Source organism: Quercus lobata, chromosome 3 (assembly GCF_001633185.2).
Source record: "Quercus lobata isolate SW786 chromosome 3, ValleyOak3.0 Primary Assembly, whole genome shotgun sequence".
Lineage (NCBI taxonomy): Eukaryota > Viridiplantae > Streptophyta > Magnoliopsida > Fagales > Fagaceae > Quercus > Quercus lobata.
This window is the reverse complement of record NC_044906.1, coordinates 1,163,430-1,235,518: the sequence shown is the minus strand read 5'-3', so window position 1 is coordinate 1,235,518 and position 72,089 is coordinate 1,163,430. Positions and strand designations below refer to the sequence as shown.

The window sequence follows — 72,089 nt, the reverse complement described above, 5'->3', positions numbered from 1 at the left end:
CAGTTTCTGTTCAACAATTCAATATGATAGGATGTTAATTTCCACTAAGTTTGCGATCCGTGGACCTGGCATAACTCAGTTTCTGTTCAACAATTCAGTATGATATGACAAGATGCGAAATTTATAGAATGCATATTCGACGTAAATCTAAAAAAGATATCTGAATTGAAACTGCTTTATTAGTAATAATACCTTCTGAGATTATTTACATTCCAAGGATGGAGTACAAGTTTTTCATCTAGGTCTTCCAGATAGTAAGCCCCTATTCCTGCTACAGAAGTAATCCGGTATGGTCCCTCCCAGTTGGGTCCCAGTTTTCCCCAATTTGGATTCTTAGTGGCCCCCAGGACTTTTCTCAGCACTAGATCTCCTATGGCTAACGGCCTCATCCTTACATTGCTATCGTAGCTCCGCTTGAGTTTGTGCTGGTAGTAAGCTAGCCGAACCATTGCGCTCTCCCTTCGTTCTTCAATCAGATCTAGATTGTGTCCCAACATTGTATCATTATTGCTAGAAGAAAATGCATTGGTCTTCAACGTTGGGAATCCTGTTTCTAGGGGAATAACGGCCTCGGCCCCATAGGTCATAGAGAAAGGAGTTTCTCCCGTCGAACGTCGGGGTGTTGTCCGATACGTCCAAAGCACATGCGGTAGCTCTTCCACCCACTTTCCTTTCGCATCGTCTAGTCTCTTCTTGAGCCCATTGACAATGACCTTGTTAACAGCTTCAGCCTGCCCATTGCCTTGCGGATAAGCTGGAGTGGAATACCTGTTTTTTATTCCTAGCTCTGAACAGTATTTCCTGAAGGCATTGCTATCGAACTGAAGCCCATTGTCCGAAACAAGAGCTCGTGGAATACCAAATCGCGTAACAATATTCTTCCAGACAAACTTCTTCACATCCACGTCCCGGATGTTCGCCAAGGGTTCAGCTTCAACCCATTTAGTGAAGTAGTCTGTGCCGACGAGCAAGTACCTCTTGTTTCCTATAGCTTTTGGAAAAGGGCCGACAATGTCCAGTCCCCATTGCGCAAAAGGCCAAGGGCTTGAGAGAGGGTTAAGAACTCCTCCTGGCTGGTGAATATTCGGGGCATATCTTTGACACTGGTCACATTTCTTAACATACTCCTGCGCTTCTCTATGCATATTTGGCCACCAATAACCCTGCGTTAGTGCTCGGTATGATAGAGACCTCCCTCCGGTATGGCTCCCACAAATGCCCTCATGTAACTCTTCCAGGATTGATTCCGCTGTCTCAGGAGGCACACAGAGCAAGTATGGTCCAGGAGAAAGACCGTCTGTACAGCTTCTTATCCTCGGATAACCAGTACCGAGGTGCTCTTCTTCGTATTTTCTCGGCTTCCACCTTATCCTCGGGCAATGTGTCATTTTCGAGAAATTTTAATATAGGGTCCATCCAGTTTGGCGATGGACCAACTTGACGGATTTGGCGAACCTCCTTTTCTGGTGAGGTGGGAGTACACAAGTCTTCGACGACAATTACCCGAGGGAGATTTTGTACTGAGGAAGTGGCGAGGGTCGCCAAAGAATCAGCGTGGGTATTCTCCCCTCGTGGAATATGTAGTACGTCAAAAGATTCAAACTCAGCTCGCATTCGCCTTACTCGGTCCAGGTATCCTTGCATCCTTGGGTCTCTGGCCTCCAACTCTCCGGTTACTTGGCCGACAACCAGCCTTGAGTCCGAGAGCATCTTCACCGCCTTTCCACCCATTTTACGGACCATGCTCATTCCGATTATCAAAGCTTCGTACTCTGATTCATTGTTAGTAGCTGAGAACCCTAGCCTTAATGATTTCTCTATGATGACCTCTTCGGGGGATATCAAAACCAATCCCAGTCCAGCTCCCCGTTGGTTGGCAGCCCCATCCACGTATACCTTCCACACCGGCCATCCTGACGCGGATATTGTGCCAACCGCTTTCTCATCCATGTGATCTCGATTCCTACTAATCTCCTCAGGGCACTCAGCGAATTCAGCTACCAGGTCGGCGAGAACTTGACCCTTCACAGAGGTGCGAGGCATGTATTTGATGTCAAAAGCACCCAGAATCGTTCCCCACTTGGCTATTCTGCCGGTATAATCAGCACTTCTAAGTATGGATTTGAGGGGCAATTGGGTCAAGACAACTACAGTGTGAGCTTGAAAATAATGCGGAAGTTTACGTGTTGCATGGACGACTGCCAGTATGGCCTTCTCTAACGACAGATATCTCACCTCGGCTTCATGGAGGGATTTACTCACATAATAAACAGGCCTCTGAACGCCCTTGTCTTCTCGCATCAAGACAAAACTGACGGCGTGAGGAGCTACCGCCAGATAGGCATACAACACCTCATCCACTTCAGGGCTAGACATGATAGGTGGTTTAGCTAAATAGTCCTTCAACCGCTGGAACGCCTCGGCGCACTCCTCGGTCCATTCGAATCCCTTCCATTTATGTAACAGACGGAAAAAAGGACGACACCTCTCAGCCGACCTGGAGATAAACCGGTTCAAAGCGGCAGTCATCCCCGTCAACCTCTGCACCTCCTTTGGATTTCGAGGCGCTTGCAAATCGTTAATGGCCCTAATCTGATCTGGGTTCACCTCAATTCCCCTATGGGTCACCATGTACCCCAAGAATTTCCCGGAGCCTACACCAAAGGAACACTTCGAGGCGTTTAGGCGCAACCTATGCTCTCTCAATATCCCGAAGATGTTAGTGAGGTCCTTCACATGTTCAGTCACTACCTTGCTTTTCACCACCATGTCGTCAATGTAAACTTCAATGCTTCTGCCCAGCTGTGGCTCAAACATTTTAGTCATCATGCGTTGATAGGTTGACCCAGCATTCTTGAGACCGAAGGGCATCACCTTGTAATGGTAGTTCCCAACCGGGGTCACGAAAGCGGTCTTTTCTTGATCATCGGTGGCTAACGGAATCTGATGATACCCCTGAAAGGCATCCAAGAAACTCATCCTAGGGTGGCCCACAGTTGCATCCACCAGCTGGTCAATCTTCGGCATAGGAAATGGGTCCTTGGGGCATGCCTTATTAAGATCCGTGAAATCCACGCACACTCGCCATTTCCCCGTCTTCTTCTTCACCACCACCGTATTGGCCAACCATTGGGGGTAAAAGACTTCCTTGATAGCCCCAGCCTGTTTCAGCTTAATGACTTCACTTCTGACCGCTTCGGCATGCTCCTTCGACGGTCGCCGAGGGATTTGTCTCCTAGGGGGAATGGCAGGGTTCACATTGAGCCGGTGACAAATGAAACTTGGGTCTACTCCTGGGGCTTCATACGGGTCCCATGCAAAAACGTCCACATTGGCTCGGAGGAACTCCAGCAAACTCGCCTTCTCTTGTAGAGGTAGCTTAGCCCCAACCCGGAAGAATTTTTCCGGATCATCGGCGACAATCACCTTTTCCAGATCTTCACATTCCACCCCATTAGTTAGTATGTCTAGACCTGACGCTGGGGGCTTTAATTGCTATGAATCATTGTCGGCTGTAGCCGAGGTTTCGGCCTCTGGCCGATGTTGAGTGGCCGCTACTTGGCATTGCCGAGTAGCCGCTTGGTTCCCCACTATCTCCAGTACTTGGTCTCCGGATGGGTACTTCACCTTCTGATGTAGGGTGGATGAAACCGCTTTAAGTGTGTGAAGCCAAGGTCTGCCTAGGATGGCCGTATATGGGGAATAAACATCTACGACAATAAAATCCACCTCTACCACCTTCGTGCCTGACTGTACGGGCAACCTGATTAGCCCCATAGGAGTGACCAACCTTCCTTCAAAACTGACTAGAGGGGAAGTATAAGTTGTCAAATCCTCCTGTTTCAAACCTAGCCCCTTGTATAAATCCGGATACATCACATCCGCTGCGCTCCCCTGATCAACCATCACTCTTCGGATATCGTACCCACTAATCCTCAACGTGACCACCAAGGCATCCTCATGGGGTTGTATAGTTCCAATCAAATCTTCATCTGAAAAACCCAAAATCAAAGGGACTCGCCTCTTGGCCCTCTTCGATGCTTGAGAGCGATCCTCAGCGGGGAATCGGGACACCGACAACACTCTAGTGGGGCAAGAACCAGTTCTTCCCGGGGCCGCAAAGATGACATTGATCGTTCCTCGGGGGAGCCTTGACGAGGCATCCCCCCGCACCTCAGAACCTGCCTGGCTCCCCCTTCCGCTGGAGTGGTGCAAGAGTTGCTTTAATTTCCCTTCTCGGACCAATTGCTCCAGGTGGTCCCATAAATTCCTACAGTTGTCTGTCGTGTGCCCATGGTCTTGATGGTAATGGCAATACAAACTCGGGTTACGTTTCGTAGGCTCTCCCGCCATCCTGTTTGGCCATTTGAAGAATGGCTCATCCTTTATCTTTTCCAACACCTGCTGGACAGGCTCCCAAAACACTGCATTAACAACCTGGGCGTCCGCCGAGGTCGGCTGCACAGCGAAATCCCTCCTTGGTCGGCTATTATTATAACGATCCGACCTGAAATCCCTTCTCTCCTGAGGTATCGCTTTGGCCTTTCCCTTCCCCTGAAGTTGATCCTCCTCTATTCTTTTGTACTTCTCTATTCTATCCATCAACTGGCGCACACTGGTGACAGGTTTGCCCGTCAAGGATTTCCTCAAGTCGTGGTCAGCTGGGAGACCTGCCTTGAAGGTGGTTATAGCCACAGCGTCATTCTTCCCCCCTATCTCATTAAACATTTCCCAGTACCTATCCGAATAGCCCTTGAGAGTTTCGCCCTCTCGCATGGACAAGGTCAACAAAGAGCCCAGAGGCAAGGGAGTTCTGCTGCACGTAATAAAGCGAGCGCCAAAAGCTTGGGTTAGTGCTTTGAAGGATCCAATAGAATTGGCCCTTAAACCATTGAACCATCTCATCGCCGTCGGACCCAAACTCGACGGAAAAATCTTGCACATCAGAGCATCATCCCTGGAATGAATAGCCATCTTCTGGCTGTAATAACTTACATGTTCCACCGGATCCGAGTGGCCATCATACAGAAAGAAAGTAGGTTGATTAAACCGCCGAGGATGAGTAGCATCATCAATGCCTTTTGTAAAGGGTGATCTGGAAATTTGGCTCAGCGCTTTGTTCATCGCATCATTTCCCAAGCCCTTGCTTGTAGGACTTTTACGCCTCCGCCTATGATGACGCTCCTCCTCGTAGGAGAAAGTCTCACTCTGCGGGGTCCTCGACCTCCGCCTGTAGCTAGCCCCATCCGACTCCCCGGATGATGGTTCGGAGCGAAGTGGTGAACGCTCCCGTCGTACATGGCGTAACTCTCTCTTCAAATCCGCAATCTCACGTTGCAGGTCCCCATCATACTTCGCATGGGACACGTGACTCTTCCCGCGTGTACGGGTTCTCGTGGTATGAGTGGTATGCATGCTCCCCTCCTGGACTTCCCTCCGCTCGGGACTCTTTCGAGGACCACCGCGCTGAGAGCCCCTTGACTCCGCCTGATGCGGGCTAACATCACCCTGATGCAGCCCTGCTGCGGGGTGAGGCGGTTCCACTCCTTCCATCGAAAACGTTGTATTAGAGGTTATACAAGCTAACACAAGCTCTCCCCACAGACGGCGCCAATTGTAAGGACACGATTTGGTGACGAACCTAACAGTATTGGGTTCACACGTAAAAGGCCCAGACAATACAATTTTTAGAGCGTGGGTGTAAAGAACTAGGTTAACTATAGCATTTCCCTCCAAGATTTCCCTTAAACCAGTTTCAGGTACAGGGTCGGTCTCACAAATATTTTTCTTCGGTGAATAATACCACTTTCCCTTCTTACTTTCTTCTCTCTTCTTTCTCTCTATTTCTTCGTCCTCCTCTTTTCCTCTTTTTTCCCGATCCCCGTTTCAGGTTCTTCTTTTAGTTTATATACTTCCCTTTGCGCTTCATCCTTGCCGCACACGTGTAGGTTGAGTTCGGAGGATTTCTTTCTGTCCCATCTGGCACCTCCTGGAACTTCCTATGGGCAGCTGTAAGGCTGCCTTCCCACTGTTCAGGTATCACCTCCACATTAATGCGGCTAGAGAGTTGGTTGAGAGGTCATTAATGCGGAGGTAGCTGTAGCTTCAGATATTTGTTTGCCTTATCTCTTTCATTTTTAGTCGGCTACTCTACCCTTTGAGATGACCGAATTCGGAGCTCTAATCGTAATGAGCCCACGTCTTGATCGTCCTCGGAAACGATCGTCCTCGGACGAGTTATGCCGAGGACCAGGGTATCCTCAGACGGGTATACGGTCTCTGATGGGCCACTGGCCCAACAGTCCTGACCCCATTCTGAACCCTAGGGGCCCATTAATTGAACGATCCCCACAGTAATAAATAATTTTTTTATGGTTGTTATTGCAATAGATTATAAAATAATTGATATCAGATTATTGCAATGATATTTTCGTTGCAATTTCATATTTGTCATTGTAATAGATTGTAAAATAATTGATATTTAGTTATTGTAATAATTGCTTTATTGTAATAATCTATCACTTTGAAATTTTCATTGTAGTATACTACAAAAATAATTGTTATCAAGTTATTGCAATGATTTTTCAATTTAAGTTATTGCAACAAATTTTTGGTACCACCATTATACTATACTTCTTTCATTCTATGTGTAAGAAACGTGTAACTCCTGTATGTGTATTTGTTGCAATAACTTAAATTGAAAAATCATTGCAATAACTTAATACTAATTATTTTTGCAACAAATTTTTGGTACGACCATTATATATGTTATTGCAACAAATTTTGGTACCACCATTATATCATATACCTTATTACACACAGAAGTTACAGACACCTTAGTTTTGAATTAAAATTGTGACTTAACACCCCTTGTGTTTTTATCAAACTCACAGACACTTTGGCCACTCTCACCACTTTGAAATTGCTAACCCTAGTTCCATCTCCAACCAACCACACATTGACTTAGCTCACAATGCTCTTTACTGAAACCCCTCTCTCTTTTAGCTTTAACTTAGCTAACACTTTTGGCCTTTAGAGTAGCTTCAAAATGGGCTGAGATAATGTTTTTTTTTTTTTTTTTTCAAGCATATGACTTTTGACGTTGGTGATGGTGTTTGAGTTAGGTTTTGGCAATGGCTCGTGGTGTGCACAAAATCCTTTAAAGGAGTTGTATTTGGACTTGTTTACTTACTCGGTTAACAAGGAAGCCTCGGTTTCTAATTTGCTGATTACCATTTACCATGCAAGTGGAGAAGGAATGAGTTGGAATGTTTCCTTTTACAGGTTGTTGCATGATTGGGAACTAGATATATTCAGTGACATCCATCTTTATTACCCTATGGCGGGAGGGGGTCTTTAATTGGGAATGATATTTAATTTTGATGCTTGTTCATTCTATAAGGCTCTTTGTGGTACGGGTGGCATTCCTTTCCTTGAAATAGTTTTTTTTTTTTTTTTTTTTGGGTGAAGACTAGCGCTTGGGGTAAAATCCTTATTATTGATAATCTCATTAATAAGGACTTCTCTTTAATGGGTTGGTGTGATTTGTGTAGGTGCAACTGTGATTTTATTTGTGTGTGATGTGAAGTTTTCTTAATGTTTAGAGTTTGATGGGTAATGCTAGTGATAGTTTATCCTTATTATTTGCGTGAAAGCATTAGTTTGGAAAACATTCCTCAATAGTTTAGAATTTGGTGTCATCGAATTTGATGTGGTTAGTGTGAAGGGAGAGTGCATTTTTTGCATGTTTCAAAATGTAGAGACAGTGGCTGAGCCTGGAAGATATGATTTTGGGGGGCAAATAAAAATTTGATGAATAAGTAAATCCTTTTAAATTCCATGTTCCTATACATATAGTAATATAAAGGAGGATAAAGATTAATTTAAAATATAAAGTATAACACTAATATGTCTACTACAATTTTAAAAAAATTAATAATTAAATTTGATTCGTGCTTTACCGACTGGGATTAATTTCCTTATGCAAATAGGATTCGGTCAAGGCTTAACCGACTTAGGGCAACATATATAGTGGCAATCCAAGCCACACTTGGAAAGCCACTCACTTAACACTATTCAATACCGAAAAGGAGTAGGATTCTCTTCTTATATAATTTGAATTTCATACATATTCATTCACGCTATTTTGCTTCTCAATATCTCTATCTCTCTCGTTCCAACGTTGTTTTGCTGTTCTTCTCTCTCTGGAAGTCATGACAGACCTTATGTTAAGGTGGGCTGAACACGAATGGATTGAAGGGAAAGATAAGAATGCCTATGAACTGGCAAAGACGGCGAAATATTTTGACCCATACTTTGAAGGGGTGGACAGATACGTCACTGCGTTATCTATCCACCACGCGGGCGAGTTTGACAAGAACAAGCTTGGTTATACCGACCTCTATGCGCTCCTTGGCTTCAAGGCTGCTGATCACCCATCAATCACTCATAACTCCATCAAACAAAGGTATACTGAGTATGCAATGTTGGTGCATCCCAACGATTTTTCCTCCCCAATGGCGCATGGGGCTCTCAGACTCATGGACAAGGCGTGGGCGGTGCTGGGTAACGAGCAAAGGAGAGAAGACTATGACGTTTGTGTGGGTCTACGTCGACCAAAGCCAAAGAATATTGATAAGCCAGAAACCACTACTGAGACCTCTATTGCCGCTGCTACTGCCCAAGCTGATGATCAGAGGCCAAAGGTTGGGATGAAAAGATGTGCTCCTCTTACGGCTACGGCTGACGAAAACATGGGTCGGATGGTGCGTCACAGAAGGGTTTAGCCTGAGGCCAACTACGGCCGACGACAACATGGGTTGCTGGGGCGTCCTAGAAGGGTTTAGCCTAAGGCCAACCCTAGTCCATGATTCATTCTTTTAGTTTTCTTGCAAAAGAAACGAGTTTCTTGGTTTCTTGGTTTTAGTTTACTATGAAGAATATATAGGACTTGAGGGGTTTCATTATGTGTCTGAAAGATCTGAATATTTTGTAAAATTCCTTTTGAAATCAATGGAATTGTATGGTGTTTCATGTTTCATTTATGTTTTTCTTATAGAATAGATTTGCCATGGTTTTAATTGCATCATTAAAGTGCTGCAATTAATTTTGAGTTTATTTAGATCATATTGTCCATTATGGAACGGAATAACAGTATAATTTGTCAATGGCCTTGAAATTCGGCTGTACTTTTCTTCAATGTAAAGATTTAGAAATATTAGATTGTGAAAGCTCACTTGGTGTGTAAAACACTAGTGAATGTTTAGATCTCTAATTACAAAATAACCAACACAAGCTTATATTCAAACAATGTATGTGTGAAATATGAAATATGAAATATAAGCAATATGCAATTAAACAAACTACTTTACCACATAATTAATCACAAACACACTGGTAAGTGTTATCGAAAAGGAAACCGAAAAACTCGACGAAAAACCTCTCCACCACCATCCAAGCCGTAAAATGATCCACTAGAAAATTAGTTAGGATACATGAATGACAATAGACCCTCCAAACCTAATCTGTCTGATGCACCTAAGCCCTCCAAGCTTCTTACTCCAACAGGATTACGCCTAACCTTATCTTCTTTAGGTTTTCAGATCTCGCAATAAGCTCCATATTGCATCTGCCATCCTTAGCATCTTCCAATGTTTCCCAAGCTCCAAAAACACTCTCAACACTCTAAATGTGTGTGGGTTGTGTTTGGGTATAAATCTCCTCTCAATGGGTATAACAGTGGGAGAGGGAAGGAGAAGAAACTAGAAAGATTTCTCTTTAAGAATGAGTAGCTCTCTTTGTAATAAGGTGGGTGTGTTGTAGAAACCTTTCTTAGGGTTTTTCTCTCAATAGTCTCCTCACAATTTCTGTGGGTAATGAGGATATATATAGTATGAGTGATGAAAATACGAAAAGTCACTATTTTCAGCAAAACAGGGGAATTTCGCGAGTCACTCGCGACTGGTGCAAGTCGCGAATCCAAGTCGCGAGTTAACCTCCTGGACAGGCTGTACTAAACTGGACACCTGGCCTAACTGTTCACCTTATTGCATGTACTTCTCATGTGACCTTCAGCTATCTTAATTAAATCTTCACCACTTGATACTATACCCATTACAAATAAATCCCACAAAAATACAAGAAAATAAATTTGTTCAATTACAATACTATTTGTCATGGAATAAGCCAACACTAATGTTATGAGAGAAATCATAACTTAATCCCCTCATAAATTATTTTCTTTGTTTATCATCGTTTATGGTATCCGACATCCAGCAAAGGATAACGGTCTTGTTTTTCGTTAGTAAAATACATATCTTGGTTACTTCCAAAGATGAGGTGCATCCTCCAGATCAATGAGAGATTGAGTTTCAATATTTTGGATGTGCCAAAATGAATATGTTAATCAATCAAATTTGGGCATAGCTTCGATCGGATCAATCCTTGAAAAAGGACCATCCTTCTACTCTTAAATGGGCCATATGTAATGTAAAAAACACATCAGCCTTAAGATATCAGATATCGCATATCAAAAGATAGGTGGCTTACATTTTAAATCCTAGTGTGCGACAAAAATTACATAAACAATCACAGAAACCATAAATTACAATACATTAAACCCTAAGTTCTTTTGTTGACAGCAAAATAATTATGATATCAAAAAATACCCCTCTGGCTTGGGGTATATGCAATCAGCTATACATGGTACATGCAGTTTACATTATGATACACAGCCTTCTCACTACCCTAAAGTCTGATAACAACTTTCACAAGTCGGTTCAAAGGCCTGTGGTGCTTGATCTTCTGGAAGATGTATACAATTTACAATATAATATTGTACATCTTTGCTTGGCTGCCTTCTCATTCCCCTTCCCCTTGTACGAAACTCCGTTCAGTTGGTGATCCAGGAACAAATGGAACAAAACCCCGGCCACCAAATACAGGTCGCATGAAGGCATTATCAAACTTACGCCAGTAATAGTGAACTGTGTGTGTAGGGGTGGCCAGGAGTGCACGTATGCTGCCCGGTCGTGGTATATCAAGCTCAGAATCCAGCCCCTCCCCAAGAAGTGGCACAGAGACTGATTTTGGAGTCGATGGATCTGACATCACCATGCTGGTTGTTTGTTTTGAACGAGCCAAGAACCGTATAAGAGGTTTAGTCATCAACCCAAACACCTGACCAGAATTATACATGAAGAGTGATTACCATCATTAAGAAATATTTCCTACATAAAACCCATTCATATAAAGTAGCTAACATGACTTTTGTAAATAAAACCTAAACTCTGATCAATACAACTGCCGCAAAAGCTAAAGGGGAGGGGCTGTTGGTTTTCTGGTTCCCCTCAGGAGCATTATAACTAAGACGACAACATAGAAAAAGAGGACGCGGCCAATTACAATGATTTGAACTAAATGGAGCAATTATATTCTTGGTACACAAGGATAGTTAACACACTTATAAGTTCTTAACCAAAAGATGAAATAAAAGAACAACCAAAATGGCAAGCATCATCATATTCTCTCAAATTTTCTTTTCATTGTAGACCTAGTCAGCTAATTCACAGCAAATTACAAATCCTCGCCATATCAAGAGGTCAAATCACTATATTAACATGAATTCATATATAACCAAACTCTGACTACATAAACAAGTTTGAAAATCGAGGGGCCAACCAGATACGCACAAAAATTAGTGCAGCAGAACAAATGGCTTAAATAATATTTACCGTTAGAGAACCCGTTAAATCCAGTAAAAGCAATTTCATAATCACAAAATAGGCAGAAGATGTTTAGCAAAAAAATAGGGAGGAGATGTCTCACCACTGTGCTGAAGAGAACAACAGTTATGGTGCTGGTGATCAAGATTGCATTCGCTCGCAATTGAGTATGCCCTAATCGTGTGAACTGCATTTTGAAAAGTAAATTTTTTACTGAACAATTTCATCTGCACTATCATCTCTCTCTATCTCAAAAGTACGCACTGTTTTACATGAAATTGTAAGCATGTTCTTATTTTACTGAGGATAGTGTAAAGAAGAACTGAAATTTCCCACAGTTCATATTATTCTTAACTTTTTTGTGTGACTTCTTATTTAAATTCAAGGTCTTTTGGCCACAAATAAAACGGCATGTCCATATCTTACCTGATTATAAGCGAGTGCCATAGACACAGCACCTCTCATGAGACCAGCCCACCATATTACCACCTACAAAAAGAAAATTGTTGGCATGTCTTGGTAGATCAATAAAGTAGCAAAGGAAGAAAATAATACTGTGACAGAAACAGAACACATACTTGCTTCCTGAGGCTGAGTTTCTCACTTTGATTTTTTTTAAATAGGTTGATTAAGAATGATAGGGGGAAAACAAAAGCTGCTCTTCCAACCATTATCAGAACTATCAGTATTGAACTCACTGCCACTGATGTTCCGGGACTGCAAAAGGCAAAATCAAGCATGCATGCTTTTACATTTTGTTTGAAAAATACATACTATTATTCCTAATAGCTATTATGGTTCAATAAATCAAGAAATCATAATTGCAAGGACTTGCTAGTATTTAGATAGTACCTGTCACTAACAAATCTCCACTTTTCAATGTCCAAGGCATCCATTCCAACATAAAGGAATATAAAAGTCTCAGCAACAAATGACAGGGTTGCAAAAGCATGCCTGCAATAATTTTTAGACAAAACTGAAGTATTAGGTATATGACAAATTGACCTTTCTATACACAGACAAATGGGTTCAAATGGTCAGAATAACTTCTAAGATCACATACTTGGTAGTAACTCTTGAACCTTCAGTTACATTGTGCCAGGTGTAATGGGACATCACAATCCCACAAAAGAACACAGTGAGAATGCCACTTAAATAGAACAACTGCAGAACAGATCAAATATACCAGCGTCTTAGTCATATGACCAATAATTAGCAATCTATCAAATCTACATAGAGCACTTGAAACTTGGAAAGTCAGGGAAGAAAACAAAGAAATGCCATAAAGCTATTAGAAACCTTACTTCAGCCAACATATATGAAAGGTATGCCATGAGCATCATTAGAGCAACTTCTCGATCAGTTGAGTGCCTGAATGTCAGATAAAAAATTATTTTAGTCAAATATTATACATGATTCTAACATACTCCTTACCTACAGCAGTTTTTTTTTTTTTTTGGGAGGGTGGAGGCCGGGAAGGGGGAGGGGAGGGGGATCAGGCTGAAAACTAGGGCACCATTCTACGGATTAGTTATCAGTCACCATAGTCTTTGTCATGAAACAGTTTCAATAAAATTCTTATTTTATGTTTGATTAACTCAACCACTGATCCAACTGACATAGACAAGAAGGCACCTCGTTAGTTTGACCAGTTCCCTTTCAACATAGAAAAGTCAAATGAATGATATAAAGATCAGAAAAGGCATCTTCATACTATGAGACTTGGCCCAGTTTCAGGATTAACAAACAATGAAATACTATTATCAGAATACTAGTAAATGCAGCATGCCAATGAGCTCTAGCTCAACTAGGACATCCTCCCCAACATCAGGAATTCAAGACCCACCATGTGTGTAAGTTACCAATTAAGCATAATTAAATACAAGTAAATGCAGCATGAGATCATTCCAATTCAGACAACATACCTGCCAAAATATAGCTTTTTGATGATGTAAGCACTTAATAGCCCAGTCTGCAAAGGGAAAGAAGTATGTCATACCATAGTAGAATAGCACATTAGCAGAACAGTCTTAGTTACTCACCCATACAAGACTGTGTGTGTGTGTGTGTGAGAGAGAGAGAGAGAGAGAGAGAGAGAGAGTTACCATCGCCCCTAGCAATGTGCTTGTGGCAAACAAATAAAGGAGGTTTCCAGTGAAATGCAAAGCAATACTGGGGTCAATTTTAGTGACGTCAAAGCTCTGGATCGCATTGAAAAGCACCACAGATGTGGCATCATTTACAACACCCTCCCCGAATACAAGACTGTAAAGTAAAGGTGTCTCATCCTGATTAAGCACCTGCACCATTACACGAGAGGGGTTAAGTTTTTAAGAGTCAGTGCCTTCAACTGTTTGAAAAATCTACTACAATGACAACATCTTCCATACCTGCAATGTGCATACAGAATCCGTTGCAGCAAATATTGCACCAATGGCTGAAAGAATAAATGAATATAATAAGGACCAAATAGAGAACAAAGTTCATAGAAACAGAAAGGAATGACAGAGGCAGTACCTAGATAATCCCCTATGTCCAATGAACCAATATCCATTTTTTTGAAGATCTGAATAACACCTGAGAGAAGATTCAGAATTTTACAGTCAGAAAAAGATAATCAAATTTTAAATCACTTAAACTATGTGCTTTTTTGGCTAGGACAAACATACTTTAGCCATATCAAATATGTACTTGCAACAAACAGGGGGGAAGATAAATAAACTTGAAAGAAAAAGAATGTATGTATTTATGCTAAGATACTCATCCATTTTGTCCTAAGCAGCTCACTTAGATAAATTGAACTTTTAAATGTAAATACATCACACTCTTTTCACCCTTTCAAACAAAATGAATTACTGACATAGTGCTTCCATAAACCATCTCTGAATATAAAGACAAAGTGCCTAGACCAAATCAAACACAAAGATTGCAGAATAAACTGTAAGGATATGAGAATTGCACTTCTTACAAAGTGAAATTTGATAATCCAACAATTGAAACACATTCAAATTTATTAATTCCAATAAATAAGCAATGATACTAGTTACCAAGAACCTCCCCAAATGTCCCTAGTTAATTCAACTTAACAAGACTATTTAAAGACAGCTAGACATACATTGTTTCTTCTGCTAATATCTTAGCAGCACATTCTCTAAAATCATAAGGTATTGGAATGTGATTATTTGCAGACTTGTACCTTCTGGGACATTAGTCTTGCAAATATCAATAAAATTGATCAGTGGCTATCTCCCTTGGCAGGGGATTACTGCTTATGTGACATAGAGAGTGAGTCAGAAGCTTCAATGGGGAACAAAAAGACATCAAATGCTAGCATGCAGTTACTCTTCAAGAAAATGTTAGTATGCAGTAGGAAAAGTTTCTAAAATGAATCATTTATTTTCACTTGTTGATTTGAAAGACCATATTAAAGAATTGCAAAATTGCTAGAGGACTGTTAACTAGAGAGCAAGAAATAGAGTGAATGAGAATGACAGATCATCATAGATGACTGATTTGATTGAGTAAGAAAGGCAGCCTTTGCAGCCACAATCTATCCTACAATAGAAAGGAATAAACAGCATTTTTTGTAACTGATTTCTGCATATAAATGATATATCTTAAAAGAATATAAAAGACAAAAATGAGTGAAATGTATCAGCACCAAAAATCTGGCTGATTGTGCTTGAGACACAGATTTGTGCTGAGTGGGCTTGCTGGTTAGGTTCAAAGCAAGTTACAATTCATTCCAAGTAGATGCTTCCTCCAATAGATTGGTTAATATTGAATACAGGTGGCTCTCTTACCACTGAAAAAGGGGGTTCAGGTGGTGCTTTGAGGAGACCATGATGGCAGCTGCTCATGAATTTGCAGCCACATTTGGGGCTAGAATTGTGTGACAGCATGACTTGGAAGTTCAACACTGGTTAGGTTTTAACTGCTCAGAGAAGAATAAGAAGGTACATACTACTGACTCCATGAATGCCAGCCATATTTTGAATGTGATAAGATGCCTAGCCTAAGAAATTGTACAGGAACTATTGGCTCCCTTAGTAATCTTGTAGATTAGCGATGTTGCCATCTATCAGAGAAGTCATAGCTTGGCGGATATACAGCCAATAAATATTACTGTATAGAAAGTAGGATAGACAATTTGTGTTTTATAGAGATTCCAAGAAAGCTTTAGTCATTTTTTTTTTTTTTTTTTTGAGAAAAGAAAGCTTTAGTCATCTATGTGAAGATATTAGTCTATGGGCAAAAAATATAGGTACAATTCCTTAGGTACAATGCATTAGGTTCCCCAATTAAATTCAAACACATGGTTACATTGACCAATAAAACACAAATAATGTTATCTTTTCCAAGAATACTTATATCCAATGGAACTATGTATTTAACTTTTTTAGAAGAACTATGTATTAAAATTTAATTGGAGAAACTGATGTATTGCATCAAATTCAAAACTTCTTTTTTTCATCCCTAAACTTTTAAAACATTACACTTTCTGTCCTTCTGTCCACTTTTGTGAATTTTTATCGTACCTGTCTAACTAGGTAGCACTATTTTTAGCATTAGAGAATCTAACAAGATCATTACAGTGAAAAATAGTAATAATAATATGTACACACAAGGTGAAAACATATGTATTTAAATTTGTTTCTGTCCCTAAAGTTTGCATCACATCCAAAAGTTCTTTTAATACCTAAACTATTAAAACATTAGACTTTCTCTCCTTTCGTCCACTTTTGTTAACTTTTATCCTACCTTTCTAACTATGCATCACTATTTTTAGCAGTACAGAATCTCACATATCTAACATGATCATTACATTAATAAATAAATAAAAAAGCACACACATGAGGTGAAAACATATGTATTTAAGTTTGCTTATGTCCCTAAAGTTTGAATCAAATTCAAAAGTTCATTTTTAATCCATAAACTATTAAAATGTTACACTTTCTGTCCTTTCGTCCACTTTTATCCTACATTTCTAACTAGGTAGGATTAGAGAATCTGACATGTCTAAAATGATTATTACATTTTTTTTTTTTAAATAGTACATGCATGAGGTGGAAACATATGTATTTAAATTTGTTTGTGCCTAAAGTTTGAATCAAATTCAAAAGTTCTTTTTTCATCCGTAAACTAATAATACGTTACGCTTTCTGTCCTTTGGTCCACTTTTATCCTATCTTTCTAACTAGTTAGCACTATTTTTAGCATTAGAGAATCTGACATTCTAACATGATCATTAATTTTTTTCTTTTAGAAAAAAAAAAATAAAAATAAAAACACCCATGAGGTGAACAATTGGCATGAAACCATTGGTCACATGCACGACATAAATGATTTAAAGTTTAGGAACAAAAGAGAAATTTTTTCAATAGTGCAGTGGTGAAAAAAGATTTTTAAAGTTTTAAGGACAAAAAGTGCAAGGCTTTCAATAGTTTAGGGATGAAAAATGAACTTCATGCAAACTTTAAGGTCGAAAAAAATGTTTAGCTATATATACATTCTTCTAACTTCTCATCACTGTATCAATGTCTCTTCTAATAAGATGATGGAACCAAGAAAGTCAACAATTTGAAGAACCCAGACCTCTATAATTACCTCCCTGTGCATGCAACTCTCAGGCAGAAGGCTCAAAACCATCTGTCCCAGGCCCTACAAGGTAACATCTTACAGTTATCAGAAAACTTTACTCTGTTGTATCCAGCACCACAATAGGAACTATTTGTTCAGTCATAAGGGTCTAGGAATCAATGGGTGACCTATAGGTTACCACCAGTCTAGCTTCAGAAGCATTGCTGAAAAGCATGACATAAAATTAAAAATATTGATAATAAGTCCACATAATTTAGATGTTATCGTCCTTACAAACATCTAATGCAGCAACCAAATCATTTGAGATATGCCACCGTATCCACAAAATCATCTGATTATTATTTAAGATTCTATTACCAATATGCATACATATGGAAAAGATTATTAATCAAATTATTGTCAAAGGTAAGTAATCCAAAAATAGTAACGTAGAATGACATAACAATACATATCAAACAATTTATTTGGAGATAAAACCATTGCCAACACATGAGAGTGCTGTCGAACAGAAAAAGGATGCAGTTTAGCAAACTTGACACATACCTTCTCTTGCCTCTATACTACTAGAAGGAAAAAATTTAAGTAATAAAAAAACACAAATATAATGTTGCTAGATGTACCTAATGATATGATGCCACAGGATATTAATGTACCAACAGCACCAAAGAGAATGATAGTCATAAAGTTTTCAAAAAATCGCTTCTTTTTCACCTGAAACCTGGTAAAAATAACAGAGATCAAGATCATATATCAGAAAGGCTGGAAAAAATATATTAAAAGAATCCATCATTAATATGAGATTAATGGAAGTCATGTGAAGATATAAATTTCAACCATAACACACACACACGCACATATGGCACTTAGCTTAATGAAAACATATTGCAACTATGCGTTATTTTCTTATCCTGTTGGGTCAACAAATCGATTGTTTTAGAATCTTTATTCATCAGATAAGAACAGAATGGAGAAAAAGAAGGAATTTGTGTGAGCAGGTCAGAAACAATGAGATTGGTAAAGTTAACTGGAACTCATACAGCTCCGAATGATTGGTAAACAGAAACTGTCTGCATGATCCTAAAATCCTAGACTTCTTGAGTTTCTATCATTGCTCAGCCAACATATTTCCTTGTCTATAAATCTTAATTTGATGAAGTTGCCTAATTCAATACCACAAGAATCAATATGTACTGAGAACTAGTTTCAGATAATGGACATATCGAAGCTGGAACCTGTTAGACATTACATCCTTCTTAATAATCAGTTAAGCATTTGTGTCTAAAATAACTTCTAATTATCAAAAATATCCAATATTCTGATTCTTGTTTCTAACCTTTTATAAAAAAAATAAATAAATAAATAAAAAATCTGACATTCCTTTCTACTTTCTACAAAGCATATTCCTCAATTAGATCATTTCCCACAGTGAAATTTAATTGACATCATCCATGATCTTATCTTCTACTTATAATAAGTCTTTCACTTCAATGTATTTTGGAAAATCAAACTTGATGAGTCAAGTTAAGAGAACCTGACTCACAGTCTCAAACTAAGGCAGTGAAAATGCTGAAACAAGTTTTTTGGGTTCCCGAATGCCATAGCACCCAAAGATAAGCAAGCTTGAAAGTCACTTGAGTTCTTTCAGAGAAAAAAAATGGCAACTGTAAATGAAATAATTAGCAATATAAGCTACCCACCACAATTTCAAAGGCAACCATAGTCAAACACACTTGTAATCTACAATTTCCCCCCCCCTCAAATCACTCGAAAGCAACAATTGATGCATAAGAAAAAGCATATCACTCATATTAAACAACAAATTAAGATGCAAGCATTGAATATAAATTAAGAGACTAAAATTTTACCCAGCATTGAATATGATAGGCGGCAGAAGGTATATGAAGAAAAGATCTTCACTAAACACTAAAAGATGCGAGCTTTTCCCCCCGCTCACGAGCAAAATAACAATTCCAGTACACACACCCTGCAACCAATACAACATAAAACAAAAAAAACAAAAAATCAGATTAAACACTTGCATAACTAACTCTACCAATGCCTAAACTAACATTATAACTAACTCAAAAGCCAATATCTCTATAAAACTCACAATAAAAAGGGCAGTGATCGACTCGTTAACCCAACGATTCTCCTCTAGAAGATGGCCGATCACAATACACGCGCAGAGGAGCGCCACGAAGAGGTTCATGGAGACCACAGAGGCGTGATCAGACGTAGATAGAGATTGCAACTTTGACACAGCATAGCTCAATTCGATCCCCATTGTTTGTTCCACCAATTTAGTACACAATCAATCTAAGTTATATTATATATATATATATATATACTTAATTTCAATTATAGAAGATTTTGATTTCCTTTAATAGCCAATAATTAATAGTATCTATGTCTCCGAGCTGTCCATATCATCAGAATTTCGGATCTCAGTAATCAAACAAGCTCTGCATTCAAATAAACCAAACAAATTAAGCGAACTTCTTTGTATATTCAGTCTCAGAATTGAAAAATACGAATTGCTTCAAAAAAAAAAAAAAAAGCAAAAATAAGAAAAGAAATGAAGATTACAACAGTGAATTGTTTGGTTGCTGAGAAAATGTAGGAAACATAGCGATCTCTGCCTAAGTTTAGGTGAAAGCTTTCTACCGTCCAAAAAAACAACAGAAAAATTCAAAAAAAAAAAAAAAAAAACTCCAAAATTGAAAATTCGTTTTCTTTTGCTTCTCTCAGGAACCAAACAACCGCGAAGGATCGTTTCTGTCTAAGTTTAGGTGAAACCTTTCTACTGTCCGAATAAACAAAAACAACAGAAAAAAAATTCAAAAAAAAAAAACTCCAAAATTTATTTTCTTTTGCTTTTCTCAGGAACCAAACAACGGCGAAGAATCGTATCGTTTCGATAACGTAGTTGAGAAAGGTAAAACGCTTACCGAAAGCGCTTGGGAGGTACATGCAGAGAGAAGAGAAGGCAACGAAGCTTTGGAAATCGGTAAACGAAGACAGAGGATTCGAATAACAGAGAAAGAGAGAGAGAGAGCACGCAATCAATCAATCAATCAATCTCTGGTTCGAAATCCTCGCTGAATGCAAGCAAAAGATCTACGGCTCTACTATTTTCGTTTCCACAAAAAATAAGAAAATGCCACAAAATTTTTCAGTATAGCTCCTCGAAGCTCAGGCTCGCCAAAATTTATACGTCTGTGTCTCTCTGTGTGTGTGTTTATATATATAGAGAGAGAGAAAGAGAGAGAGAGAGAGAGAGACACGGAGATTCACGAATCTATTGTAACTGCAAGGCTAGATGATAAGCAAAGTTTCTTAGAGAGAGAGAGAGAGAGGAAATCTCTGGAAAGAGAGATAATTGAAGAAAGTGGTTAGAGAGAGAGAGTGAGAGAATCACGGAACTGGAAGATGAAAAAGCGAATGAGGGGACAGAGATGAAGAGAGAGGCAGTGATATGAAATAGTGGTAATAATTGAATATACTATGATACGGCGATCGTAATCGGAGCCTACGCTGTATCTTTCTTCCTGACCGTTGGATTTGCCAGATGTCATCTTCGTCTCTGTTCCCTGTTCCCTGACCATTACTATTATTTTCGCGCTACACTACGTATGGTACGTAGAAACGTAGAAAAAAAAAATTATATATATATATTATTACATTATTATAATATTTACGTCATTAAATGATTTTTTTAAAACTAATTAATAATTATAGTCACCTCAAAAAATAAATTTAATAATGATATATATGGTAGAGTTTCCATGTTGAATTAACTTTGACCCAATGTAATTAATATTATCATATATAGCATCAAATTATCAATATATGATACATTTTAAAAATATATATATTTTTAGATAGGATAAAATTTCAACCTTTAGCATTTAGGTCATTATTATTACTTTTATCATCAAGCTACATTATAATGTCAAATTATTAATGTAGTCTTTAATAATTGAATAAGAGATCTATAATTTAATTCTTACTTATATAAAAAATCTACAAAACTTTCACAACAAATTAAAATTGGTAAGTTATTATTGGTTCTAATTCAAACCTACCATTAAAATTATTTTTTTGCTCACTAGTAATAACTCATAACAACTTGCCACTTATAATTTGTTGTTATGAAAATGTTGTGGACATTACATTTCTCATCTATTTTTTTATGTAAGCAAAATTTAAACCCCAAATCTTTTGTTCAATAACAAAATATTTTTCCAGTTGAATTACCTGAAATTTATATATTTAGACCTTTTTATTTATGGAAGTTAAGAATTTAAGATTATTAATAAGTATAATGACAAAATATATATATATAATTGTAGAGATTATTTATTGTAATGTTGATGCATAATTAAAATTATGTTAGTAATAAATCCAGTTGAAAATCATTTTCTCCAATTGTAACAAGTAGTGTGTCAAAAATTGTGAAAAATATTTTGTATCTAACATTACTCTAAAATTATCCAAGTCTTTCCACACTTTGACTGAAAGAAGTAAGAACATAAAACAAAACTCCTAATTAAATTTTTTTTTTTTTAACTTTTTTTTTTACTGAAACGATAGAACTCCTCAATTTTCAACACGTGATACTTGTTTACTAAATCTGTACGAGAATTTTTAGTTAAAATTATTTTTATTTATATATGGATCACATAAAGATAAAGCTTAAATATTTTGGTATTAAGTAAATTAAAAAAAAAAAAAAAAAAAACATACCTTCTTCAAATATTAATTTCGTTATTTTTATTCTCTCACCTCAAATATAGGAAAAGAAGACCGTTAAAAGTGAGATTCTAATGAAAGTATGTATTGCCATTACCAACCAAGTGGAGAGATTAATGTTGCTAGATTCTTGCACTGGTTGTGTTCTATTTCTTTGTTTTTTTTTCTTCATCTCCATCTCCTCCTGTTTTGTAAACCAAACACTCCTGTTTACTTTCTAAAAACAAGAAAATCAAAAAAGTAATGGGATGCATGCATGAATCATGGCATAATTGGCTATAAAGCAAGCTGTATATGATTAAGAATAAATGAATAACAATGCAAATAGTTATTGTCAATGTCGAGGTCAACTTTTATTTTTAGGATGTTTCAACTTATGACGTCTGCTCTTGATGATAATTTTTTATTGTTAAACCCAAACTACAATTGATTTTTGGTGTAGACAGAAATTAAGTTTCAAATATCTTATTTAACATTTCAACCATCAAAGACTATACTGCCTTGGGAAGTAACAAATCCCCACGTTCCACTAAAAAAATTGATTAAGCTATACATATATGCTCAAATTACACGGTTTATTATTTTTTCTATCATAAAAATAAAAAGTGAGAGAGAGGTTAAATTTTGTAAAACATAGCAAAGAAAACAAATTGACATTTTAAACTAAAAGAAGCATACCCTTAAACTTAATTTAATGATGTAAAGCTTCACTTTTGATAAAAAGCAAAGTCACACATGTGGTTTTACATTTATAATAAATCAAGCGGTGTTCCGGACTGAAATGCCACTATACTTATTATAGGCAATTGGCAGGTTACAAATATTTTTATCCTTCTAATTTTAATCTACGGAGAGTCAAGAAAGAAGAAGAATTTCACACGCTTAGATGGTGACATGGTGTTCCACTCCATGCATGATTTTTTTTTTCCTATTAAAAATAGATAGCGAGTGAAGAAAAGATGGGTATGTAATTCTATAAAATATGCTATTATCATTAAACTAGCACTTAATCCAACACGTGATTATTTATCTGGTAAAAGGTCTAGATTATACAATAATTTTTGTTTCTTTTTTTTTAATCAAATTTATAATAGTTTGACATAGTTTGTGAACTTATGATTAGTGCATAATAAAAACAATGTCAATGATAAACCGGGAAAAAGTAGTTGTTTAACCTTAGTTTTTGAACAATATTGCCAAACAGCCATATTTTCAAATTATGTAGCAAAATACTCTTATTTTGAAATTCATTATTTTAGGCAAAACTCAATATTCCTAATGTCAAGTTCTGTACAAATTTAAAAAAAAAAAAAATCTAAGTGAAAAAATACATAAAATTCAACATTGTTAATGTCAAATTCCAGACAAAACTCGACCTCACCAATATCGAATTTCAAAACTAGAGTATTTACTACGAAGTTTAAAAAGGAGGTTATTTGACTACATAGGTTTTTTTTTTTTTTTTTGGGGGGGGGGGGGGGGGAGTGGAATTAATGCTAAATAGCCATTTTTCCCATTATAAATCATAAACCCATAGGAGTGATATTATCCCATAGTACTAAATCATGTCAATAATAAAGTTTCACCTGCCTCTATGATGAGGCAAGTAACGTGAATAATTAGGTAAATAACCCGTGATGTTGATAAGTGATAAGGCTCACGGTATTCCAATTAAAGTTCCCTTACCTTTTCTTTTGTCAAATTACAAATTTATAACCTCTAACTAAAATGGACAACAAATGATTGTTTTTCTGTGGTCCAAATCAACTGGCGCCACCACCCAAGGCTATGCATATCTAATCCCTCTCCGCACATCTCAATCATTGTTGCCCACAACCACAACGATAATAATTAAATAGATCAAACAATCACAGAAAACTTGGGAATATGTGTTGAATTTCATTTTGATTCTGTTCTTGCTAATGGATTTATGAAACGATAGGGCCAAATGTGTTAAACATCCTTGTCGTTCCACGTATACAAGTGGGTTGGAATCTTTTCTAGCATAGAAAATTTGGTCAAGATAGGAAATACAAGCTGGCCATGTTTGACACAAAGATAACAAAGAAAAACAAATGGTACAAGTAGTTGAAAAATACTAATACTATAACATATTGATCTTTCGAGAATTCATAATATACATTTTGTAATTTTAAAATATGTACTTAAAGCATTTAACAGCAAGGATGATATGGGTCTGATGTTGGAGTCTTATCAATTAATAGCATTGATTTATATTAACATGATCACCAAAGTTCTGTACATTTTCCATTAATAAATGTGCAGATAAATCTGATAAGCTTTTTCTCTGCAGATCTTCCCTAGCATTATTGTACGGCAACATGTATTTCAATAATACATAGTGATGTTGACAAATCTAGCATGTGATGTGATTGTGAATTGAGGAGCTTCTGTCCATAGCATGTTACCAAGAAACATGTATGCCGAAAAATTAGCTAGGAGACTGACAGTCTTAAAACATTTTCCCCTTTTATATTGTGGTATTGGGTATGAATTAGTTGAACAGTCATTTTCATTTTTGTCTGCTGCTTTTTTTCTATTTGGCATGTTAAGTTTACTTTCAATTCCTGTAATAGAAGTGATGAAATCAAAGTATGCTTTGATAGACATCTCATAGATTCCTTTACAATTTCTCTAAAAGAGAGATCATAAGATTGATGAAACACTAAAACACTTTCTAGTCTTTTATGTCTTCTGTCCTATGTTACATTTCTGTGTAATGTCTGGTTTACTAGTTTGATCTAAGGGAAACTTTGCAAGAATATGGCATGAAAAGTTGCATGAAGACAACATGGTAAATGAAGATGCTATTGCTATATATAGGAATAGGGATAGGATAGGAATATTGTTACAGAAAGGGAATATAGAATGGTTGTATGGTTTATGGAGAAAAGATCTTTGGAATAAGGACAAGTTTTGCTAATTGAATGTCTTTTCCTTCAGCATCTTATCCTCCAGTGTCAAGCTGGTTTTGTCCCTGGACAAAGGGCCTCTGATGATAGTTATAGTTCAAGAAATCTTACACTAAAAAGGCAGATTAGATGCATTAGTTGCAAATTTTGGTCTAGACTATCTAGAGAAAGCTTTTGACAGATTAGAATGTTGTTCATTCATGATATCTTAATGTCATATAATTTTTTATTGAGCTTGCGTCTTTTTTCGGATTACTTATGTCCCTAGCTTGGGTGAAACTGTGAAAGGTATTTGCAATCACACTACTAGAATACCAAATATATAATTATCAATAACAAGCACCAAAAAACGCTTCACAGACAATCCTTTCATCAAGATTTCAAGTTCAAAAACCCAAAAGCAGTAAAGAATTCACCATCTCTCTTTATATTTTCCTTCTACTCAAGGGCTAGTTTCACTGCCTCTTCTCTCACCTCTGCTTTAACCACCTTTCTCACTCCCACTCTCATCAACTCCTCCAATGAAAGCACCCAATTCCTCCTTACAACACTAACTCAACATCCGTATCCCCCTTCTTCAATACTTGTAAATGAAACCCTTTCAATGCCTCAACTCTCAAGCACTAGCCAACAAAAATCCGTCATAATTATCAATTAATAGCTGCCATTGATTGATCAAAGTTCTTTACGTGTTCCATTACTTAAATAAGGGTAATGCTAGAGTCAAAACTATGTTGCAAATATTTTACAAATTGTTGATGTGGCATGCTCCACACCAGCTATTAAATACATGCATTATTGTACAATAACAGCTAAGACTAAATTACTCTTCCAATGGCTACCCATTTTGAAGAAGACCTTGCTAGTTTATGTTCAAGAAGTTTTAGGACCGAGTATCAAATTCAAACTATGTCATGGACATAACATTTATTAATTTCCACAATTAAATGTTTGCAAAAAATTAAAAATTCCAAACATGCGTAACAAAATGAATTTCAGTAATCAGTAAAAACAATTGTGTGTAAATCACATTTATCACTTTTTGTTAAAATTGTAACATGGTAGAGTGCTTCTAACTGTACACTGCAATGCTGTTACAGGTATGAAAGGAGAGAAAAAAATATATATGGACAAGTTTTCATGATGGTAACAGAATTTGCTTTCAATGCAGTATCTATACATGCATGTGGTTAAGTCCAAAGCTCTGTACTTGTTTGTTCAGAAATCTTTCCCTTTAACAAGTATCTTTCATATGCTTGCCTCAATCCTCCTTCCTTAAATTTTCAATGAGCTTTAGTAGCTCATCTCTCATTGTCATCTCTAAAGATGCATCAACTTGCCTCTCTATAGCAGAAATCCAGTTGCTTTCCTTGCCCTTCTTTTTACTTGAATGCCATTGACAAATTACTTTGGCAATGGCAATGACATAAAGTCCACAGTCATATCCATTCGTTTGTTGTGGTGTATCACATTCTGTAAAGGAAGGTTCAGCATCAGCAACTGCCACAGCTTTGGCAGTTGCACCCACATCTTTCTTTTTCTTCATTCTACCTTTGGGTGTAGATGATGATGCTGTGTTTGGTTTGGCAGTTGGTCCCATAAATCCCTTGACAGCCTCGTAAAGCTTCATAGCATGAGAATTATTTACTCCCTCCATGCTGTCATGATGTGAAAATGTATTGCTACTCCTATCATAAACAAGCAAACTCCAATGTGTACCACTATCACCACCACTCAGATCATCATTGTCGTTCACAGTGAATAGAACCAATTTCTTGCTTGATAATTTGAGGGGCTCTATGATATCTTTGAGAGCCTCCTCTTTGCAATTAGCAAGCCAGAAAGACACCGAAGGTGGAACAAGAAGGATATCATGCGAGTCACATGAGGAAGACAGATAACCAAAGTAGAATGCAATTATTTGATCATTGAGATAACAGGGTCCTTCCAGAATATCCAAATCCGACACTCTCAAAACAATATCTTCATATTTCAGAACCTCTTTGTCATTCATGATTATGAATCTGCAAAATAACAATAGACAAGTTACGTGCATCATAAGAAGCAACATTCACAAGCAGCACAACTCAATATATGCCTCTCTCAAATAGAATACATGTAAAGGAACAATTTTCACCTTTAGGATTTCACAAGTTCACAATGGCAGATCATGTGTCACATGTCAATATGATCTGTAAAAAACTTTTAAAATGTGGCCATGCCAAAAGAGGAAAAATATGAAATAAAAATGCTGGCAAATGAGGATTGGCAACAAGCCACTTGTTTCCAATTGGATTAGCGCACATCAAATACCAAATTAGTACAGAAACACTTAAAACAGTTTGAAACAAAGGGTAGCAATCCTTATGATGGATGGTAACCCAGTGAATACCAATGGGGAGAGGGAAAAAAAAACAGAAAAAACATCTTTTTTGAACAAATAACATTATGGGTTGTCTTGAAAAGAGAGAGAGGTTTGTGTTAGATTAGACTAAGGGTAGTTGGGGACTTTTAGACCAAGGGTTCAAAAGTAGAATTAAGGTGTAAAGGAAGTTTGATGGTGCAGTGGGAAGAGAGATAATAAAAATAAGATAGTGAAAAAGAAAAAAAAACAAAAAAAAAAAATTCAAGAAGCAGAAGTAAAAAGAGACTATGTAGCCATGGCCAAAAAATACTATACATTTTACCGTAAATCAACTATTATTTTGTCCGTTTATCCATAAGGGAAAAAATTATAATTTTTTTCCCCTTCTGGATATCGTGAACTCATTTTTAACACTACAAGATTTTATCAGCATAAAAAAGCAATCCATAAACAAAATTAATTAGTATGACTAAAATAGAGCCTACTCAAGAAATATCTAAATCTAATAGACTAGAATGAGACCTACAAAAAGTTAAACACATTTTTTGGAATTTTGACAAATATTCATACGAAGCTTGATTACAGAAGTACAATTAAAGGGGGGAAAAAACTAAAAGTAAATTTCTGTACAAGATTTCTTCTGTTCTGTCACAGAATAAAGAAAGCTTCAGAGCTCATTATTTTAATTTTTTTTTTTTTAATAAGTAAATTTTACACCTCCTACACATTGCTGAGACTTTGAAATTCTTTGAGAGACAAATTTGAAAATACATGCCACCACCCAAACTAGATTAGTGAAAGGAAATTTAATACCAATCCTAAACCTGACATTAAAACGCACTAACTAAAATTGACCCAATATTAATACAAACATGACCGGCATATTAATGCCAATCCTATTGGCTGAGTTCAAAGCATACCATAAAACAAAAGCCTAAACCCAGAAAACCTCAAACTTGGGTGCTCTGAACACCTATTCTAAGAATCAAAACTTTTTACTTTTGTCCCATAACCAAGGATAACCTAACACTCATGTAACTCAAGAAACTATTAGTCCCACCTCAAAGAGGTTCCAAAGAACTTATCAGAGAAAAAAAAAATAGAGGTTCCAAATAACTTACACACATAAAACAACTTAAATATAAAATCCCTAAGAAGGTGCATTCACTAATGCAACATAAATTTTCGGATTCACAAAAATCAAATTATTATTGAAACAGGGCCAACAAGGCTTATGTCCATGTTGCCTTCGACTTCCAATCTTTTCTCTTCTGGGAACTGCTTATTAGACCTCTTGGATTCATTGAACTTTTGATAGTTTTTCTGGTATTTTACTTCTTTTTTGTTTTTTTAGGGGTTTCACCACCTTTTTTGTGCTTTTTAATTAAATACTATTAATTAAAAAAAGGAGTTTTTTCTTTTAGGTACTAAACAAAAAAAATCAAACCACAATAAATTCAACCTAGTAAAGTACATGCCAAACAATACTCGCATAAAATTACAATTCAATCCAACCAACCCAATTCAAAACATTTCAGTATTCTGAAGCTGCTTTTATGCTAACTGGCCACAGGTCCGGCCATTTGAGAAATTCATTTGACTCACCTAGAAAGCCAAAAATCTTGAATTTTATAAGAATTGAGTCAATGGACTACTATATATATGTGAAGTATACTTACCAAAAACTATATCTATGCTAATTACCACAAGATTCTCAGCCCAAAAAATGGTTTCTCTCTAATTACTAGAATTCCCGAAAGGTGATCGACTCAAATATGGCCCCTGACAGATTTGGGGACTTAATAGGACAATAACCATTCTGTTTAAGGAAATCCATTAGCAGCTAAACCCAATTCTGATCAAAGGACAGCCATGAACATTAGCTTTCATTCTAATCATCTTCAACTTCCAAGCCGATCTCAGTTATTTTATAATGAAATTTCTAATCATAACCTGCACAGATATCACTCAATAAGTTAATACAAATTACCAAAACAGGTCAAACCAATTATCATTTCAACCCGAAATTTGATGCCTATGCTGATACTACACATCACATATCAATAAGTTCATCATAATCAAACCATAGAAATATCAAAAGGATTTATAGATAAGTGCCAGAATTTTACACAGCCACAACCTGAAAATCATTTTACATCAATGAAGTGTACAAAACATGCATACATACATAATTAGACAACGAAATAAAATACCTAAAAAAACAATTTTTAATGAAACCCATGAAAAACCCATAAGGAAAGATCAATTGGGTCTAACAAATTAAACAAAACTTTGAAACAAAATCTAAGAATTTTGATTTTCTGAAAAATTAAGGTAACTCGGTTATAACAAGTACCTGAAGTTTTGATGTCTGAATCAGGAGCTACAAAAGCGGCATCGATTTGGCACGGACAAGAATTCAGATTCTCAAAGGCTTGGCGATTAAGACGGAGAGATAGAGTGTGTGAAGCTAAAGGACACTTTTAAGAAGATGTGTAATCTTTGCCGCCATATAATATTATATTATATTGTATTTGTTGATATATATATATATATATATATATATTTTTATTTATTTATTTTCTTTTCGTAATTGATTTGGGTTTAATTTTGTAATTTTCAAGTGGTTTAATTAGAAGGACTTTATTCTTATTAACGTTTAGTTTTTTATTTAGTTTAGGACTTTGTGAAACCTTTTTTTAGCTTTTAAGATTTTATTTCCTATGGGTTTTTTTTTTTGATGGACTCCTATGGGTTTCGGCTTTAGGTAAGATTTGGACTTATATTAGGATTGGATTTTAAATTCTTAGCGATTCTTATAATTGTGAGTCTGTGACAGTGACATACAACTTCTGAAGAAATAGGCAAAGAAAATACTAAATATTTTGCAAAAAGTATAACATTAGTTTCTTAGTTAAACAAAGTTTTTAAATATTTTGCAAAAATTAATTGGTGTTTAGTTTGATAATAAGAGTAATCATTATTGTGGGGTCCAATAACTTGAGACCCTGGCCCATTTCTACATTGGGGCTCAAGGCCCGGGTCGAGGAAAGTTATGGCCGAGGAGGGGTAATTAAAGTCCAAATAGTTTTGAGATACAGCCGAGGATGATTCTGTCCTCGGCATATCCGAGGCCTCATTAGAGAGAAGGGCAAAAACGATATAGGAACAACATGGAAAGAAAATCTAAAATATCTAGGTCAGTAGAGAAGGGTACGCTGGAAAGTATAACGACCAGGGAAAGCTGCTCTTACTGCCATTCAATACTCTGCACCTGACAGAGCCATATTGTCCAGCTTTTACAACCACCCCCAACCACTCTGGATATGGACTGATGGGACAAGTATCAGTCTTAGAGAAGTCGATCCTACACGTGGACGAAGGATAAGGAACCTAGGCTAGTATAAAAGGAAAAGTAAGCAATCTAAAGAAGCGGCCGGGAAAAATGGCCAAAAACCAGAACCTCCCAACCCGCCTCCAGGAGAAAGACTCCTAGGGTGAACACAATTTAAACCATGTATGAACGCCACGAAAAACCCGCCGTCTGGTGACTAAGGCCTAGCCTTTCAAATCCACGCTCTATAAATGATATTGTTTGGGCCTTTTCACGTGCGAACCCAACCCTGTTACGGTTCGTTACAAACTGTGTCCTTACAATTGGCGCCGTTTGTGGGGAAGACTTGTGTGTTGGCACAGGCGGTAGGTCGAGAGAGTCCCTTTATCATTTTCAACGACCGATTGTAGTGTTCTAGCGTAAAGTTCCACTAGGGGCTGTGTTTCTTTACTAGGGGCTACGCTGTGTAGCGTCAGCCGCACAGATGGTTCTAGGGGCTTGGCCGAGGAGCTAATTCCCCCAAAACCAAGGTCTCATGCCATAGCCAAGGGGTTAATTCCCCCAACTACTTATAAAAATCAAGTTTTGGACAGAACCAAGGTATTGCATGGTCCTCAGACTCAAACCTATGGGGAAACCAACTACTTATCAAAATCAAGTTTTGGACAGAACCAAGGTATGGTCCTCAGACTCAAACCTATGAGGAAACCAACTACTTATCAAAATCGAGTTTTGGACAGAACCAAGGTATTGCATGGTCCTCGGACTCAAACCTATGGGGAAACCAATTATTTATCAAAAACTGAGTTTTGGACAGAATCAAGGTATTGCATGGTCCTCGGACTCAAACCTATGGGGAAACTAACTACTTATCAAAAACTGAGTTTTGGACAGAACCAAGGTATTGCATGGTCCTCGGGCTCAAACTTATGGGGAAACCAACTACTTATCAAAATCAAATTTTGGACAGAACCAAGGTATCGCATGGTCCTCGGACTCAAACCTATGGAAGGGTCGGCTACTTAATAAAAATTCTAAGTTACTCAATCCTTGGATCAAATACTAGAAGAGGTTAAAGCTATGAAAGTTATTAGGAAGATGGTAAAACACCTTATTACTCAGCAACCTGTGGGGGCTATTCGTTTTTTGGTTATATGTCTTCGGGTGATTACCTCTTACACCACACTGAGCATTCAGCTATCATCTCGGCTATTTTGGGATATGTATCATTTTCTCAGGTCGGCATTATTGTGCCGGGCAACTCTATTAAGTTCATAATAATATCTTTTTCTTAGCAAGGGCTTCGACCCTAAGTATCATTTGTTCAAGTTAGCACTATTGTGCCGAACAGCTCTCGTAAGTTCATAGTAACGTCTTTTTTTTAGTAGGGGATTTCGGCCCTAAGTATTGTTTCCTCAGGTCGGCGTCATTATGCCAAGCAGCTCTAATAAGCTCATTATAAGTATATTTTTCTATTTTTTTTAGTAAGGATTTCCACCCAAAATATCATTTGTTTAAATCGGCATTATTATGCCAGATAGTTTCAATAAGCGCAAAGTAAGATCTTTTTTAACTGAGATTTTGGCCCTAAGCATTGTTCAAAGTACAGAAATAAAAAAGAAGTCGCAAAGTAGCGCGTCTATTTACGACATATCCATTCCAAAAAGAAGAGATAGAACATACGAAATAAAGCAATGATGATTTTTATTAATATAAAGGGGTATTACAGTGTACAAAGAATGGCTTAAACAAGCCTATATAGAAAACAAGTTACTAAAACGATAAAAAAAAAAAAAAAAACAAACGAACAGCCAGAGATCTTTTTAAGCTCTACTCCCAAGTCTTTCCAAAACTCTGCTCCATTAGCATCCATATTGAGAGGAGAACCTTCCTCGGTGGGAGAGGAGAAGAAGAGGAAGAAGGAAAAGCACCAGGATGGATCTGGTGGTGGAAAGAAGAAGAAAGAGAGGTAAAAGAAGGCACCAGTGAACGAAGAGAGGAAGAAGCAGGGGCACTTAGTCCCTGCATCAATCCTGACTCCTAACACACTAGTGTCATGTTAGCTATGCTTATGAGAGAGCGACTGGTACTGATAATGGGTGACCCCAGCTCAGTCGCGCCAAAAGTTTGACGCGACGAGCTCCTGCTTCAGATTTTGGCTGAAAAGAGGGTAAGAAGGATCTTGAGCCTCTGCCATCCCTGCCCTGACCGAGCTATTTTTAACTTCATAAGAACATGGTATTTCTGGGAAGAGTATGGTTCCTTCATTACTTACTCCTATCTTGAGCGTATCACGATTTAAGGTGTAACTAGTGGATAGAGTAAACTCTGGAGGAGGCTAAGGGTTTCAGATGTCAGGAGGATTAAAAGGGTCTCTGTACAAGAGAAATAACCTCTTATTTCTTTTCTTATATAAAGGCCAAACCAGGAGGCATTTAATACGTCCAAGTTTCCAAGAGAATCGATAAACGGAAATATACCCGTTCCACTTCCCCACGCCGTCAATAACTGTCGAATTTAAATAGTCTCGTAAATGGAAATCATTAAAAACGCGTTTCGAATAATGAAGCGGCAAGAACACCTCATGAATAAGTTCAAAGGAATGTCTCGTAGCCCGGTATGTTTCCTGGGTAGATGAAGGGACACCCACATTGATGAAGGGCAGATCTAAGTAGACCGCAAGAAAGACGTGGCATTACCAAAACCCTTCTCTCCGACCAAGGGGTCGGGCAGCAGGATTTTGAGGGGCTATTGTGGGGTCCAATAACTTAAGACCCTGGCCCATTTCTACATTGGGGCTCAAGGCCCGGGTCGAGGAAGGTTATGGCCGAGTAGGGGTAATTAAAGTCCAAATAGTTTTAAGACACAACCGAGAATGATTCTGTCCTCGGCATATCCGAGGCCTCACTAGAGAGAAGGGCAAAAATGGTATAGGAACAGCATGGAAAGAAAATCTAAAATATCTAGGTCAATAGAGAAGGGTACGCTGGAAAGTATAACGATCAGGGAAAGCTGTCCTTACTGCCATTCAATACTCTGCACCTGACAGAGCCATACTGTCCAGCTTTTACAACCACCCCCAACCACTCTGGATATGGACTGATGGGACAAGTATCAATCTTAGAGAAGTCGATCCTACACGTGGACGAAAGATAAGGAACCTAGGCTAGTATAAACGGAAAAGTAAGCAATCTAAAGAAGGGGCTGGGAAAAATGGCCAAAAACCAGAGCCTCCCAGCTCGCCTCCAGGAGAAAGACTCCCAGGGCGAACACGATTTAAACCATGTATAAATGCCACGAAAAACCCGCCGTCTGGTAACTAAGGCCTAGCCTTTCAAACCCACGCTCTATAAATGATATTTTTTTGGGCCTTTTCACGTGCGAACACAACCCTGTTACGGTTCGTTACAAACTGTGTCCTTACAATTATAAAGTGAAGAAAATTATTACTTATTTCAGGAGTATCATAAATGCGTACTCTTCTCTCTCACGTAAATTGTGAGTTCTACCATGAATTTAATTAGTGAAACTCATAATTATGTAAGAAGAGTGAAATATGCATTCATGGTATTTCGAGAGTATTTTATAATTACCCATAAAGTGAACCCTATAAATTAAAATTTTATTCTATAAATAAATAAATAATAAAGCTTTTAATGTGCTATTGCAAACTGTATTATACTTGAAATTTACGGTTAAAGAAGAACTAATGAATTAATCAATTTTATTTTTATGACTTGGTGATAAGTTTTATTATATATTTTGAGATGATTAGTATTTTTTTATGAATCTCTGAGATGATTAGTAGGGCTTGGTGATTGAGTAAGTGTTACATTATTGATGATTGAATAAATGTTACATTATTTTTTTCAAAATTTGTTTACAAGTGATTTTTCTTATTGTTGTAATTGGCTGAGAAGCCAAAGACCTTGTAGTTGAATTGACACATCTCCATGTACAAAGTGTTTGGGGGACTAGAAAGAAAGGGTTGGAGCTATAGGTTAGTAGTATATTATAATTATCTCTAAAAAAAAATTAGTTGAGAAAATGGAACATGAGATTAGCCTGATTTTTAACTTGGCAGTGGCTGGTTGATTCATAGGTTGGCCATGGATGTGGTGTTGGTTGATTCATGGGTTAACCATGAATGTTGGTTTCACAATATGTTTAGTTTTTACAAGGAGTATTCTAATGACTCCATACTTTATATATATATATATATATATATATAAGAGTTTCAACCTATGGTATATAGCGTCGGCTCATGATGATAACTTTTTTTTATCAGACCAATGCACCAATTGATTTTTGGTATAAGTAAGAATTAAACTCTAGATCTTTTATTTGACAATCCACCACTCAATACTTATTTATATTATAATAATGTGACAAAATACGCATGAAGGAATTTTAGAATCTAAAAAAAAAAAGTTACCTTAAGAATTATAAAGGATTTCAAGTAAATGTTTTACGTCTTTTCATCACGAATAATTTTTAAATATTCTCAAAACATGAAGAATGATACTCCTTCCTCTCACATTCATGATGAGTTCTACCATGAATGTGCAAAGAGAGAGTACTAAAGAATTTTCCTCATTTGACACATAATTTTTTAAGATTTTCTTGGATATTATTTAATTTCAATTAATCTTTAATAAATAAAAAACCAAAAATTATGTAAGGATGCAAAAGTAAATTGATTAATTCTAAATTGTTTGGCAAATTCCACTCATATTAAGAATTAAAATCATAGATAAATCTGAAATTCATTGAATGAGTGACAGAGTGAGTAACATATAATATACGAATTTTTTTCATCTGTGGAATTTTCGCCAAACTCAGCATTTTTCCAAGTTTGTCGAGGTGGTGAAGTGAATATATTGATGATGGAAAAAATCTTGAGGTCTTTACTCTTTACTATGGTTGTCTGATCTCTTTGATATCAAAAAATCAAATTAGAACTGGTAACAATGCAGTCCCTATTATTCAAGTCTTATCGAATGCCCAGCTAAACCGGTTTTGGCCAATCCTTCGTAAATTTTTTTTGGTGCAATGTTTGAAGAGTCAAGCAAGGGGGTTGTAATTCGGAATAACCATGGGCTGTTTCTAGCTTCCATGTCTAAAATGATAATTCTCCCCCTTCAGTAACTGATGTGTAAATTAACAATGGCAGCTATAAGAGTTATGGTTTTTGCTTATGAAATTGGTATGTCTTCCATTATTCTTGAAGGTGATTCTGAAGTGGTTATTGAAGCTTTAAGAAGTGACGATGAACCCTTGGCCTCCTTTGTTCATTTGATTGAACATGCCAAATCTTATGAAGATACCTTCAGTAGTATTAGTTTTTTTCATAGTTGTAGACAAGATAATTCAGTAACTTCTAACCTTATTAGACATGCAAAACATGTTAGCAATTTATCTGTGTGTATGGAGGATGTTCCTTCACACCTTAATGATATAATTTTAGCTGACTATGGCTGTGTTTTATTGATGAATTTTCATATCTTCTTCTTCAAAAACAAAAAAACAAAAAAAAAAAACTACAAAGGAGTGAATGATATATTGGGAATCCAGAATCCTACAAGGGAGGTGTATTGGATAGAAAATGTGTAAGTAGAATTTTTGGATGATAAATCGGATACCAAGTTGTTAGCATTTCTTTACTTGTAAGAATTTGTAATCAACAATTACTGAATAAGGCAATGAAGATTTTGTGAGACAATTAACTATAGCTGCTCATTTCCAATTTTAAATCTAAAAAGCTACTTTTATTGAAGATTTACGAATTTACCTGAAAATGGATGTGTGATAATTTATTGTTATTTTTAAAAAATGACAATGTATCCCTTTTTGGTGAAATTGCATGCCAACAACGTTATTATTTTTTTAAAAAGGAAATGTTAACAAGCACCGTGTGGTGCCTGTTAAGATTTCTCAAATTGGGTCTTACTTAATAAAAATGACAAAAAGTTATTAAAAAAATTGTCAAAAAAGATTTAAAAAATTGCTAAAAATTTATCAAAAAACTAAAAAAGTAAAATAAATGCTACAAAAAACTGCAAAAGATTGTTGTTAACTAGTACCTTACAGTACCCGTTAACACAATCCTTTTTAAAAATATGGTTGTAGGGACACGATTCGTATCAAACCACAACAGGGTTGGATTCGCACGTAAAAAGGCTCATACAATATCATTTGTAGAGCGTGGGTTTGAGAGGCTAGGCCTTGGTCACCAGGCGGTGGGTTTTCCGTGGTATTCATACATGGTTAAGTTTTCTTCACCCCTAGAATCTTACTCCTGGAGGTGGGCTGGGAGGTTCTGGTTTTTGGCCATTTTTCCCAACCCCTCCTTTGGATTACTTACTTTTCCTTTTATACTAGCTTTCGTTTACTGTCCTTCGTCCACGTGTAGGGTCAACCTCCCCAGGACTGATACTTGTCCCATCAGCCTATACCCAAAGTCGTTGGGGGTGGTTGTAAAAGCCAAAGAATGCGACTCTGTCAGGCGCAGAGCGTTGAATGGTAGTGAGGACTGCTTTCCCTGGATATTTTGAGATCTTCTTTCAAGCTCAGTCCTCTACCGTTTTTGCCCTTTTTTTAGGTGGGATTTTAGTTCTGCCGAGGTCTGAACTGTCCTTGGCTGTATCCCAAGTCTATCTTGTGCTTGATATTTATTGAGCTTGAGCCATAACCCTCCTCTGCTTGGGCCTCCGTGCTCCCCACGGGTAAATGGGTCTGGCCCGTGAATTATTGGGCCCCATAATAACCCCTCAAAACCCTGCTATCCGACCTCCTAGTTGGAAATGAGGGTTTTGGTAATACCGAGCCTTTATTACGGCTCATTTAATTCAGCCTCTCATCAATGTTGGCGTTTCTCCACCTACCTAGGAGACGCTCCAGTCTACGAGACGTTCCTCCTCATTCATTCAGGACGCACCCGTGCCGTTTGATTATCCAAAGCGCGTCTTTAATAACTTCCCTTTACGAGATCCTCCAGATTCAACGGTTATTGGTGGCGTGGGGAAACGAATCGGGCGTACTCTTGCCTTCAGATTTCCTTGGAGATCTGAACGTATGAAGTACCCCTGGTTTAGCCCCTCCTATAAAAAGAAAAGGCGAAAGTTGTTTCACTCCTACCTGAACCATTTTGACTCCCCAAAATCTGAAGCCCTTAGACTTTGCCCAGAATTTTAATTTTACTCCTTGGTTATTCCTTAAGTTATAATACCTTCACCGTAGCAGTAAGCAATGAAGGAACCGTCCCCCTCTCAAAAACACCATGCTCTAATAAGGCTCGAAATGGCTCGGTCAAGGCAAGGATGACGGAGACTCAAAACTTGTCTCACTTTCCTTTCAGCCAAAATCCAAAGCAGGGACTCGTCACGCCAGCCTTTCGGCGTGATTGAGCCGAGGACACCCATGATCAATACCAACCGGCTCCTCACGAGCATACCTAACATGGCACCAGTGTGTTAGGAGTCAGGACTGAGGTAAGGACTTAGTGCCTCTGCTTCTTCCTCTCTTTGTTCACTGGTGCCCCCCTTGCCTTTCTTTCTTCCTTTTCATCTCTTCTCTCTTCTTCTCCTCCTTCTTTACTCATGTCCTCCATCTTCTTCATTCATCTCCTCCATCTTCTTCATCCATCTCTTCCATCTTCTTCTACAGAAGGTCCCTTTCTCAATATGGGCGCTACTGAAGCAAAGTTTGGAAGGACTTCGGAGACGAATTTAACAAGACATCTAGTTGTTTACTTATCTGTATTGTTGAGGTTTTTTTTTTTTTTTTTTTTTTATTGTTTCGACAGTTTATCATTTATATAGGCTTGTTTAAGCCCCTTTTTGTACGTTGTAATACATCTTCATATTAATAAAAATGGCTATTACTTTACTTTGCATATTCTATCTCTTTATTTCCGAAATGATGACACAATGCGTAGACACACAATTCAGTTAAATACTACCCTGCTCTGTACTTACAAAAATAATCCGGCTTAATAATTCTGACTTAAACAAATAATATTTAAGGCTGAAACTCTCATGAGACAGGAAAAGAGAAGGCCTTATGATGAGCTTAATGAGTCAGCCGGGCACAATACCGCCGACCTTAGAGTACAATACATGGGGCCCTACCCCCTTATCAAAGAAAAAGGCGTCTTTACGAATTTGCAAGTGCCCAAACTAGCCGAGGTGAGAACCGAAGGCTTGATGCCATGTAAGAAATAACCATTTGAAGACATATCACCTGCCAAATGAACAGCCCCCTTAGGCTACTGAATACTGGGGCGTTTCACCATCTTCCTAACACTCTTGTTGGCCTTAACCTTTTACGGTATTTAAGCCGAGGATTGAGTAGCTTAGCAGTTTTATCAAGTAGTCAATCTTACGAAACTCAACCTTTTTCTCATCCAAGTAGTTGGTTTCCCCGCAGGCATGAGTTCGAGGACCATGCAATGCTTTGATTCTGTCCAAAACCTAGTTTTCCTCATCCAAGTAGTTGGTTTCCCCATAGGCTTGGGTCCGAGGACCATGCAATGCCTTGGTTCTGTCCAAAACCTAATTTTCCTCATCCAAGTAGTTGGTTTCCCCATAGGTTTGGGTCCGAGGACCATGCAATGCCTTGGTTCTGTCCAAAACCTAGTTTTCCTCATCCAAGTAGTAGTGGTTTCCCCATAGGCTTGGGTCCGAGGACCATGCAATGCCTTGGTTCTGTCCAAAACCTAGTTTTCCTCATCCAAGTAGTTGGTTTCCCCATAGGCTTGGGTCCGAGGACCATGCAATGCCTTGGTTCTGTCCAAAACCTAGTTTTCCTCATCCAAGTAGTTGGTTTCCCCATAGGCTTGGGTCCGAGGACCATGCAATGCCCTGGTTCTGTCCAAAACCTAGTTTTCCTCATCCAAGTAGTTGGTTTCCCCATAGGCTTGGGTCCGAGGACCATGCAATGCCCTGGTTCTGTCCAAAACCTAGTTTTCCTCATCTAAGTAGTTGGTTCCCCATAGGCTTGGGTCCGAGGATCATGCAATGCCCTGGTTCTGTCCAAAACCTAGTTTTCCTCATCCAAGTAGTTGGTTTCCCCATAGGCTTGGGTCCGAGGACCATGCAATGCCTTGGTTCTGTCCAAAACCTAGTTTTCCTTATCCAAGTATTTGGTTTCCCCATAGGCTTGGGTCCGAGGACCATGCAATGCCCTGATTCTATCCAAAACCTAGTTTTCCTCATCCAAGTAGTTGGTTTCCCCATAGGCATGGGTCCGAGGACCATGCAATGCCCTGGTTCTGTCCAAAACCTAGTTTTCCTCATCCAAGTAGTTGGTTTCCCCATAGGCTTGGGTTCGAGGACCATGCGATGCCCTGGTTCTATCCAAAACCTAGTTTTCCTCATCCAAGTAGTTGGTTTCCCTATAGGCTTGGGTCCGAGGACCATGCAATGCCCTGGTTCTGTCCAAAACCTAGTTTTCTCATTGCGTGGGACCTTGGCTTTAGGGGAGTTAGCTCCTCGGCCGAGCCCCTAGAGTTATCTAAGCGATTGACGCTAGTAAACGTAGCCCCTAGTCAAGAATCATAGACCTTAGCGGAACTTTACACTAAAACTCCATAACCAGTTGTTAAAAATGGCAAAGGAACCCTCTCAACCTACCGTCTATGCCAACACACAAGCCTTTCCCACAGACGGCGCCAATTGTAGGGACAAGATTCGTATCAAACCACAACAGGGTTAGATTCGCACGTAAAAAGGTCCATACAATATCATTTGTAGAGCGTGGGTTTGAGAGGCTAGGCCTTGGTCACCAGGCGGTGGGTTTTCCGTGGTGTTCATACATGGTTAAGTTTTCTTCACCCATGAAATCTTACTCCTGGAGGTGGGCTGGGAGGCTCTGGTTTTTGGCCATTTTTCCCAACCCCTCCTCTGGATTACTTACTTGTCCTTTTATACTAGCCTTCGTTTACTGTCCTTCGTCCACGTGTAGGGTCAACCTCCCCAGGACTAATACTTGTCCCATCAGCCTATACCCAAAGTCGTTGGGGGTGGTTGTAAAAGCCAAAGAATGCGACTCTGTCAGGTGCAGAGCGTTGAATGGCAGTGAGGACTGCTTTCCCTGGATATTTTGAGATCTTCTTTCAAGCTCAGTCCTCTACCGTTTTTATCCTTCTTTTAGGTGGGATTTTAGTTCTGCCGAGGTCTGAACTGTCCTCGGCTGTATCCCAAGTCTATCTTATGCTTGATATTTATTGAGCTTGGGCCATAACCCTCCTCGGCTTGGGCCTCCGTGCTCCCCACGAGTAAATGGACCTGGCCCGTGAATTATTGGGCCCCACAATGGTCTAAGCACTTTTTTTTTTTCCCTGAGAAGAGTGGTCTATGCACTTAAAACCATTTATTTACATTGTCTGCAATTCCAAAAGGATTTAGAAAGAGGGAAAAAGAATTCAAGCTGTTGTATCATTGATTATAAAGAGACAATTAAAACCATTTATTACATTGTCACTGATTATTTACTTCATGTCTTATTATATTTTTCTTGCAAACAGATGTGTTACTGATTATAAAGAGATAATTCAAATATTCAATTTTGAGGAGGTAGTGTGTTATGTAAGTTTTAGAATTTGAGATTGCCCTACCTATTATAATTTATAAGGGTTTGATTTACCTTCAATACTTTTTTAATTAGAATCTCATTTTGTTTTAATAAAAAACTGTCATATCATCCACTAATTAAATAAAATGTGAAAATTAAAACCCGCTACCATTTGTCATTATATATTTAAAACAAAATGACATATCCAACTAAAAAAGTATTTGAGGTAAGCTAAACCCCTATTATAATTCATTTCCCAGGTCATAATTAACTGAGCAAATATTGTAGAAAGTAGAAACTATCACTTAAATTAAAAACTTGGTAGGAAAGGAGAAACAAAAGCAAAGTGACAAAGTCAGAACAAACAAAACAGACTTAAACTGAATATAAGGGAAAAAACTAGAATATATATATATATATATGTATATATAATTTTATTTATCCAAATCATTGAATATTGGTGAAATTTATTATTTTGAGGTATTAGTTCCCAAAGAGATCATACTTATTTGCTTTTTCTTCAGTTGTTAGAAAACTTGTACATGAACATAAAGTCCCCCCTATCATTTTGCATCACACATGGTCTGAAAGTTGTAGCAGAATTTTTATGGAGTATAGAAATTGATTCAGAAATTTGTGCAATTATTTTTTTACAATGTTGGAATTCAAAACACAGCCTCTTATTATCCAATCCCAAAAATTCAAGCTCCTTTGTGAAGTTTCACGTTATAATATTGTTGTTACTCACTACAAAAAACGTGTTTGCAAAATGCGGCTATAGATCCTAAAAACACAGCTATAACCCCATTTGATCTATAGCTGCGTTTTTTATAGCCACTTTTATACGCGCAGCTTATTTACCATGATTATAGGTCCAACAGGTCTATAGCCACATTTTTTAAATGCAGCTATAGGCAAAGACTTATAGTTGTGTTTTTAAAAATGCAACTATAGGTTGGGACTTATAGTTGCATTTTTAATAAACGTGATTATAGGTTGGGACCTATAGTTATGTTTTTAAAAACGTGGCTATAGTCTGAACCTAAAACTGCATTTTTATAAACGCAGCTATATACCATGTTTGGGCTGCGTTCAAAAATGCAGCTATAGACCCTGTTTAGGTTGCGCTTATAATTTGCGACTGTAGGTATAGTTTTGTTTGTGTTTTAAAAACGCAGCTAAAGCCTGCTGCAACTGCGTTTTAAAAACACGACTCAAGTCTCCTAAGGCCCAATTTGTCCATAGCTGCGTTTATGAAATGTGACTATAGGTTTTGTTTTTTGGTTTTTTTTTTTTCCTTTTTATCCTTGCTAAATCACAAATTCCTGCCCAAAACAAAACCAACTACAAAAACAGATAATCAAAAATTCTTGCCCAAAACAAAACCAACTACAAGACAGATAATCATAAATTCCTGCCCAAATTCATTGCTATATATACTTAAAATTCTGCTATATACAAAAACTCTGAAGTTCATTGCCAAAATTCTGAAGTTCATTGCTATATATACATCACCAAATTAGGCAAGTTCCCAAAACAACTATATACAAAATAGCAAGTTCCCAACAATTTTGCAAGTATACACATCACAAATGCTCCAAAATGCTCCACAGAAAAGTGCTCTCTTCATATCAAAATTGTACCTGAAAATGTACTCATTTTCAGTGAGACCCCATCAAATATGTGAGACCTAAAAAACACATAAACAAGATGATGTGTGATGCCTGACAATGAGACCCCAAAAACCCATAAACTTACAATACTTATTACCCTCCAACTGGAACAATGAGACCCAAACATCATGGTAGACCTTTTATCATCAAAATTGTACCTAAAAATTAGTATATCTTAATTAGAATGAATAAAAAACATGATATGTGGTGCGTGACAATGAGACCCAAAAAACTCATAAACTCACAATACTCATAAATTCATTGAGATTCATGTAACACAACAAGTGGCACCAAGCACTAAATACAAAGTTAAAAATAATGAGCACTCTCACTATTTGTAAGGTTTGAAAAAACATGACAGTTTATGACCTTCCCAAGATCTCTTCTGTACCTCGGAGATTCCCCATCAAGCATTGCCAACCTAAATATATTAAAGGCATCATATTAATATGACATAACAATGCATTGCAAAAAGTTTTGTTTCACTAAATAACATTTTTTTGCTACCTGAGAAGGATATAAATCACGCATCTGTGGGCTAAGTTGGGCCAACATATCTCTCATGTGCACCAACACTTCAACCATTTGCTATTGGTGCCTTGCTTCTGATTGGGAGAGTTATTCTTGATACCTTGCTTCTAATTGGGCTAGTGATTGTGTGAGTTGCTCTTCATGCCTCACCTCAAATTGAGCTAGTTGCTCTACAAGGGAAGTCTCCAACTCCCTAATCCTTTGGGTCATTCCACTTAATGACGATGGAGTGAAAGGTTTGTGGCACTTCTTCTTGATGGGGTTCAACCCACCCCATGTACACATCCAGAGCGCTCTAGACCCGTCACCCGAGCATACGCATCGTCTTTAGACCATAGGATTCCATCACCAAGCTCTCCTTGTAGTCACATGCCATCTTCATTCAAAAGTTTTCTCACCCTGGTCTATTTTCCCACAAGAACCAAATAACATATTACACACCATAAACTATACAAACACAAAATACACTAAAAATTCGAAAAATACCCCACACCCTTTGAAGCAAATCCCTCAAAAAAAAAAAATCCAATTAAATCCCAGCTTTACAAATACCCAAAATCAAAACCTTAAACCAAAAATCAAAACAAAAAATTTTAAAAACTTACTATTAGTCGGCCTTGAGAGAGTGTCTTAAGTGAGATTGAGACTTGAAGAGAGTGTTTAATGTGAGATTGAGAAGGTCTGAGAGAGAGAGAGAGAGAGAGAGAGAGAGAGAGAGAGAGAGAGACCCAAGGAAGGGTGATGACGCTACTATGTGAGATTGGCAGCATTGGTAATGGAGCCCTGGGCTTCGTCAGTAGCGGCACGGTAAGTAGGATCAGTGGTAGAGAGGGGTGGATCGACGGTGAGGGTTTAGGAGTCACAGATTGGGTTAGAGCATGAACAGCGAGTTAGGGTGTTCGAACAGCGATAGAGAGTGGAATTAAGGGGAATTTTTTTTAATTTATACTGGGAGTTGTAGCCGCATTTAAAGAAATGCAGCTATAGACATGTATTAAGCCGCTTTTTTAAGAAACGCAATTGTAAGCAAGCTATAGCCGTGTTTTAAAGACGTGGCTATAGACCCTTTTTAAAAATTTAAAAAAAAAAAAAATTTGTTCATCCTATAGCTGCAATTGAAACATGTGGCTACATACAACACTATAGCTGCATTTTTTAAAAATGCGGCTTTAGGTGTGCCTATGGTTGCATTTACCAAACGCAGCTATAGGATAACTTAAAAAAAAATAATAAAATAAAATAAAATTGGCTGGGGCTATAGTCGCGTTTTATAAACGCGACCATAGGCCCTACCCAATAAAACGCCGCTGTAAAAATTATAAACACAACTACCAAAATGCCTTATAATTGTGTTTTTTAAAACACGGCTATAGGTATATTGTTTTAGCCGCATTTATGTCAAATGCGGCAATAAGGCAACTATAGCTGTATTTTTTATAAACGTGGCTAAGAAAAACGTGGCTATAGTTAGCGTTTTTTGTAGTGACTGTCTGATTTTGTGGACAATTTTGAGTGAGCATAGTCATTTGGTTGCAACTCACTACTATTGTCATATATGGCCACCCTCACTTCAATTCCCTCCTTATTAGTCAATTTCTTGAAGATATCACAAAAATCTTTGCCACACTTAAAGGATATATGCTGAGATGTAACTTCTTTTCGTTAATTTGGTAATATTTGGAATAAAATTATCTAATAGTTTTTAATAGCTAGCTTAGAACACTATATATATAAGTAGTAATAAGAAAATAAGGGGTTGGACACAATATTAATCGCATTGCTTTTATTAGAATATAAAAATATTTGTTGCCGTGAAAATTATTAAGAGCATTCAAAGGTATATCATGCTACACTATAATTATGTATTAGTATATTATATCATGCATTGGGCCATTGGCATGATTAGATGGGAGTAATTCTCTTCTCAAATAATAATAACTAGTCACTAACCTGTGCTATGTACGGGAACCTACCTATTTGTAAGGTAAACTAAAATAATTTTATAAAATTTAAAATTGATTAAGAAACTACACTATTTGCTCTTGTATGACTTTAATTTGTGTTACAATCTCAGATAATGCAAAAAAATAACTCAAAAATTCAGATATTAAAACTTCTGAAAGACTAAAAAATATTGAAGAATCAGATGATTCACTACTTAAGAATTATTGAAACAAAACAAAATATATATGGCTAAACAATAGAGAAATATAAGAGAAAGATGAATTACATTCAAAAGAATAATTTCAATTATTATAAACTTTTTTATCTTGTAAAAAAAGGCTAAAGAGAGTTTGGTGGTTCATATACGAAAATTACTTTTAAAAAAATACATGAAAAATCATAAAATAATTTTTTTTAATAAAATAGAGGAGAAGAAAATAATATAAGAAGAGTTTATACCTCTACTCAGCTTTTATAGTGTTAATGATTTATTCGCCATTATTCTTTTGATTGAACTACCCTTACTGCTTGGTGTCACGACCCCAATATACCCAATTCTATGTTCTGCCATTGTTTTTTCTCCTTCCTTTGAGCATGTGAGGTTGAGAGACACTTGCTGGTCTATATATATGCCATGTAGAATATGATAAGTTTGGGGATTTAGATAGACTCAATCTTTCTAACAACTTTTGAACTTCACATTTAAGATTTCAATTAGTATTGGGAAAATTTATAAATTAACAATGTTTGAGTTTAAGTTTGAGTTTGAGTTTGAGTTTAACTTGGACTTGTTAGAAAAATAGCACTACTTGTTAAGTTTGAATTAAACAAAAATAATTTTGTTTAAAAAAAAATGATAATGATGAGTTTGAATTTAAATTGAACTTGTTAGAGAGATAGAGTTTCACTCCTTGTTAAGTTTGGAGTGAACAAAAATAATAATTGTAAGAGTTTCAGAGATTTCGGTTATATATATATATATATAAAGAGAGAGAGAGAGAGAGAGAGAGAGAGATATAAAGTTAAAAACTGTTATAAAAGTAAATAAAGTAAAACACTAACTAAAACGTATTGTTGTAAAACACAAACTGAAAAGTTTATAGTGCATTCTTTAAAAAAAAAAAAAATTATAGTGAAATATTGAAACGTATTGCTAAAGTATATTTATATATATACTGATGAGGTATTTTACTTTCAATTTCTATTTTGACATACGGGACATGTGCATGCATACAAAAGATTTACTCTCTTGCACCATATACTTATCACGTCAGAAACTGGATCATGCCAATTAATCAGAAGTATAAATTAGGATTGCTTCTTGAGACCATTTGAGAGGAACTTCGTTTCAAATATAACTAAATCCGTTTTTCCACATTGTTTGACTTGGATATATTATTTTTGTTATAGAATTTTAGTTGAAGTAGAATTTTCGAGGTCTTGAGACATATATCTAATAGAGTTTTACTTAAACTAAATTATTGTAACACTTGATAAGATAATTACACATTAAAGAGAAATAATAAATATATAAGATATAAAATCTAAAATAAAAAGAATTTAAAATAAAAATAAAAATAAAATAGTAGTGACGTGGAAAATTGTGGGAGCTTCAGAGGCTTCGGTTTTATATATATACTAGTCGCTAACCCGTGCGATGCACGGGAAAACTATTGAAAATAAGATTTTAAAAAGAGAATTTTATTAATTTTAGTTTATATCAAATATTTATTTATGGTAGTTTAAAATATTATTTTAAATCTTCATTTCATTTTATTTTAGTTGGAATAACTTATATAATTAATTGAAATGCTTATAAATAAGAGATGACATTAATAATATACTATATATAGTTAGTGATTATTCAAGATATCATTCAAATATGACAATTTTTTGGTTTTAAAAAAAGAAAAATATTAATGCATTTAAACACAAAATACTATATTGTCCAATAGATATTACAACTTTAAAACTAAAACATGAGTAGTAATTTTTAATGGATTGGTGTAATAGCACAACTTTTAATAGAAAAAAAAAATTTGATTTAAAATTTTTTGGAGTATCACTATAGTAAAAATGCCGAAAGGAAGCAAGAAATTCCACTGAAAAATGCTACAAATACATTTGGGTTCTTTTTTTTTTTTTTTCAATGAGCAGGTACATTACTGTTTAGTAGAGTCTTAATACATGGGGGATACTCCTCCATCCAATACATCATTGTCTAGCAAACCCAGCTACTTCTTTGCTTCAAATGCTATCTTCTCTGTTGGTCCGTTTGTTCAAGGAGCCACAAGAGAAAAATATATTCCTAATAGAAGAACCAACTATCAAGTAGTCTAACATCATTAAGGATGTGGCCAATGCTCAATTTGGTAGGTCCAGCTAACTTGCCTTTGGTTTCGATTTGACCATAATAGCCAACCTCCACCGCAACTAATACAATCAACTGGATTGGTTAAAACAATTATCAAATACTGGGAGTATAAAAATACAATCAACTGGATTGGTTAAAACAATATATCACATACTGGGAATATAAAAATACAAAACTTGGTATTATGTATATGATACTGTTGAAAGATTTAAATATCATTGCAGGCTTCTTGAATTCCACCCATCACAAAAGCCATGGCTTACATCAAATTGGCCTTTGAAATTTTGATCTCCTTCATCCCTGGAACCTGGAAAATCAAATTTCTGGACTAATTGAAAATTTGTAAATATTTCCAACTATCTTCTAACAATGAAATTATTATATCTTTTCAAAAACAAAAAGGAAAACAAAGACCAAACGTTCTATGTAGCAAATTTGAAACCTATCACCAAGAAAAAGAATTAAACCTATTGGAAATTCATTAATTGGTACCAATGCAAGTAATTGGTATGCTAAAATATATTGATGAGTAGATAATGGTGACGATGAGAGAATAAAACTTTATAGGAAAAAAATAATATGAATAAATTACTTGTGTATGCTTTGAAGTTACTACCATATCTATCAAAATTTTGAGGAGAAAAATAGAATGAAATATATTAATAAAAATAATATATAAATTTTATTATTGATGCAACGATTTCTCTAATGTTAAAGTGAAAAAATAATATTCACTCTCACAACAACTCAAAACATTTACTTAATATATTATATCATCCATACCATCTAGCCACCACTTCCATTCCGGGTGATCATCTCTAACCACCCTCTAAAATTTTGTGGTTGCCTATGTTTCCTGCCCAACACAAAATTCTACTCCCCACCTTTAAACAAAACTTCACAACTTCGCAAATAATTCTTGTCACATTTAGAGATCTCAAACCAACAATTTTCATTGTAGAAACCAAAATTCACACTCAGTAGTTCCACCACTATAAATTATACAACAAATTGAGCTATAGCAAATATTGGTAACACAAAATCTCATAAAGGATTTAAAAGTATATTCCAAGAGGAAAAAACACAACAAATTTTTAATACAAATAGTTAGAGTCTACCTTTTAATTTGGAGTATGTACATGTTTTCTTAAAGAATATAATCGTGTGAAACTTGAAAGCAAGTTCAAAGAATAGGTGCAACACATAAAAGCCAGTCATTCATTTAAGTTGGAGAAAAAAAATCCATCCTAGTTCAATTGAAAAAGCATAAAAAAAAAAAAATGACAGTCATGTTTTTACATCACACAGAAAATGACATTGAGAAATAAGGCCAACAAATACATCTCACCCTGATTAAATCAACAACACATCATCACATTCCCTACTTATCTTCCTTCTTACCACTCTCCACGTATTATGACTTCTAGAACAACAACAAAAAATCACTTACAAATTTTATCAAACGGCTTGTGTACATGTAAGAAAAAAAAAACTTAATGAAAAGAGAGAATTTTAAAAAGAAAAGAGAGTACCATGTTGCAGCAACACCAGCATCTAAGCATTCTATCAAACACATGTTCAGCAATCTCAAACAACTATACTAACCAACCCCAACCTTCAAAAAAAATTCCCACGAAATCCAAAATAGTGGCAGCCCCAACATATCATTCCATAGGCTATCATATAATAAGATCCAGAGATTATAATAATTTATAAAAAGGGAAAACCAATGTAAATGAAGACGACAGTAACACTATATATCAAACCAAAACAAACCCAAAATTGAAATCAAATAGAAGAATCCCAGGAAACAAAAATCCAATAAAAATTGCATAACCAAAAAAAGGGAAAAAGAAAATCCAAACCAATGTAAAATGAAGATGAGAAAAACACTATATATCAACTAAAACAAACCCAGAATTAAAACCAAATAGAAGAATCCCAAGAAACCAAAAATCCAATAAAAATTGCATACAAAAAAAACGGAAAAAGAAAATCTAATTACAAAAATTTTGTGATTCTTCTTTGCCATAGATTTGACAACAAAGTAAGAAGAAGAAAACGTGGAAATCTGCAAAGAAAAAAAAAAAAAAAACTTAAATCCAGAGCAACCCGCAACCCACAACCACAAACCAACAAAAATTCCATGAAAACAAAAACAAAAAAACTTAAATCCAGAGCAACCCACAACCACAAACTAACAAAATTCCATGAACAATTGAAGTGGATAGAAAGAGAGCAATATATAGAAATTAAGGAGAGTAAAAAACATGTTTTAATTACCTCAAAATAAAACATGATGGGCTAGATTGAGCGATGATGGAGAGGCAAAGAGAAATCGATGTAGTGGCGGTGATCCATGGCGGCAGCGGCGGCGGGAGGATTGAGTTTTGGCATATATTAGAAAACAGAGAGGTTTTGGGGTTTAGACGTGAAGGCTGAAGAGGGAGTTGTAACTTGGATTAGGGTTATAATTTGATAATATATATATAACGTTAAGAAGAATTTTAAAAGAAAAGAAGAAGAGGTGACGTGAAAGGATTAGGGTTATAATTTGATAATCTATATAAATATAAATATATATATATATATATATAAATATATAACGTTAAGAAGAATTTAAAAAAGAAAAAGAAAAAAAGAAGAAGAGGTGACGTGAAAGGATTAGGGTTATAATTGATAATCTATATATATATATATATATATATAGATTATTTAAGAAGAATTAAAAAAAAAAAAAAAAAAGAGGTGACGTGGAAAATTGTGGAGCTAGCAGAGGCTTCGGTTTTATATATATATATAGACTAGTTGAAGGCCCGTGCGTTGCACGGTTTTTGTAGAATATATATAATTATTATAACCAAATAAGTAATTATTATAACGAAATGAATAAATTGCATTAGTATAACAACCATCAAATATAAAATGATAGCACCTTAATACAAAATTATCTTCTAACATACCAATTGTGCTATTATAATATCATTTGTAGTTATACGTATCAAACTATTCGCATATGAATATTATATCTAATGAATCTACAATATAAGTGATTTGCAGTATTGTTAACAATAATATTAATGATTAAAATCTTTAGACAAAGTAACATGAAATTGATCACTTTTTAAAGATAGAACTATTTAAGGAATAAAACCTTTATTCTAATTAAAAAAAAATTGCAAAGTTCTACATCTAAATTACAAACCTTTCTTAGGATGCTTGAAATCTTTCTTGACAAACCTGAAAAAAAAAAATAAAAAAAATAAACAAATTTTTTAAAAACTAAAGTACCATATAGATTGCAAAATTGTATGTAAATTTAATAGTCTATGATTGGAATTTACTACGACACCTTACATATATATTGGACAACAAAATAATTAAATTGGATCAAACCATTAACATATGAATTAGATCAAACATAAAGAAATTACCCCCTCAAAAAAAGAAAAATATAAGGAAATTAGCTTAAACAAAAGGCAACAAATACATAAAACGTATTAATTGATTATAATAAAAAAATTAGAGTAAAAAATACATACCTACATGATTGTAGGTAGAAAAATGGAAGCCTAAATAAAAAAAAACTATACAATAAATTGAAGAATGAAAAACTACACCAAGTAACTGTGTATATATATACATGCTCCACCTAGAAAAGGAGTCCAAGTAAAAATCAAATACTCTAAACTCCTTGAAGTTACCTAATCAAGAAGTTTAGGTTGATTACATATTAGTTTTTTTTTTTAAATACTTTATCCCAAAAAAAAATAGTTAACGTTATTAGCTATTGTTATTAGATTTTTTTTTTTTAATTTTTTGTTTACGTTAAAGTTAATACCCAAATAAAAAACAACAACAACAACATACGGGAAGTAGTATGTTTTATTTATTTATTTTAGAAATACACTTACTTTATGATAACAATGAATTAGAGTCCTTAGTTTTTGAATTTGAGATATGAATGAATTAGAGTCCTAATTAATCTAATATTAATCCACAATTTTTTTTTTTTTGAGATACACTTACTTTATGATAACAATGAATTAGAGATAAAAATAAATTAGAGTCCTAATTATCTAATACTAATTTACCTACAATCTTACATGAAGTAGTTTTTATTTTACGCGTACTATATAATATTTTTTTTTGATTAATCTAATATTAATATATACAAATTAAAATAAAAAAGTTGTGAGCGATAGCCCGAATTGAAATGTTCAAAAGCATCCGGTGAAATAGATGGTAGGAGTATTTAAAAAAAAAAAAAAAATCTAATATGTAATTAACCTGCAAGAACTAATAGTTTTTTTAAAGAAAGTTTTAAAAAGAAAGTTTTTTAATATCTTTTTTTTCCTTTTACGTTTTTTATAGAAAGTTTTAATAATTACATATTAGTTTTTTTTTTTTTCAATTTGATGAAAGAAAAAAAAAATTACCTGCAAGGTTGTAGGTAGGGTAGAGAGGAGAAATGAAGAATATAGCAAATAATTGTAAAGTACGTAGTAGAAATAATAAAACACCAAAAAACTGTGTGTATATATAGTGAGAATTTTAGGTTGTGAAGAAGAAGATATGAACAAAAAGAAGTAGTTTAGGTAAAACTCAATTTTTTTTTTTACTTAATTGTTAGGAAAAAGATGACATAAGATGCAAATTTATCCACCAAAAAAAAAAAAAAAAGGAAAAAAAATGCAAGTTCTATCTTTTTTTTTTTTTTTTTCCTTTTATGTTTTTTAAAGAAACATATGCAAATTTGTATATATGATTTCAATATACAACGGAAGCTCTTTTTCCAATTGTGGGAGTTTCAATTTCTAAGTGGATGTATTAGACCTCTTTTATGCAAATTTATATATATGATTTCAATATACAATGGAAGCTCTTTTTCCAATTATAGGAGTTTCAATTTCTAAGTGGATGTATTAGACCTCTTTTTTCTTTTTCTTTTTTTTTGTTTTTTTGGTAGTATATGTTGTTGCAATTTAAGATACATTAGACCTCTTTTTTGTAGTATAAGTTGTTGCAATTTAAGATGCATTAGACTTCTTCTTTTTAGTGTAGTTTTATCTCTCTTTTTTATTTAAATTCTATCCTTAGATAATTCTATTCTATTGATTTTAGGTTTTGTTGATAACATTTTAGATAGACACAACTGTTATAGTTGTAAATTAAATACTACTTTCTTTCATTTCTTGATTTGTCATATTTATCCAAAAAAATATGTATATATCTATTCTTAAAATCTAAAAATTTACTAAAATTTCTGCAATTTGGTGAAGCCACGTGGCATAACCACAGCGTCTAAGCCCAACTTTTATTATACAACTTAAACAAATACACAAAATATATTCAATTTGATGAGAAAAAAAGTAGAGTAAACAAATACGTACTTGTAAAGTTGTAGGTAAAAAAAGAGAATAGTAGAGATTGTAGGTAGAAGAAAAGAATAATAATACAAAGGAACCGTATGATAGGTATTAATTATGAATTATTTGATATATATATATATTATATACAAACTCCACGTTGAAGAATTTTATATGAACAAAAAGTCTAAAGTTAATTAAACAACAATGTAATTAATCAACTATAGTTGTTCTTTGCCCGTCAACTTCTTATCTTCATCAATAACGTTTTTTTTTTTTTTTTTTTTTGGCCTTAGCCACACATTGTAGGTCGGTCTGGGCCTTTTTTTTTTTTTTTGTTAAATCAGCCTTTTTCTTCTTATCTTCATCAATAATGTTTTTTTTTTTTTTTGGCCTTAGCCACACATTGTAGTTCGGTCTGGCCTTTTTTTTTTTTTTTTTTTTTTGTGGTTAAATCAGCCTTTTTCTTGTTATCTTCATCAATAACGTTTTTTTTTTTTTTTTTTGGCCTTAGCCACACATTGTAGGTCGTCTGGGCCTTTTTTTTTTTTTGGTTAAATCAGCCTTTTCTCTCGGGAAAGTGCTATATCATCTCTACATATATGTCTATCTAATGTGTAAATTGTGTCTATCTTATGCTATATCATCTCTACATACGTGTCTATCTAATGTGTGAATTGTGCCTATCTTATATATATTTTTTCTTAAAATTTAAAAATTGTAGAAAATTTCTAAAAATTTCTACAATTTGGTGAAGCCAGTGCAACCACGGCGTCTAAGCCCAACTTTTATTATATATAATATGATATAGATAATAATAATAATAATAAAAAGATGGGATTATTACAAATTCTCTTAATTATTTGTTATACAAGTATTTTCATAATTACTTTTAATTTAATGTTATCCTCCAATAGGCATGTCTCTGAACATCAATTTAGATATTCGAATAATTAGGATCTTAGTTCATTTATAATGTAATACCACCTTATTTAATTTTTTTAGATATCCTCATTTAACGTATTGAAGGGCATGATTTCACATACTACGTCTTTGAATTTATAAAATTTAATCTGAATAATGAAAAGGACTATCTAGTATCTACGTTTTAACATTTGGATTTACAAATTTTTTTTAGCTCCATAATTTTTAAAAACTAATCACAAATTTTTTTTCTTTGGAAACAAACACACAGTAAATATTTATTTGGGAGCTGTCAAATTCATGTAGTTATTTCAGAAATAATCGGAACATTGGAGTGTCTTGACTCTCTTAACATCTCACTGATCAATTCGTATGTGTTCTAATAAGTATTATTGTTTACTCAAAAAAAAATAGAGATGTTTATCTCACATTGATTGTGTGTGTCCAGTGTCCGCTGTTTATAACTTCAGTTTATAACTACAAAGGTTAGACACTTTTGTAGTTGTACTTTAGTTATATAATATATTATAAATCCGATTTAAAACACTATTATTATTTTTGTGTGTGTTCTAATTAATAAGTATTATTGTTTACTAAAAAAAATTCAAAGAACAATCGATAATAATCACTATATATAATTAATTGTATTCAATAATTAACAATTATTCAGTGGAAAGAAAGCCATCTGTATTCAATATTTAACCAATCTATTGGTGGAAGCATCCACTTGAAAATAGATGGCTCTTCAGTACGTAACTTTGCTTCTGCATGCATGCGAAAATTTTCTTTTCAAGTAACTGCATGCTAGCATTTTATGTCATCTTTTCGTAGAAGACTCCCAATAGTGTAAAGTCTGAACATAAGCTATTCTGGCCATTCGAACCCATTTGCAGTCATTTCAGCAGCTACTACCAAGTATGTGAACTTAGAAGTTATATTCTGATAATTTGAACCCATTTGTCATGTGTTAAAAGGTCAATTTGTAATATACTTATATTTTAAATTTAATTTGCCTAAAAATATTACAGACTTTGCAACCTTGTTATTAGTTGCTGATCGAAAATTAATAGCTATTGAAAAGTGACCTTGAATATTGAAATGGGAAGACGTGTCAATAACAGGTACGTAATGGTAAATCTGATCCTGGCTGGAAGAGCAGATTTTGTTTTTTCCTATCATTTCCTTCAATCCATTCACGTTCAGCCCACTTCAACAGCACCTCCGTCATGGTAATGATCGATTGATGGATGATCAGAAGACTTCACAAAGAGAGTAGAACAGCAAGAAGAAGAAGAGAACAACATATATAGGGCAATAGAATCAATTTATAAGGGATGTGAGTGAGATTGCGTTAGCTTGGTCAGTAAGCTAGGGTTTGCAAGTTAAAACGACTGGGTTAAGGAATAAAATTATAGATGAAGGTAGCATAAACCCTTACAGGCTTATTATGTTTAAAAAAAAAAAAAAAAACCATAGGACTATCAATTTTGTATTGTATATTGATCTTCGAAATTTAAGAATTGTCAAAATTAACAACTCTATCTAAATACCCCAAGGTACTAGGGGGTGTTTCACAAATCGTAAAATTGTTTCAATTTTTGTATAAATTCATTGAATTAAATTAAAAATACAACTTGTGTAATAAATTGAGTTGGTGATATATATTATTCTAAACTCAAGTTAGTAGCAATCCCAATGAGAATATGTAAATGAAAATCTAAATCTAAAATTTCACCCAAAAAAAAAAAAATCTAAATCCAAAACTAGTTTTTGCATTTAAGATTGCGTTGAATTTAAGTTGGTAGCATGATCCGTAAGTTTTGGAATTTAAGATTGCCCTATCTAAAACCTAAAATATTAGTTAGTTAGGTTTTGGAAGTTACGGAGTAAGAGCAACGAGGATGTTCTAGACTTTAAATCAAGCAGGAGTGAGTTTAATTTACTATGTTTTAGGAAATTGCATACATCTTAATTTGGTGTTGCTAATAATCTGTTCAAGTTTTCTCAAAGTGCTTAAAGGAAAATGTTTGAACCCTAAATTTTTAGTGATTGTATGTGTCCTAGTATCTAGCACGTGAGTTCATTAAACCTTGCATGTGGCAGCATTTCCTTTTCTCACAGCAAAAATATCAGAGAGTTTCGCAGTAGGAGTACTGTGACTCATCAATAGTCTCACACTCACGTTTGTGAATATAGTGTGCACCTGTAGCGTTTTGCAAACCATGCACTAGGCTGACTAATAGCTACCGTCATGGTAAGGTTCCTTGAGTCAAATTAAAGCCGTTCAGCAAAAGCAAAAAGCCAAATTAAGCTGCAGCCACTTTTCTTGTGGTGCTCTCTGTCAATTCCTTTAAATTTTAGCCTTATAATCAGGGGCAGAGCTATAGCAATGCTTGGGCTCCCAAATTTAAAAAAATTCTTTTATATTATGTGTAAGTATTAAAATTTTTAAATATTTAGCTACGAAAATAGAATTCCCCCCTCCCCCCCCCCAAATGTTTTATATTATGTGTAAGTATTAAAAATTTTAAATATTTAGCTACAAAAATAGAATTTGGCCCCCCCAAATGTTTGAGTTAGTCCAATTATGCTCACAAAAACCAATAAAAGTTGTTAATCAATCTAGTTATTATAAAATCAAGGTAGCTTTTGCTTTCTCAAATTTGTTTTTTTTACTTATTTAATATCAAATTAGATAGTTTTTGTATATTCATTGGAGCTTAAAAAATGATAAGTTCTCTTAAAAATTATCTTACAAAGATGCATATATAAAAGTTGTTAATTTTATATACAATATGTATATTTTATAAATTATGATCAACTCTAGTATCAAAATATTAATGTTTATATATGTGTATATGTATTTACGCATATGTGTGATGATTTATCTTGACTCGTAACTACCATATTAGTACCGAAATTCCCCCCCCCCCCCAAACAAAAAATCCTAGCACCACCTCTGCTTGTGACCGTACTCTCCTAGAACCCAAAAACTTTGATTTCTCATAAGGTGTAAGCAGAATCCTATACAAACATCCGCGGATTCATGGTTGGCATCTTATATGGTTCTGCATACTATGCAGTAGGCTGAACCGAGATAGTTCTGTCACGGTGCATGCCGTATACACAGCAAGGTCAAAAATGTCTCTAGTAACTTGGGTGGAGGCAAAATATATAAGACCCTCACAGGCATGACCCAAATGGGCATCCTTTACCGCGTTGCACATATATGTTTTCTATCTCTAGACAATATCAATACCGAATATCTAATTCGAACCCATCCTACTAAATTTTATAATCCATTCCCAGGTCATAATTAACTGAGGCAATCCACTAAAACCTATTTTTGGTAAAGGTCTAACACCTGAAAATGGATGTTTGATAATTTATTATTATGTCTTTTTTTTTTTTAAATGACAATGTAACTATTTGTGGTGAGAGTGCCAACAATGTTAAAGATTAAAATTATTATAAAAAAAAATATCTAAAATAGAAATACCAATCAACATCTTTATTAGGGAAAAAAAAGCATTATGTACATCTAGGTATAAAATTGTTCAGATTAAAAATGTTAAATCATATATGATTTTACGTTTTTACTAAATACTAAACAGCCCAAGCTACTAGGTGGTGTTTCACAAATCATGTCAATTTTTGTAAACATTGAATAAAAAATACAACTAGCTTAAATTGAATTGGTGATATATATTTGTCTAAACTCGGGTTAGTAGCAATCTCAATGAGAATATGTAAATGACAATTTAAATCTAATATTTCAAAAACAAAAATAAAAATCTAAATCTAAAACTAATTTTGCAATTTAAGATTGTGTTGAATGTAAGTTGGTAGCACGGTTCCGTAAGTTTTAGAATTTCATATTGCCCTATCTAAAACCTAAAATATGATAGTTGGGGGGTTTGGAGAGTGAGATCGAGCAACAAGAATGTTCTGGACTTTTATTCAAGTAGCAGGAGTGAGTTTTGCTATGTTTTAGGAATTTGCATATAACTCTGTTTGGTGCTTCTAATAATCCCTTCTTGTTTGTTTCACGTGCTTAAACTCTAATTTTTTAGTGATTGCACATGTTCTATTATCTAGCATGCATGTAAGTTCATTGTCTGTTTGAACTGAGGGGAAGCAAAGGGGAGTAGAGTAAAGTTGGCTTAAATTAATCTAATTTCCGACCAATTCTATTCTATTTCTCCTTACTCTCCCTCCCTCCCCCTTCAATACAAACAAGCAATAAATCTTGCACGTGGTAGAATTTCCTTTTCTCACAAGTTAATATAAATATTTAGGCAACATTATAAAAACTATCAATTCAACTTGATAGGAAAGGAGCAACAAAAGCAATGTCATCAGAATAAAACTTAAACTGAATTTAAGAGAAAAATAACTAGAAAATATATTATTTTATTTATTCAAATCGATCCCCTAAACAACCAATGAATATTAGGGTTTTTTCATTATTTTGTAGTATTCCCTAAGAAATACACACTTGTTCATGATGAACAACATCTATGTTTCCTTAAGATCTTAATTAGAAAACCTAGTTGTTATTGTTAATTCCCCCTTTTCATCATGAGTACGTATTGTTCTGAAAGCTGTATCCTCCCCATAAGGAAATGCAGATACCAATATATAAAATTGGTAAATTATTTTACCACGATGTGTGAATTGGAAACATATCTTCTGATTCACGCTCGTATATTCAAGCGCGGTCGAGTATTTCCACGTTATAAAGTTGCTTTTACTGTCTGATTTACTGGACAAGTCTGAGAATACTTTAGGCACACTTTTTTGCCACTCGCCATCGTCACCATCTGATATCGACAACCCCACTTTAATTCCCTCATCATCGGTGAATTTCTTGAAGATTTTAGAAAACTTTTCGCCACACTTGAACGAGATAACGTTGATATATAACTTCATTTCTTTAATTTGGTAATATTTTGAATAAATAAATATCTGACTGCTTTTTACAGCTACCTCAGAACACTATATATAAGTAGTAAGAAAATAAGGGTTTGAGCACAAAATTAATTGCATTGCTTTTATTAAAATATAATAATAATAATGTTATTATTATTAAGAGCATTTAAAGGTATATCATGCTATATGCTATAATTATGTATTATATTATATTATGTATTGGCGTGATACGATGGGAGTAATTACGATCCCTCGGCCAAAAAACAGAAAGAAAAAAGAATCAAAGTATTTTCATAATTACTTTTATAATTTAATGTTATCCTGCAATAGGTATATATAATAGGCATGTCAGTGAACATCAATTTAGACATTCGAATAATTTGGATATTAGTTCATTTATAATTAAGATTTTTTTTAAAATAAATCTAATAGCTAATATCATACCACCTTATTTAATTAAAATTTTTAGATGAACTCATTTAAAGAATTGAATGGCGTGATACCACATTCTATATCTTCGAATCTAAATCTATAGAATTTAATTATAATAACGAAGGACTATCTTTGTTTAAAGGGTTACCAAATTACCCATGGCCTACAGCCCAACCCAGAAGCCTGATAGCCCACCGGGTTAATGGGTGGTTCAGTTCGTTGTTATTGAGGCCCATGAGTGGCCCATTAGCCCTGTGGGTTAGATCGCCGGCTAGTTTTTATGTCCATGAGCACCCGGTGAGCTAGCCCAACCCGTTGGCCCAGCCTGTTGCTCAACATAATAATTCAGAATTCATAATAAAAATATATAGGAGGTATATAAAGGATTAATCTTGAGACATTATAGAGGAATTTCTTAAAAAAACTCTCTTGAGTGCCAACCACTAAGATACTTAAAGTGATTGTGCTAAACTTAATTTACTAAATATATATTTTCCTAGTAGTCTAGCTAGCAACTTTGAACTAACCATTTGATTTTTTTTTTTTAAGATAAAATTTTTATTAAAAAAAACATTTAAAGCCTTAATAAAAAAAATTAAATAGGTTTCCATCAACAAAACAAAGAATTAAATAGATTTGATTGTAAAAAATTTGTAATTAAGTATTAAATTCTTTAATTCTTTCCTTAAATTTTTTTTTTGATTACTCCGTTATTAAAAAAAAAATTGATAATTTCCTTATAAAAATAATAAAATAATATACTAAGATAAGCCCATGGACATTAAACCCAACCCGATAGTCCCACCCGCTAAAGACAAAATGGTCATTGTCCATGGGTAAGGTCATGAGCTAGAGTTTTCTCTTTCAGTCTAGCCCAACCCGACTAGTTAACATTTGACTTTAGATTTATAAATTTTTTTAGCACCTTAATTTTAAAAAATTAATCTCAATTTTTTTTCTTGAGAAAAAAACATGCATACATGATAGAGGTAAATGGGTTATAACACAAAAAAGTTGTGACTCTAAATAAATCACAACTTTGAGACATATTGAATACTAGAAAAATGATTTTCCAAACTCATGATTTCGTAGCAATTTCATAGCCAGTCATCCTCGTCTTTTCCTTCTATCCATTTGTCTTCAGCCCAATTCAACATCACCTCCATCATGATGATCAATCGATGATCAGAAGACTTCCCAAAGAGACACGAAAAGAGAAAGAGAGAGCATAATCGCAACAAGAACAACAACCATCGGAAAGGGAATTTAAAGTAAAATATGCCATTGAAAATGAGTTATAATAAACAATTTAGTCTCTTAAAGGTCAAAGAATCCCTTGGGCTGCAGCCCGTTCCATAGAGCAGGCCTCAGACAATGATGTTGGGTTTGAGTTTGTGAGGCCCATATTTCCGGGAAAGGCACATTTCATTGCAATGGTGTGGGCTCCCATGTTTGCTAGATGCCCACTCTATTAAGAGGTAAGTTTTGGCGTTGGGGAACCCTAAATAGGGATTTGGGTTTGCCCATTCTTATGGAAGGTGTCATTGCATTGAGAAGGTACAAACATAAAGCATTAAATTAAAAATGTGTTGCAAATAAGTGTTTCATTATCTGTATCGTATGAGCATTGAATAGCGATATGCCTTCAAAAGACCTTGTTACATTATATTCATAATTGGCACTCGTCTAGTTTATCTACTCAAAGAAAAAAGAAAGGGCCTTAATATTTAAAATTTGGGATTAAATGCATAAAATACGACTCAAACACTGTCATTTAAAGGGTGGATGTTCTAATTTTATATGGGAAACTCAATCTTGTCTTACCTCCACTCCATCTGCCATTTGAAGTTTTAAAATCTTACGACCATTTATTTAAGAGAGTCTAGGCCCACATGTAAAAGGTAGTGTTAAACTTATAGTTAAATTATTAAATTTAAATTCTAACAGCCTATGTTGTGTCTCAATGTTTAGGCTGATCTTGGGGAAAATAGATATTTGTCTGGCCTACACAATTGCTAAAAATGCTACAATGCTTCAATATTTACCCATGCATTGTTAATTTCCACTACTATGATGATGTTCTTTGAAAAGAGAGATTACTTATGATGATGTTCTTTGAAAAAGGAGTTTCCTCAGGCTTTTGGTCACCTCAAGCTCTCTTTTAGCAACTTTTGGCACTTTAAATTGAAGAAAATGACAAGAATTTGCTACTAATTACTTGAGTTAAAAATGAAAAAAGCATTGTTTACAGATTATTATTTACAGTCACTGTTCACTATTCACTTTTACTGTTCACTCCAAAATTTTGCCTATTTAAGGGGGGTTGTCCCTTAAGTTTATGACAAAATTTTTTTCTCCAGAACTTCTTTCTTTAGAAGCCTTCTTTAGAGAGAGTTCCCTATTCCTTGTTTCTATTACTATTTCCTCCAATCCTTATAACTAGGACTAGTTCAAGCCTTGTAACTGTTAACATGCTTTGTTGAGATCCTGTAACTATTAAGCTATTGAATTGTCTCAATCTTGTAACCCCCACTACTACTGTAAGATGTTTTCATTTCTAGGGTAATACTTCGGAAAGACTGCTACAAGCCTTATTAGAAAGAAAAGTTTATTGATTGTTTGCCTCCTATCATAAGGTAAAACAAGAGTTAATGGGTAAAAATGATTCTATTGATTATGATAATCTAACTTATGGTGATATTTTAAGCACTATTAAGAAACTTGGTATTAATATGTGCAATGATGAAAAATTGTTAAAACACCAATTAAAGAATAAAAAAAAGCTAAATATGAAATGAATAATTTTTGTGAACAATATGATTTACCCCCTATTGCCCCTTCTAGGCAAAAGAGTAAAAAACATGATAAAATCCACAAAAATTATAGCCATAAAAAAATATAAAAAATACAGAACCAACTTTGTTAAACCCAATAATTTTTATCCTAAAAAGAAAAGTGTTTCTAAAAAATATGATAAACAGAAGTCAGGTAAAGATAAATGCTTTGACTATGGTAAATCTAGACACTTCAGTAAAAATTGCAAACAAAAATCTGGTAAGTTAAAGAATAAGTTTAACATGTTAAATATTGATAAAAAAGAACAAGAAGAATTATTTCGAATCCTTGAATCAAACAATTCGTCTGATTCATTGGAAGACGATTTTTCTTTCTCTTTTGATTCTTGTTATCAATCTGCTAATGATTCTTCTAAATTCACCTAATGTTAAAATTGGTTGTAGAGATTTTTGTTGCTATGTTATTAAGGCTGTGTTTGGTTCGCGTAAAAGCATTTCCAGAAAATATTTTATTTTCCGGAAATGCTATTTTCCAGAAAGAAAAACGTTTTCATGTGTTTGACTGTCACAAAATTCATTTTACGGAAAATTAATTTTGGTGTTTGGTTCATTCAAACATTTTTACAGAAAATGCATCAAATCCGGCAAGAGAAACAAAACGCTTGTCCGACGAGCGGCGCGATTGACGATCGCGATCGCGCCGCTCGTCGATCGACGAGCGCTCTCATCGGACAATCGCGCCGCTTGTCGATCGTCAATCACGCCGCTCGTTGGCGCGGTGCGATCGACGATCGCGCCGCTCGTCGGTGCGGCGCGATCTGGGCTCTCTCTTCTCTCTCTCTCTCTCTCTCTCTCTCTCTTTCCGGAAATGATTTGAAGTGAAAATTGAGGAGAGAAAATCATTTCCGGGTCAAAGGTGAAAATATTGGTCAACCAGAAGTCATTTTCCGGAAAATATCATTTTTCGTGACAACCAAACACGTGAGTTTTACGGAAAATGATTTCTGGAAACGGTTTTCACCCAATTCAAACACAGCCTAAATATGTTAATGTTCTCACTAAAAGTGAAGCAAATGAAAGTTTGTTGATTAAATTGATAAGTCAAATTGAAAATCCCTTAGTTTTAACTTTTAAATCAACAAGCATTTTCTCAACGATGTCAAGAGTTTTAGCTTGGGAAGTTTTGAACTTCAAATTTTCTCTTTAATTGGGTAAATCAATCAAAGGTCTTTCAGTTTTGACAAAATATTTGGATAAACTTAAGAAAAACGTGGTAAAAGATGAAACTGCTAAAAAACCAAAATCAACAATAAGTTTTGAAGAAACTTTGGAAAGATTTAATTAAAAAAAATCCAAAGATTTAACTGTTAATGATCTTCAATATGAAATCACTGTTGTTAAACAAGAAATAATTGAATTAAAAAATGAATTTAAAAACATTAAAAGTGATAACAATAATCTTAAACAAGAATTGTTATTCTTAAAAGTATTTTGAAAAATCAACTAATTTATTATATAATTAAAAACTAATTTTTATTATTTTATTTTTACTATCAATTTTTATAATTTAGTTTTATTTATACTTTTAAAATTTATTTAATTTACATATGAAACTTGATTAAGTTGCGTATTGCATGGGCAAAAAATAAGGCCTAAAAGCCATACAAAATAATTAAAAAATTTTAGAAAAAGAGAAGTAGTGGTCTATTACAGAAAAAAAAGTTGATATTATCAGTTGTGTATTTTAAAATATTTAGTATAACTTTTTTTTTTTTTTCTTTTTCCTTTTCTCAATGGGTTGTAGGGAGATTTAACATTGTATGTTTTTAGGTGTTTGATAAATTTTGCATTATTACTTTAGACTTATCAATTATGTTTTCATAACTAATTTTGTTACTAATATAAACCGAAGAAGGAGTATTATTTCCCACAAACCTTAATAATATTTTCAAGCTTGAAGTGGAATGTCATTTTGAAAAATCTTGGAAAATCAATAAAACTATAAGGGTAAATTGCAAATTACACGTTTAAAGTTTGGGAGTGATTGAATTTTACACCTTGAAGTTTCAGAATTTTGACTTTACACCCTGAAGTTTGGCGATGTTTGGATTTTACACCTTGACATTTCAGAATTTGGATTTTACCTCCTATATTTTAGAAGGGTTTGAATTTTACTTTTTAAAGTTTTGGGGTGTTTGGATTTTACACCCTAAAGTTTCAGAAGTTGGGAGGTGTAAAATCCAAATAATCCTAAACTTTAGAAGATAAAATTCAAGTTCTGAAATGTCAGGATGTAAAATTCAAACATCCCAAGCTTTAGGGGGTAAAATCCAATTACTCCAAAACTTTAGGGATATAATTTACAATTTACCTAAACTATAATAATAATTACCTCCAAAATTATTTAATAAAGTATATTAAATAAATTTTAACTACATCCTATTTATTTAGAGATCAGAGATAATCAGTTTCTTTAAGATTTGATCCTCACTTCCCGTACGTGTCAAATACTTAGTATAAAAAATAAAAAAAAATAGAGATAAGATTCTAAGTATGAGTTTGGATTGCGTTTGGTGTTTGGCATTTAAATAGTGGATCTCGTGCACTGTTTATAGGACCCATAAATATGAAATTCAGTAAAATTTTCAATAAAATTGGGTCCCATGATACTATTCACATATTTAAAAATTATTTTACTACAGTGTTTTTAGTTTTTTAGTTTTCAGCAAATAAACGGTATCCAAACATATTATAAATGACAAAATTTAGGTACAGTGTCTTAGGTGTTGTTCTGTAAGTTCCTTTTTTAAGATTCTACCATGTGACTATTTAATTAAAATATATACTTTCTTCTCATAAGAAAAATATAAATATTAAAATTTTAAAAGAAGAACCTAAGGACAGTACCTAAATGTTGTACCTAATTCTCACCCTACCCTAAATAATATTTTATGCAAAAGGAGGAGTGCTCTTATCGGCTAATGAAAACCGACCGCGGAGGAGTAAAGCCCTGATAAAGACTCAAGTCTGCTCCACGTCTCAACTCTCAAACAAAAAGAAAGGGTTTTTAATTTTGATAATTAGGGTTTTTCTTTTCTGATTGTCCCCCCCAAAAAAAATTCTCAGTTAAATTCGATTTCAGAAAATAAAAAATTGTTTTTGGGGCTTTTGCAAAATCCCAATTCTGAGATCACAGTTTGACGTGAAATCAATAAATTTCAGAGCTTGTAAAGGAGGGAGCGAGTTTGTGAGTGAGAACTAAGAGAAAGAAGAAGAAGAAGAAGAGAGAAGGAAGAATGGGTGCACAGAAAAAGGGTGCAACTAGGTTTTCAGAGGACCCTGAGGAACTGGCACGTGTCCCCTTGCAAGCCATCCTATTGGCTGATAGCTTCACCACCAAGTTCCGACCCATCACTCTCGACCGCCCCAAAGTAGTCTCTCTTTCTCTCTCTCTCTATCTGTGTATGTATGTATGTATCTATGTATGTATTTATGTATGTATTTATATGTATCTGTATGTATCTATAGTTCTGTGTTGAATTGTGAAATTAATGTACATTGTTTGAAAACTGTAGTCCTCTCAATTGGGTCAAGAATTGTGTTAGGATGGGATGGAGTATTAGTTTGATAAAATTTGACTTCTTTTTGTTTGGTTGCTCAATAGGGGTTGTAGTTTTTTTAATTAGTTTTGATATTTTTGCTACTTTTGAGGCTTGAATGAGAGTGTAATATGGTTTACTAAGCTTAATTGTATGTGGGTTAATCTTAGATGAGTTAAAAAAGCATGAGACTTACAGATAATGTTCAAAAATTTCTCTTCCCCGAGCTACTTCTCTTGTAATAGCAACATGGAGGTTGAGAGGTTGTGTTAGGGGCGGATGCCCTTGGAAATAACTGGGCAGCTGGTTCTGGTGGGTGGGGCCAGTTCTCCGTAGGTTTTACTTGATGGAAACGAGTCCAAAGGGCTCTTCTTTAGAAAGGTTTCTTAGTTATCACAAGAATATATGTATTTGTCTTCCCTCAAAATTTTGCACCTAAGAAAAGTTACATTGATGAATTTGATCGAGCATATGTGAACGAGTAAACAAGGGTTATTCATATAAGGATTGCTAAATGTTAGGGACCAGGCTAGTTGAATATAAAACAAAAACATCGTTACATTGATTAAATTTCGGATAATTTTTATGAATGCTTTTGCTTGTTGCTAGCATTTAGATGTTTCAATATTTATTATCACTTTTTCCCCCTCCAGCTTACTTGGTCTTTCCATTTAGGCAGTTACATGGGCTTTTATTGATAGAAACTTGTGATCATATGTGTGGATTAAACCATTGCTTATTGTTCTTTTCTGTTCTCATGTTGGACACTTGGACCCTTTATATATAATTGTTCTTTTGATTCCATTCTTGTACTTATGTAATTCTTTTTTGAAGGTACTATTACCATTAGTTAATGTCCCGATGATAAATTACACCCTAGCATGGCTTGAATCTGCTGGCGTTGAGGAGGTTATAGTTTTTTGCTGTGCTCACTCCAAGCAAGTGATTAATTATTTGGAGAGTTCCGAGTGGTTTTCACATCCAAACTTTTCTGTCATGACAATAGAGTCGCACAATTCTATCAGTGCTGGTGATGCTTTGCGCTTAATATATGAGCGTAATGTGGTATGTTCTCTCAATTTCCAGCCTTTAAAATCTAGGCTTTTTGCACTTTTATCAATAAAAATATTGAGTCCCTTCTTTCCAGTTAGTTTCAATTGTTCATTTTTTAACCAATGTAGTTCCACTGTGCTTGCATTTAGAACTTGCTGTTTCACTGAGTAACAATTTTGTCATCTTCTCTGGCTTTTGAAGATACAAGGAGATTTTGTCCTCATTAGTGGAGACACTGTGAGCAATATGTCACTTACACAGGTCCTTAAAGAACATAAGGAGAGAAAGAAGAAAGATAGTAATGCTATAATGACCATGATTATTAAACGGTCAAAGTCTTCTTCAATCATTCAACAATCTCGACTTGGTACTGATGAGCTGTTTATGGCAATAGATCCTAATACTAAGCAGCTTTTATATTATGAGGACAAGGCAGACCATTCAAAAGGGGCAATATGTCTTGATAAGTTGCTGCTCACTGATAATCCTTCAATTTCTTTGCACAATGACAAGCAGGTTAATTCCTTGAATCCTCCCCTCAAAATTTTCAGCTTTATTTTCAGAATAGAATACCCTACAGAAACAATTATATTTTCAGAATACCTATTTACCTATAAGTCATAAATTTATCTTTTGGTCTTTAAACAATTCTAATTTTATTCATGATAATGACCACAAGTTATTGTAGAATATTGAAGGAAATTTAATGCTCGAGTGGATATACTCAATTTGATAGTAAAAAAATTGCTTGAGATTTTATTCATTTTGGTAGCCAATATTATGTGATATTATATTGCTTGCCTGTTACAACTTTCTAAGAAGGAATGTAAAGATTTTTTGGGTCCTTTTATTGTGATGGTATTCATATATTGGCATTGTCTCAGTTCTGGATTTTCTGAAATCTCTGGGCAGTGAATGCTCATAGGTGGCTTCTTGTATGTTGAAGGACCCATTCTGGCTAATTTATTCCCAGTTAAATTCCCTGGGCATTGTTGTTCAGGAATGGCGAGTTGATCTTAGTGCTCTGTGTGTGTGTGTGTGTCTGTGAATGTGCCTGCCAAGCATAAAAAGGCGATAGATGACTGTGAGTTACTAAATCTGCACTTGCACTCAATGCTATGGCTTGCTTCAGTCTGTTCTCATTGCATGCATTGATAATCTATCTTGAATGAGTATTAATTTTATTTCCATTTATATGTCTCTTCCCTAAGAAGTTCTGTGATTTTAATTTATGCTGAAATTTTTTTTACTAAATTATGAATGTCTTCTCTGTAGGATTGCTATATTGACATCTGCTCACCGGAAGTCCTCAGCCTTTTTACAGACAATTTTGACTACCAACATCTTCGGCGCCATTTTGTCAAGGGATTGCTTGTTGATGATGTGTGTTGCTCATTATACATATCCTTTCTTTAAGCTAAATTTAATTGCTTTTAGGTGTAAATATTCTGCTGGTATGTTTAAAAGCTCTCTCTTTTTTACACATATACATATCTATGCTGCAAAGACACATAAATGGACAGCACACAAAGAGACTTTCCCCTGCAACTGATGTCTCCCTTTGTTATTCTTCAAAGTGTAAATGGAACTTTATTTTATTAGAAAAAGTGTATAGAAATAATATTTCATGTCTCTACATTTATCCTCAAACTTTTCTAGATATGTAGGATAAGATGGTGGTTAATAAAATGGTTGTTTTGTACAAACATGTTTGTGCGCTCCATGGAAAAAGACCTACATTCTTTTATGCATTCACAACTATGAAACATGTTTTAATTAGCAGAACCATAATTTATGAGTATTCCATACTGTGTTTGCATCTCAGTTTTTATTTTTATTTTTTATCTTCTTAGCAGTAAGTAGTGATGTAATTAAGATACCCTTCTCCTTTTTGGCTAATTGAAAATGGTCTCTACGTTTCATTTACAATGAATGACATTTTCTTGATCTGTAATTGCGTCAATGTTGTTGATAGTAAGTTCTGCTAATTGCACATGTTTTCTCTTGGTTTTGACAATTTCATTTTACACATCTTCTAAGTTATCCATCTGTTCTATCAGATTATGGGCTACAAAGTATTCACTCATGAAATCCACTCAAATTATGCGGCTAGAATTGATAACTTCCGAAGCTATGGCAGTATTAGTAAGGACATAATTCAGAGGTGGACATACCCATTTGTTCCAGACGTTAAGTTCTTTGGGAATTCTGCCATTAAACTTGAAAGACAAGGGATGTATCGAGCATCAGGTAATGATCAAAAGGTCTAATTGGTCAAAGGTCAATGTAGTTGGTAATAAGTGTTCGTTATTTTTTCCGTTAAATGTGATTTACTGAAACTTTGGTTTTTTCCCCCAGACGTAGTGCAATCACGTTCTGCAGAAGTCGGTTCTTTCACTGTTATTGGAAATGGTACCAGAATTGGGAATAACACTAAAATTTCAAATTCGGTTGTTGGGGAAGGTTGTACTATAGGATCAAATGTTTCAATAGAAGGTTCCTATATATGGGATAATGTTATTATTGAAGATGGTTGTAAGCTAATGCATTCAATAGTATGTGATGGAGTGGTTATAAAGTCAGGAGCAGTTTTGGATCCTGGTGTAGTTTTGTCTTTTAAGGTATGTGTTTCAATTCCCCTGCTATTGCTCTTGTTTGAACTGCCGAATTTGGTACTTTCCCAGTTCTTCAAACTGTTGGATTGCTTTCTACAAGCCACTGAACTCAATATTGTTAGTTCGTTGGTATATATTTTTTCAGTGTCTTTCCAAAATTCATTTTTCCAAATAATAATTGAAAGATACATGATTACATTATTGATAGTTATGGTCCTTACGTGTTTTATTGGCTATATTTAGTTTGTGTGGTGTTTTGACAATTCATATTTTCCAGGTTATAATAGGACAACAATTTGTTGTTCCTTCGTACTCTAAGGTATCGTTATTTCAACAGCCGACTAAGCAAGATAGTGACGAGGAGCTGGAGTATGCTGACAATAGCAGTGGGATTGTAGAAAATTCATGTAACTTCTCCTGCACTGCATCCCTTACCCTACTTTTCTGTCTTGTTTAGTTTGTCTACAGTTAGATAATTGTTATTGCAAAGCATAGCATTAATCTAATTATTATGATATGGGCAGAAATCTTAAGTTTATTGATAATAATATCTTGAGTAATATACGCCTTTTAGGTCATTGAGCTTTGGGCCAACTGGCACAATCACCTCAGTTATGGGGAATATTTAGGGTTGAATCTCCAAAAAAACCTCCACCTACCGGGAAAAAAAAGTATTGAAGTGATGGGGAATTGTTGGCTCATAAAGCATTTTTTGCGGAAATATCAATTTCTTTTTAGGTGGGGGTTCTCTTATATATAAGGACATTTTATACAAGAGATAATGGAGATGGAAAATATGAATTAAATGCTTTTTTTGTAGAAAAATAAATGCTATTTTTTTTTTTTGGCTCAAATGTGTAGTAACTCTTCAAATATGTAAATATATCATTTTTTACTAGTTTTAAACTTCTGGCAAATTTTGGAATTCCACCACCTTCATAGTTTGTAGATTATATTTGAATGATTTGGATATGTCAAATATCTGAACAATGAATACCATCCAACTTAATAGGGTGCTGCCCTATCATAGGTTTTCTGCGTATTTTATGTGTGTAAAAATGATTTTTGTTGTGTTTTACAAAGCATGAAAGGTATCAATGCTATATGTATTTGGCTGCTAATAAATTGCCAATGGAATTATAAACATCTTTTGTTATGGTAGATAGTGCCAAAGAGTTTTGGTACTAGTATTTTCTTTTTAATTTTTAATTTTATAGTTACAATTTGGGGGGGGGGGGAGATTTGATACCTGGACGTTTGTGTTAGAAACAATAGAAGGTGCCAGTTGAGCTACAAGGCTCTTGGCATTTTGGTACAAGTAGTTTTTCGGCTGTATTGTTAGTTCCCTTGCAATTCTTCTGTATAATGGTAAGATGTATATATGATTTTTGAATTGTTATTTTGTGTTATTATAAGCAATTTTATATGCAGCAATGGCAGATACTGTGGATAAGTCAAATGGTCAGCTTACATCCGAATTATTAGATGAAGAGTGTGGGCCTACATATGAGGTTAGCTTTAAATTTCTCTTTTGTATTTCCCCAGGATCAAGATTTAGCCTGATAGTGTTTAATATGTCTTGGTTTATTCTGTCACTTATGTGATAGATTTTCATTTTTCATTATTTGGTACACGAATAACTCTTAAGTATAACACTATTTTGTGATTGAATATGCCAACGAGTCTTATACGAATTACTGTTATTGATCAGCTTGGTACAGGTGGGGTTGGATATATTTGGTCAATATGTGAAGGAAGTCATGAAGAAGAATGGAGGCATTCAATTGCACCGATTCCTGCAGATAAACTTGCCGAGGCAATGCAAACTACCGATGATGATCTGGAGTTGTTAACTCAAGATGGCAGTGTTCTCCCTCCTTCTGGAGAATTAAAACCTGACTCTAATTATTCAGATGATAATGAAGATCCAAGAGATGTTTCCATCTACTTTGAGAAAGAGGTGAGAATGACAACCACAAAAGTGATGGTATTGGATAAACTTTTGTACAGAATGAACGTTTATTCATCCATTTTCATTTGCAGGTTGAAGCAACTTTTCTAAGGGCTGTGCATGAAAACATTAAAGAAGATAATGTAATCTTAGAAGTGAACTCATTGCGGTATGCTATTTTTATTGGTCATTTCTTTTTAAGCAGTTTCAATTCACTATGTAGCTTGTGTAGTTGAGCTTCTAATAATTGTCATTCTCCCTCTCCCTGTCCCTCTTCCTTCACTACATTTAGGTCAACAGTACCAACATTCAACTTTTCTCCCAGGTTATCAAAAAACTTTTCTCCCAGACTTCCCTAAAACACCACCCCCACTACTTCCCTCCCATTAAATTTTAAGTTTTTATTGGTTTTAGTGTTGAGGCTTTTTGTGCAATCAGGAACTTGAAATTAGTTTTCATGTTCTCAACAAAACAATAAAGACATTTCTTGAAAATATTTTCCATTGAACTATTACATTGAAACAAGCTGAATTTATGATGAGATTCATAATCACCTACTTATGTCTCTACCTCCTAGTTTGTTAAGCCTAGGCATGGTATTAGCCCTAATAATTTGC

At 34.9% G+C, this 72,089-nt stretch overlaps 3 protein-coding genes and 1 pseudogene across 6 annotated transcripts in view; 1 reads left to right on the top strand and 3 right to left on the bottom strand.

The window, feature by feature from the left end:
- Positions 1-179: 179 nt before the first annotated feature.
- LOC115979729 lies at positions 180-5,553 on the bottom strand (annotated as a pseudogene).
- A 4,947-nt stretch (positions 5,554-10,500) lies between these two features.
- Positions 10,501-20,785, bottom strand: LOC115981812 (sodium/hydrogen exchanger 2-like). The gene is made up of 15 exons (XM_031104173.1): positions 20,273-20,785; positions 19,435-19,786; positions 19,190-19,308; positions 17,945-18,042; positions 14,241-14,300; positions 14,114-14,160; positions 13,829-14,023; positions 13,649-13,695; positions 13,028-13,094; positions 12,787-12,887; positions 12,576-12,677; positions 12,302-12,440; positions 12,150-12,212; positions 11,827-11,910; positions 10,501-11,178 (listed from the first exon to the last, which is right to left on the bottom strand). Exons 2-15 carry the CDS (start codon positions 19,606-19,608, stop codon positions 10,861-10,863), a joined length of 1,614 nt encoding a protein of 537 aa, XP_030960033.1. The 5' UTR covers positions 19,609-19,786; positions 20,273-20,785; the 3' UTR covers positions 10,501-10,860.
- A 5,230-nt stretch (positions 20,786-26,015) lies between these two features.
- Positions 26,016-29,873, bottom strand: LOC115981813 (NEDD8-specific protease 1-like). Of its 4 annotated transcripts, none has more exons than XM_031104176.1 (3): positions 29,731-29,873; positions 27,147-29,327; positions 26,016-27,033 (listed from the first exon to the last, which is right to left on the bottom strand). In XM_031104176.1, exon 3 carries the CDS (start codon positions 27,021-27,023, stop codon positions 26,271-26,273), a length of 753 nt encoding a protein of 250 aa, XP_030960036.1. In that variant the 5' UTR covers positions 27,024-27,033; positions 27,147-29,327; positions 29,731-29,873; the 3' UTR covers positions 26,016-26,270. The 4 variants fall into 4 exon arrangements, with proteins under 4 accessions (XP_030960036.1, XP_030960035.1, XP_030960034.1 ...); XM_031104175.1 differs by having other exon boundaries at positions 29,054-29,327; XM_031104174.1 differs by having other exon boundaries at positions 26,016-29,327.
- Positions 29,874-65,341: 35,468 nt separating this feature from the next.
- The window catches only part of LOC115980033 (translation initiation factor eIF-2B subunit epsilon), a 12,254-nt gene continuing 5,506 nt past the window's right edge, over positions 65,342-72,089 (top strand). Inside the window, exons 1-10 of the mRNA XM_031102227.1 lie at positions 65,342-65,685; positions 66,688-66,918; positions 67,108-67,422; positions 68,182-68,289; positions 68,967-69,156; positions 69,265-69,527; positions 69,799-69,928; positions 70,953-71,032; positions 71,233-71,481; positions 71,565-71,641. Coding sequence (XP_030958087.1) covers positions 65,551-65,685; positions 66,688-66,918; positions 67,108-67,422; positions 68,182-68,289; positions 68,967-69,156; positions 69,265-69,527; positions 69,799-69,928; positions 70,953-71,032; positions 71,233-71,481; positions 71,565-71,641 — 1,778 coding nt within the window. The 5' untranslated portion in view covers positions 65,342-65,550. The remainder of the gene's footprint in view (positions 65,686-66,687; positions 66,919-67,107; positions 67,423-68,181; positions 68,290-68,966; positions 69,157-69,264; positions 69,528-69,798; positions 69,929-70,952; positions 71,033-71,232; positions 71,482-71,564; positions 71,642-72,089) is intronic.

Excerpts from the sequence above, each read along its gene's own strand:
- LOC115981812 (XM_031104173.1), bottom strand. The coding sequence starts at position 19,608 with ATGGGGATCGAATTGAGCTATGCTGTGTCAAAGTTGCAATCTCTATCT. Across the intron at positions 13,095-13,648 it reads AAAAAGCTATATTTTGGCAG|GCACTCAACTGATCGAGAAG; the intron begins GTATGTTGTCTG and ends TCTGACATTCAG. Across the intron at positions 11,179-11,826 it reads TTGTTCTCTTCAGCACAGTG|GTGTTTGGGTTGATGACTAA; the intron begins GTGAGACATCTC and ends AATTCTGGTCAG.
- LOC115981813 (XM_031104174.1), bottom strand. The coding sequence starts at position 27,080 with ATGTTGCTTCTTATGATGCACGTAACTTGTCTATTGTTATTTTGCAGA.